The sequence below is a fragment of the Salvelinus fontinalis genome, chromosome 24 (genome assembly GCF_029448725.1).
Source record: "Salvelinus fontinalis isolate EN_2023a chromosome 24, ASM2944872v1, whole genome shotgun sequence".
Lineage (NCBI taxonomy): Eukaryota > Metazoa > Chordata > Actinopteri > Salmoniformes > Salmonidae > Salvelinus > Salvelinus fontinalis.
The window spans coordinates 19,213,187-19,285,275 of NC_074688.1; the positions used below are offsets into that span (position 1 = coordinate 19,213,187).

Here is a 72,089-nt window from a genome sequence, read left to right on the forward strand (position 1 = left end):
ATTACATAACGTATTATTATGACACTTCATAAAGGCTCAAACATGCTCATAACAAAATAGGCTACTAAAGCATTACACCTGTTGCCTTTACTTAGTGTGACTGAAACTTTTTTGATGTATAATTTCAAGCTTTTACATTGATAGCTTGAGGGGAAATTTGACAGTGTAAAAAAATAATTGGAGCCCAAATGGGCCTAAAGAATTATGAAAACATGTTTCAATGTAACAAAATAGAATGCCTTCCGATGAGTCTCTTAGATGCTTGTGCTCTCCTCTAATCTAGACTGTAGATGCAAATAGTCTAAAAACCTCCTACCAATCATTTGCATGGAAAAAGGTCATTTGAAAAGCTCCGTACACTCTCCATCAGTGGAGTGTGCAAAGGATTCCATAAAAGTTTCCAGAGGTGGAAAAGGCTTGTCTTTAGTATGATTTTGATCATAGGTACATCTACACTTTCACTGGAATAGAGGACTGGCTTCGTCAGTCTTTGTAGTAACAGACCTGAAACTGCTGCATCATGGAAACCGGTAAGGCAAAAAGCGAATGCCATTGTCCTTAAGGGGGTGATAATGACATACTTAACTAGCATAACAATCTGATTTATGCCATTGTCATTTTTGGAAATTACCAGTATCCTTCAATAGTAAAAAGTTTATGAATTCAATTACCCGTAAAGCTAACATTGTGCTTTAAGGTATTGGATTGGTGTATTGGATTGTATGTTTCATACTAAAACTGAAAGTATAGTACTGTAGAGTATTGCATTGGGAAATATGGCAACAGTTTGTCATTTGAACATACATATGATTGTTCATTAATTATATCTAAAGATGGCAATACTTGGCTGCGACTAGTGCAAAGCATAAAGGACATGATGATGCTGAATAGTATGCAGATATTGTTTTGGTCTTCGCTGTCCGGTATCCAACCCTCTTTTCAATTAATAAATAATTCATTTGGATATCAGTTATAGCAACAGCTAGAAAACGATGTCATTATGATCCGATTCCAACATCAATTTCTGAATTTCAAAACTGTTTGACTGTATGATGATCAACATGGCTATAGTAAAATAGGAACTTATCTTACGACTCCATTCATAAAGCTTAGATCTTTTACATACTGTACTGTTTCTTTTTGCATGTGATTTCCTTTTGCATGTTAAAGTGCAAATATAGTCTATAGTATGCTCACTAGGAATATGTTTGGGGGGGGGGGGGTTGCCTACAGATCGGGCTGGAGACATATTTGCTGTTGAGATTTATGGCGTATATAAGAATAAATATTGATACTTTTGATACTTCTATCACTTGGCCTATTTCAACTACTAAAAATGCGTGGGGGGGGGGGGGGGGGGGGGGGGGCTATCCAGTGTATGGAAATGCCACCAGTTAGACAATGGTGCATGTTTGTACAAAATTACTTTTTTGAACAGGAAATTTGCAATGACCAAACCCAAAGACAATTTCCATTCCATTTACACATGTATCCCAAAAGGCAATTCAGCTATGTATAAAATTGTGAAAATTCAAATGAATACATGTTTGAAGGAATGAATGAGGACAGGCACTAAGGAGGAGCAGCAGATTATCTGTAAAATACATAACCAGCAATATATTGTACAGTATTTGAGTTATATTTGTATTTTACTTTGAGTAGGTACAATTTGAAAATAGTTACTTCAAGCTAATTTCTAAAATACTCACAATATAAGTGAGCAAAAACAGAATACAATAAGCGCATAGTATGTTTAATGTAGGCCTCATGAAAATAATAGTTTTCATATACAGTTGAAGTCGGAAGTTTACATACACTTAGGTTGGAGTCATTAAAACTTGTTTTTCAACAACTCCACAAATTTCTTGTCAACAAACTATAGTTTTAGCAAGTCGGTTAGGAGATACACTTTGTGCATGACACAGGTAAATTTTCCAAAAGTTTTTGATTATTTCACTTATTATTCACTGTATCACAATTCCAGTGGGTCAGAAGTTTACATACACTAAGTTGACTGTGCCTTTAAACAGCTTGGAAAATTCCAGAAAATGATATCATGGCTTTAGAAGATCCTGATAGGCTAATTGACATCATTTGAGTCAATTGGAGGTGTACCCGTGGATGTATTATAAGGTCTACCTTCAAACTCAGTGCCTCTTTGCTTGACATCATGGGGAAATCAAAAGAAATCAGCCAAGACCTCGGGAAAAACATTGTAGACCTCCACAAGTCTGGTTCATCCTTGGGAGCAATTTCCAAACGCCTGAAGGTACCACGTTCATCTGTACAAACAATAGTACACAAGTATAAACAACATGAGACCACGCAGCTGTCATACCCCTCAGGAAGGAGACGCGCTCTGTCTCATAGAGATGAACGTACTTTGGTGCGAAAAGTGCAAACCAATCCCAGAACAACAGCAAAGGACCTTGTGAAGATGCTGGAGGAAACAGGTACAAAAGTATCTATATCCACAGTAAAACGAGTCCTATATCGACATAACCTGAAAGGCCACTCAGCAAGGAAGAAGCCACTGCTCCAAAACCGCCATAAAAAAGCCAGACTACAGTTTGCAACTGTACAAGGGGACAAATATTGTACTTTTTGGAGAACTGTCCTCTGGTCTGATGAAATAAAAATAGAACTGTTTGGCCATAATGACCATCGTTATGTTTGGAGGAAAAAGGGGGAGGCTTGCAAGCCGAAGAATACCATCCCAACCGTGAAGCACGGGGGTGGCACCATCATGTCGTGGGGGTGCTTTGCTGCAGGAGGGACTGGTGCACTTCATAAAATAGATAGCATCATGAGGATGGAAAATGATGTGGATATGTTGAAGCAACATCTCAAGACATCAGTCAGGAAGTTAAAGCTTGGTCGCAAATGGGTCTTCCAAATGGACAATGACCCCAAGTATACTTCCAAAGTTGTGGAAAAATGGCTTAAGGACAAGAAAGTCAAGGTATTGAAGTGGCCATCACAAAGCCCTGACCTCAATCTTATAGAAAATTTGTGGTCAGAACTGAAAAAGCGTGTGTGAGCAAGGAGGCCTACAAACCTGACTCAGTTACACCAGCTCTGTCAGGAGGAATGGACCAAAATTCACCCAACTTATTGTGGGATGTTTGTGGAAGTGTACCCGAAATGTTTGACCCAAGTTAAACAATTTAAAGGCAATGCTACCAAATACTAATTGAGTTTATGTAAGCTTCTGACCAACTGGGAATGTAATGAAAGAAATAAAAACTGAAAGAAATAATTCTCTCTACTATTATTCTGACATCTCACATTCTTAAAATAAAGTGGTGATCCTAACTGACCTAAGACAGGGAATTGTTACAAGGATTAAATGTCAGGAATTGTGAAAAACTGAGTCTAAATGTATTTGGCTAATGTGTATGTAAACTTCCGACTTCAACTGTACTTCAAGAGGTTCATAGAATTTGTTCTAGCAATGCACTTGAAGCATACAACATGTTAAACCTTTGTTTCAAAATAACTACAATTTTAGGCTATCCTTGTGTTAGGAGTGTATGGAGATCTTTTTAATGATCTCATAATTTTCAATAACCACCGCAGAGTAATGAGTGTAGAATAATGTATTAACTTGTGTTACTTCACACTCGAAATAATGAGTAAATAATATCTCTGTGTGTGTGTGTGTGTGTGTGTGTATGTGTGCAAAATATTTCTCTCTTTTTCTCCTCCAGAGTATTCTAAAAGGGCCTATCAAGGGGTTAGGGTCAAGCACACAGTGAAAGATTTACTGGCAGAGAAACGACAAAGACAAACAAATGGACCGAGATATAGTGTGAGTACTCAAAGTAAATCTTGTATGACTGCTTTTGCATTATTATTATTTTTTAAATTAATGATGTATTTATTTTCATGACCATAATGCCTACCTATAAGTCCCTCGGCAGTGTGCTTTTATTTCTCCACTTCTCAGCCATGAGTGAAAGATAAGCCTATGGGTAAATAACAGAACATAGGGTTTAAGAGAGAAAAAGAAAGGCAAGCAGACACATGAAAACCCCACCATGAGCAGGACAACAATAATACACAATGGCTAATGGTCATGACCTCTAGAAGTTGTGAGGAGGATAGCTAACACAAACCCTTTTTTGGTCTGCCAGGTTGGTCTATGCAAAGTCAGATTCTCGCACACCTGCCGACCGATAATGTTCTCCACGCAGGCCACAGACAAGCCAGTCATTGTTTCCTCAGGCATAGCGAAATCGGCCTATGAGACATCTGCCTGAGCAAACAGGAAAAGCTTTTCATCTCCCAAGCTACCTGTCAATGCCCTTTACAGGACTCCATTTGTTTTCTGTTAACATTGGCATGTCCACTCGCTAGACACTACCTACACTCTTCATGGAGAGATCCTGATGAGGCATAAACAAACTGTGAGCTAGATGCCATTAGTTTCCACATCGTAAACCATAAGACATGCTTTCACACTCTGTGACCAACCTCTCATGCCTGGACTGTATGGTACTTTTGAAATATCAATATCTATGCAGAAATAACAAACTGTTAAATTCATGTTGAATCTCCACAGACTACAATTTGTTTTGAATATCAAGAAACAACCTTTGTGGCAGAACAAAACTAAATGTGATGTTGAATCGGATGATTGGGTTATAAGTGATATTTCATTTGTGCCCAAAAAACACTTGAATGATAAATTCATAATAATGTTATGCAAAAATGTCAGAGATTTGCCAAATGAATTCTCTTAGAGGTCAATGGGTCCAAAGCAAACAGCAGCAAAGATCACAACACCAGGAAGTACTGCTCTTATTGCTTAATACTGAGTTGAGTCACTATTTTCCTAAACAAAACTAGGTTGATGTTGTCAACGCCACCACCGAAACCTCTGCTTGAAAGCGAAAATGTAATAGACTTGGGTTCTGTCATACTTAATTCACAGTATTAAGGGAATACTATTAACTCAGAGTTACAGATATCATCTTGTGGATGGATTGGTAAGAGACAAGTTTTACCAAGCCATCAACAGTTTTTGACTTAACGCTAAATTAGATTGGATTATATTATACTCAATATCCAATGATACTGTGTGTTTGTTTTATTCTAGTAGATTCTTTGTCTTCCTTTGTAAACATGAGAGGTGTGTACCCAGGATCATGGGGTGAACAATACAGACAACAAGGTATGGGCCACACTATCTAAAGGTTGCCTAGACTTTCTCTGATGCTCTCTCTCTCTCATTCTAGTTTGCAGTCTTTTATCCCAGAGAGAAAGGCCATTGATAGACGTTGGCAAACTTTAGCCACAAAGTGATTCAATTCAAGTTGCAACATGGACCCATAGAAATCAAAGGGAAATATATTTGACAACAGTCATGCTGCCTCAATGACAGGACATAGACCGTCTTACATAATCTCAAGTAATAATGAACTTCAAGTTTTATAAAGAAGAATATTAAAGAGATATAACCATAGATACACTGCTCTATTCATTTGTGACTTGTGACACAAGTAAGACCTCTGACTTTCAGCATCAAGGAATGCTGAGAGAGAAATGGCATTAGCCAGCTCTTCCTTACTCAATTACAGTAGCCCATACTATATGCAGAACTGACTGAGGTTTGGACATTATTAGGGCCAGCTGGCCATTCAGTGTATCTTCACTGTTGTGTTATTGTGGAGAAAAGAGTACTTTTCAAGGGTCTGTTTATGTTTTATTTGTGAACACTTGGGTATCCACAAATACTTCATATAATGAATCAGAGTAAATAGTCATGTAGAACTAAAATATGTGCACCCTAGTATGCTCCCAGATGCTCGGTCTTATAAGGACAACATTTTGACTGGTAACTGGTTTTCCTTTAGGACAGCCTTTTCACCAAATACGCCTGCATATAAAAACTTAAAGAATGCCAACGTTATTTTCAGCATCCTTGTAGAGACCATCAACTTTTCTTTAGCAGCTGTCATACAACACATTGTAGCCCAACATTCTTCACAGATCAGCTCTTTATGAAGACCTGTGGCTGGTGATGGTAGTTGCAGTACCGTTTCAAGGCACACCCCAATTGTATTGTGTTGGTAGTGCATCAGCAGTTTTCCTCTTATGTGGTGTCCTGCAGCAAAATCTCGCTTAGAGCCCCCAAAATGCTAGAAACAGGCCTGGGTAGTTGTTAGCCTCCCCATGCAGGTGTATTGTGTCTCTCCATCAGGTGCTTTGCTGTGAACTGGGAGACCATGACACTTTAACAACATGATTTCCATACGCAGCCTTCAGAGAAGCACTGAGGCATAGACCTGGTCCACATAGGGAAGTCTTGGTATGGGCAAATTGAATTCAAATCCAACCCTCAAAATTTGCTTGCCTTCCAGCCAACACAGCTTATATGCAAACAAAAGAGAGATTGTCCTCCTTTTTAACCCTCGCTGTGAGTGTGTGTGTCGCTCTCTTTTTATCCCTGTAAGTGTACAGTATATCTCCCTTTCTAACCCACATACAAACATTTTGACTATACTTTCTAAAAAGCTTGCTATACACGTAATGCAAAAAGTGTCTTCAATAACCGTAGACAGAATGGAGACTTGTCCTTTCTATATTTTACTTCAGACTCCACGGCACCCAGGGGGATACTAAACCCATTAAGAAGTGTATTAAACCCCATAATTAATCATTTAACTGACTTCTGCATTATATGCTCTTCGTAATGCTATCATAAAGGTGACACAATGCCTGCTATAAAAGTGCATGGTGGTTAATGTTTTTCAGTCTATAATGATCATGACTTGATCTGGGGGGGTTTTCTCCACAGAATGGCACTGTATACTTTGTTACTGTCCATGTTATGTGTTCACATCAAACATGAAAAAAGGCCAGCACTCACTTGGGTCACACTTTTTTTTTTTTGGATAGTCCATCTGTAGCTGCTCTACACATTGTAACACTATCAACACACTATATACTGATAAACAACTGTGTGCTAAGGTTGCAGTTAGGTTTAGGTGTACGGTTTATAATAAGGCTAAGGGTTAAGGTTAGGTTTAGGGTTAGGGTAAGGTTTAAAATTAAGATTAGGTTTAGGGTAAGGGTTAGGGTTAGGCTTAGGTTTAGGGTTAGGGTTAGGGTTAGGGTAAGGTTTAGAGTAAGGGTTAAGGTTAGGGTAAGGTTTAGAATAAGGCTGAGGGTTAGGGTTAGGGTAAGGTTTAAAATGAGGGTTAAGGTTAGGGTAAGGGTTAAGGTTTAAAATATGGTTAAGGGTTAGGGTTAAGGTTAGGGTAGGGTTAGGGTTAGGATAGGGTTAGGGTTAGGATAAGGTTTAGTAGATAGTTTTTTGAAATGTTACTGATAGTCTGTACACTCTTAGAAAAAAGGGTTCCTGAAAGGGTTATTTTGGGAGGGATAGGGTACTACCAAGAACAATTTTCATCTGAAGAATCCTTTTTGGAAGACAAGGGGTTCTTTATAAGGCAAAGGGTTGTACCTAGAACCTTTTTCATGCTAAGAACCGTTTAAAAAAAATGTTATTTGATGAATCTTTAGAAGGAAAGAAGTATTTTTTTCTACATAGAACCAATATGAATCATTTTTTTCTATCATATTTTTTTTCATTCTTCAAAATAGTGACTGAGCGTTAATCTTTACCTTAATGTTTAAACTTGAACATCAGGAGTTTGAGTAATCTGATAAGCGTAAAAAGATATATGTGAGAATGTTTTAAACTGTACCTACATGGCAATATTTGTAAATGTATCTGGCATTCCCTTGATCATTTTACATATACACTAATGACACAGTTGATTCTCTACCATCTCTACCATGGTTTCTTTCTTTCAAATAAGTATTTTCTGTGATTTTATTGAACACTGAGTAGGAGAATAGAAGGGAGTCTGAGCAAACCAGCAGTGTATTGTATGGTACACAGCAAATTGTTCACTTGGCCAGTGTTACCTCGTGTTGATTTTTCAGTGTAACATTTCTAGTGTTGATTCAGGATTTGAATTAACTCTGTAAAGTGGTGTAACTGTGATTGTGTCATTTTTACTCCACGCCCATCATTATAATATTTCCCAGCATTTTTTATTTATTTCATTTTTATTTTACCTTTATTTAACTAAGCAAGTCAGTTAAGAACAAATTATTATTTACAATGACGGCCCATCCCATCCAAACCCTAACCCGGACGACGCTGGGCCCGATTGTGCGCCGCCCTATGGGACTCCCAATCTCAGCCGGTTGTGCTCTATTGCAGGTTGATTTTCACAATTGTTTGTTTCAATATCAGTGTTTTTGCATTGATTGGTTGATTAATCTTATGCTACAAAAAAATAAATAACATACATTTTTCTAAACTAATCCATTTTGTTAGTAATTGGACTTATTACACCCATTACTGAGATGGTTGTTTCAGTTAAGATGATTTAGGTAGTCTTCCTTATCAACCTTCTCTACCCTGGCCGTCATTCTGAATGCTGATTGCGGATGAATAAAAGTCCCATTTGTTGGATATCCTCACTCTGGCTGGATTCCAAGTTGAATTCCTCATCACTTTACAAGCCAGCATAATGTGACTTGCAGGCCTGATGTGGTCTGTAAACCAGGAGTTTCCAACTACTGTGTTAGGGTATAACTAGGCCCTGAGAGAAAGGCCTTATGATGTATCTAATGTATTGTCATTAAAACATTTGCAAATAATACTTGTCGAACCATTCATGCAGGGTTCTAGGAAGGAACCTTCCAAAAAAATAAAGGTTTTTGGTAGAACTGTTCATAGAGGGTTCTAGAATGAATAATTGAAAGAACCCTTCATATAGGATTCTACAGTTAGAACCTTTAGAAGATAAAAAGGTTATTGACAGAACCCTTTATGGAGGGTTCTAGGAAGAACCCTTCATGGAGGGTTCTATGTATACTGAACAAAGATATAAACGCAACATGCAACAATTTTAAAGATTTTACTCAAGGCCTAATTTGTAAATCGGAAGGTGCCGGGGGAAAATGTGAGTGCGAAAGGGTGGTGACCTAGGGAGCTCTGAGGTACCGGAACGCAAAAATCCCCTATAATAGGGAAGAGCGAGGTATGTTGTCACACTTTTCACACTGTCTAACATTTACTGGGCACAATACATCAGAATGGTATAAATATCATACCAAATGAAAGAAGGAAGTCTTGGGCACATATTTGGTATTCATTACATCTTCATATCTTATTTCAGTACGGAGTTGTAAACTGTAAAATAGAGAGTGTGCACTTGTGACAATTTGCCCCATCAGCGGGTAAATTGTAACACTACAGCAGGTAAATTGTAACACTACAGCAGGTAAATTGTAACACTACAGCAGGTAAATTGTAACACTACAGCAGGTAAATTGTAACACTACAGCAGGTAAATTGTAACACTACAGCAGGTAAATTGTAACACTACAGCAGGTAAATTGTAACACTACAGCGGGTAAATTGTAACACTACAGCAGGTAAATTGTAACACTACAGCAGGTAAATTGTAACACTACAGCAGGTAAATTGTCACATTGGATTATCAACAAATAAGAACACAACTCATTAATTGTGAATATAGATTTTTTTTAAACCAATTCAACTTCATTAAAGAACTCACAAAAACAATCATGCCTAGAGAAACTGACAAATCATGCCTTTCAATCAAAACAATAATGCTGGCAGAGCACACATTAATTAAGTGGCACGTACACTTTACTTTGAACGTTGAAATCGAACGTTCTCTGGCGTGCACATAGATCCACGGTAATTGTTGGAATCGGAATGGAATGTAATGCTGCAGATAACTTGCTTAAATGTTTAATGTCTTAACAAAACAGACGTGGTGTTTAAACACACTAACGCACAGTTTTGTATCAGCCTATACGACGTACATCCGTATCTGACTAATCAGACTCATCTTCAGTCACAGTTCTGGCATACATAAATTGCCTGGCCTGAGGTGCTGTCACGACTTCCACTGAAGGTGGTTCCTCTCCTTGTTCAGGCGGTGCTCGGCGGTCGGCCTACTAGCCATCACCGATCCATTTTTTTTTTCCGTTTGTTTTGTCTTTGGTTCATTCACACCTGGTTTTCATTTGCTTTAATTTCTGTGTGTATATTTACCCCTGTTTCCCGCTTAGGTTTGTGTGGGATTATTTTCATGTTGCTCGTTGAGGTTTTCCTCAGTTTATTCACGTGTGTACAGTGTTGTAGGAAAAGTAAGGAGCGTCGTTTTTCTCCTTCCGTGAGTGACTGTGTGTTCCTATGTCTTGGGCGTTTATTGGTATTGTACCTGAACCATTTTGGACTTGCCTATTAAAGACGCTACTTTGACATCTCTGCTCTCCTGCGCTTGACTACCTTAACAACCTCAAGTACAAAGTCGCAACAGGTGCAAGCATCATGGTCCCATTTGTTGCATCTCACACACTTCACCCAAGTCTCCCTTGGAAGGTTGTTTTAAAATGGCTCCACACAGACGAGGCAGAAGCACTCTTCATCTGAGGATGACTCTTCTACAATTATTATTTTTTAGCTGTCTTCTTGTTCTTTGCAGATCCAGATTTTGACCCCCCTCCCATTGCTTCCCTTTCTTTGGAAACAGCCTTTTGCTAGATTGTGCCTTATTCTTTTCCATTTCTAGTGCCTGCTTTACTGGTATGTCAGTTAGAATCAAATCAAATTTTATTTGTCACATACACATGGTTAGCAGATGTTAATGTGAGTGTAGCGAAATGCTTGTGCTTCTAGTTCCAACCATGCAGTAATATCTAACAAGTAATCTAACAAATTCACAACGACTACCTTACACACACACAAATGTAAAGGGATGAATTAGAATATGTACATAAAAATATATGGATGAGTGATGGCCGTGCGGCATAGGCAAGATGCAGTAGATGGTATAGAGTACAGTATATACATATTGTCACGACTCCCACCGAGGGTGGCACCTCTTCCTGTTCGGGCGACGCTCGGCGGTTGTCGTCACCGGTCTACTAACTGCCACCGATCCCTTTTCCTCTTCTGTTAGTTTTGTCTTATTGGTTACACCTGTTTCTTGTTTGGGTTTTGGTTAGGGCTATTTAACCCGGTTATGCCCGCCTCCTTTTGTGCAGGCTTGTTTCTCTGTTCGTTTTGTGGATGTACTATTTTCTGATTTTGTCACGTTCCTGACCGGTTTTCTGTTATTTTGTATGTGTTTGACGGTCAGGGCGTGAGTTTGGGTGGGTAGTCTATGTTATGTGTTTCTATGTTTGTATAAGGGTGACCTGATATGGCTCTCAATTAGAGGCAGGTGGTTTTCATTTCCTCTGATTGAGAGCCATATTAAGGTAGGTGTCTTCACACTGTTTGTTACGTTAGTGGTTGTTGTTATTTCTTATGATGTTTTGTAATTATTCCCTTTGTGGAATTTTGCTGTGATTTTTTTGAGTAAACGTTTTGTGTTTCGCTCAACACCTGTGTCCTGCATTTGACTCTGCTACTTCACCGCACACAACCCTGACAGATTTTCTCCGGACTGTTTGGGTCCTGTTTTTGGGCCGGTCATTGTATGCGCCTGGTGTTTTTGGCGTGACCTTTTCTGTCAGCGGAATACATACGGTTGTCCTAAGCCCTCTGCTCTCTGCGCCTGACTCCGCACCCACTACTCCTAGAAGTCCTAACACATATGAGATGAGTAATGTAGGGTATGTAAACATTTATATAAAGTGGCATTGTTTAAAGTGGCTTGTGATACATTTATTACATCCAATTTTTTAATGATTAAAGTGGCTAGAGATGAGTCAGTATGTTGGCAGCAGCCACTCAATGTTAGTGATGGCTGTTTAACAGTTTGATGGCCTTGAGATAGAAGCTGTTTTTCAGTCTCTCGGTCCCAGCTTTGATGCACCTGTACTGACCTCGCCTTCTGGATGATAGCAGGGTGAACGGGCAGTGGCTCGGTGGGTTGTTGTTCTTGAGGGCAGGTAGTTTGCCCCCGGTGATGCGTTGTGCAGACCTCACTACCCTCTGCAGAGCCTTACGGTTGTGAGCGGAGCAGTTGCTTTACCAGACGGTGATACAGCCCGACAGGATGCTCTCGATTGTGCATCTGTAAAAGTTTGTGAGTGTTTTTGGTGACAAGCCGAATTTCTTCAGCCTCCTGAGGTTGAAGAGGCACTGCTGCGCCTTCTTCACCACGCTGTCTGTGTGGGTGAACCATTTCAGTTTGTACGTGATGTGTACACCGAGGAACTTAAAACTTTCCACCTTCTCCACTACTGTCCCGTCGATGTGGATAGGGGGCTGCTCCCTCTGCTGTTTCCTGAAGTCCACGATCATCTCCTTTGTTTTGTTGACATTGAGTCTGAGGTTATTTTCCTGACACCACACTCCGAGGGCCCTCACCTCCTCCCTGTAGGCCGTCTCGTCGTTGTTGGTAATCAAGCCTACCACTGTAGTGTCGTCTGCAAACTTGATGATTGAGTTGGAGGCGTGCATGGCCACGCAGTCATGGGTGAACAGGGAGTACAGGAGAGGGCTGAGAACGCACCCTTGTGGGTCCACAGTGTTGAGGATCAGCGGGGTGGATATGTTGTTTCCTACCCTCACCACCTGGGGGCGGTCCGTCAGGAAGTCCAGGACCCAGTTACACAGGGCGGGGTCGAGACGCTTGGTCTTGAGCTTAATGATGAGTTTGGAGGGTACTATGGTGTTAAAGGCTGAGCTGTAGTCGATGAACAGCATTCTTACATAGGTATTCCTCTTGTCCAGATGGGTTAGGGCAGTATGCAGTGTGATTGCGATTGCGTCGTCTGTGGACCTATTGGGGCTGTAAGCAAAATGGAGTGGGTCTAGGATGTCAGGTAGGGTGGAGGTGATATGGTCCTTGACTAGTCTCTCAAAGCACTTCATGATGACAGAAGTGAGAGCTACTGGGTGACAGTCATTTAGCTCAGTTACCTTTGCTTTCTTTGGAAAATGAACAATGGTGGCACTCTTGAAGCATGTGGGAACAGCAGACTGGGATAAGGATCGTTTGAATTTGTCCGTAAACACACCAGCCAGCTGGTCTGCGCATGCTCTGAGGATGCGGCTATGGATGCTGTTTTGCGCCGTTTTCTTCATTGCAAGCTGGGTTTTTGGGGTCCAGCTTTTTGATATGGCCGGTTGTCCTCTGGAGTTGGTAGTCCACTGTCAGCAATGGCATTGATGTACAAGGGTGAGCTGGTGCTAGCATAAGAACTGAGCAGGTCTGTGTCTTAGCTCATGCTAGGCAGGGCTGGAATGGTGCTGGGGCCTGGCAGGTATTGATTGCGGAAGTTGACATGGGGGAATATAAAATATGGAGGTCTACTATTCCCTGTGGCTGAGACAGCACAAGCCAGCGTGACAAGGGTTCCCCTTTCAGCGGAGGTCAGTGACCCTACTTGTTTGAATCCACGTCTGCCCCCCACTTTCTCAGGTTTATGTACAGTGGTCACCCTGGTTTCATCTACATTCCATGTGTCTCCTGGTCCAAATTGATATCTCTGTAGCACTTCTGCTACATTGTCAAAGAAATAATTAACATTTTCTCTGTTGAAGATACTTGCCCTGGCAAGGCTAGTTGCCTCTGGCTTTCTCAGCGACAGCGTTGGGTACCTCTTTTAAACCTTTTCTCAATAGGGGGTGCTGTTGGCACTTTGTAATAATTTCGTTCCCAAATTAAACTGCCTCGTACTCAATTCTTGCTCATACAATATGCATATTATTATTACTATTGGATAGAAAACACTCTAGTTTCTAAAACCGTTTGAATTATATCTGTGAGTAAAACAGAACTGGAGTTGGAGCAATTTTCCTATGAGGATGTGAGAATGCTGAAATCTGCAGGCTGTTCTGAGGTCCCTTTATTAATTTGCCTGTCTTCTATTGGTTGAGATGCACTGCATACGCCTTCCCCTCGATGTCAGCGAATAGTGAGCATTGAAATGGTGTTGCTAGGCTGATCTGAGAGCTTATAAATGGGCTGGCAACGTGGGGTCCTTCCTTTCTTCTCTTCGCCATGACGCAAAAAGGACCTCTGGATGTCGTTCTAGAAAGCTCCCGTTATAGCCCTTAGATATATCTGGCTCTGTTTTTATTCGATATAGGTGTTAAAGACATCATAATGTTGTTATTTTAAACCGAGTTATATCAGTATATTGCGATTTTTGGATATTTATTAGTGCTGCGTTATAGTGAGTTGGACACGTCCTTGCCACATGGCAAATGTTTACTGCTAATTCCAACGTTGAAGGCCACAATCTACAACCGAGCAACGATTATTTTGGAAAAAGGACAACTTGCCCAACATTCTGATGGGAACATTTTCGAACAAACTCTCTATATATTGTGTAATATGATGTTATAGGACTGTCATCTGACGAAGTTTGAGAAGGTTAGTGATAAAATTAATATCTTTTGCTGGTTTATTCGTTATCGCTATTGTTGGCCTGAATCAATGCTGTTGTGTGGTTGGCTATTGTAGTAAGCTAATATAATGCTATATTGTGTTTTCGCTGTAAAACACTTAAAAAATCTGAAATATTGTCTGGATTCACAAGATCTTTGTCTTTCATTTGCTGTACGCTGTGTATTTTTCAGAAATGTTTTATGATGAGTATTTAGGTAATACACAATAGTCTCTGTAGTTATTCTAGTTGCTTTGGTGAGAGTTGTGATGGTGGCTGCAATGGTAAACTATGATTTATACCTGAAATATGCACATTTTTCTAACAAAACATATGCTATACAATAAATATGTTATCAGACTGTCATCTGATGAAGATGTTTCTTGGTTAATGGCTATTTATATCTTCATTTGGTCGAAATTGTGATAGCTACCTATGCAGGAAAAAAATTGTGGGAAAAAAAAGTTGTGTCTTTTGCTATCGTGGTTAGCTAATAGATTTACATATTGTGTCTTCCCTGTAAAACATTTTAAAAATCAGAAATGATGGCTGGATTCACAAGATGTGTATCTTTCATCTGGTGTCTTGGACTTGTGATTTAATGATATTTAGATGCTAGTATTTACTTGTGACGCTATGCTAGGCTATGCTAGTCAGCTTTTTTACTGATGAAGTAGAAGTTAAGAAGCCTGTAAACCACTCCGAGCTGGCCTTTTCTTTTTCTGCCCACATTGGCGCGAACTTCAGCTGGTGTGCCACAGCAAACTGGTAGGCAAGTCTTCTGACCTCACTTGGCGATATACCAAAACAAATGTCAGCTGATCTAGTAATATACTGAACAAGCTGCATCTCCAAATCAGGAGAAAATTACCTGCCGTGGCTTTGTATAGCCAACCACTCTTGTTGGCATGGCTGTCTGAATTTCAACTTCTTCTCTGGAAACCTTTTCACAATACCGAGTCAGAGTACGGTAATTTATGTCAAAATCCTTTGCTGTACTCATGATTGATTTGTTCTGCAACTTCACCTGCCTCACTGCCTTTAACATTATGCCAGTTAGTGTGCTGCCATTCTCTGTCTTTCTTTTATAATTTCTAACCATCTTTCTTTCTTTCTTTCTCTCAAAAACACATTTCCTCATTGCAATTACATATTCATTACAGGCTTATTATGCCCACCTCCCTGTCTGCTATCCTAAATTCATGACACTGTATGAAGTAGTGTGTGTGTGTGTGTATTGATATACTGTCTCATACAGTAGGCATGTAGTATGTTAGTAGACACACACACACACACCAGAGCCTGTCTTGTGTAGTCCAGGGATATGTCTGCTGCTTTAAACTATACATGTATAATAATCAATTTACAGTAACATTTAATACTATTATCAGAGCTGATTACACAGTATCACAATGTTTTTTGAGCATGTTCCATGTGTCTATGTATACTGGGGCAAGTTGTCAGATGTGAAGACTTGCACCAACATCATTTAGACAACTTGCCCCAAACTGACATGTTGGCTAAATCTCAAGGTTAGCTCAACATAGGACTGCAGCTAAAGTATCAAAAGACACGTTATTGTCTCCTCTACTCAGTGCAAAAATATCATTTTGAACATTCATACCTAACAGTTTTATTGCATAACATGTAAAGTGCCAAAAAATGTTTTAAGTGGAAAAATAAGAAACTTGTGCTCACCTCAGATTAGAGTGACCTTGACCACATGTGAACAGGAAGTTGACCATAGAACATGTAGTCACACAAAGTAGCTATTTGATTTTTGAGATAGCGCCTCTAGTGTTGGAGGTATGAACATTTTGACAACTTCCCCGTGTGACAACTTACCTCGCTCTGCCCTAAGCATTGCATGCATATAAATGCATTTGCATAGTGGCATAGAGCAGTAGAGTAGACGCACTAACAGAAGTTGCAAACATATAAACGGATTTCACGCAAGACTTTGGCATATTTTTTTAAATGCATGGGAGCACAGAACTGGGAAATCTCAGACTTCCAACTTCAGTGTGTTCAAAAAAAGTCTGGGAAGTCGGGAAAAACGCTGACTGGGAAAATTAGTTTTGAAGGGTCATCCAACTCGGGAATTCCAAGTTAGGAACTCAGGCCTCTTTTTAGAGCACTGACATTCCGACTTGAAGATCCCTGAAGTGATGATTCGAACTTGTTTTTTCGAGTTCCCAGTTGTCATGAAAGCACCACTTTGACACTGACAAACTGAGAATCTGAGATCAATAAAAACGAACTTGTCTTGAATCCATCAATAGCCTAGGCCTAGGTGTGTGAAGACACATATTGTAGACTACAATATGAGGAAATTATGAGGAGATTACAGTGTCACCCAATGATGCTGCAGCTCACACGCTGGTGATGGCCAATGCGCTCGTGCCAAAAGCCTCTCTCTTGTTTTACTTTGTAAAACAATAGGCCTATTAGGAAGTTGAACAAATATTTTGGTAGCAAACAGTAGACAGATTAGAGAATTCTCTTTTCAGCAGGGGCCATTTTCTTTCCAACCTGTGTTTTCCAGCAATTGTATTTTAAGTATTGCGAAAGCCCTGTTTTGTCTGCACGCTGTTTGTTCAATAACAGATTTGCTGCGCGTTCCCGACTGTAGGCTTTGCCTTGTTATTGGGCTACACTCCACAGCTAGGATTTTTTTTTTTAAGTAGCTGTTGATTCTCTGTGGCTAAGTTATATTCTTTCTCATGGTGTAGTAGGCTATTCTGAAGTATTTCACTTATTTCTGAACAGACAGCAGTAACTTTGGCAAATGTATTTCAATATATCTGGGGATCCTCCAGAACCCTTCACACGGCTATGATTCTATAAGGAAATAAATTATGAAGTGCAACGCTGGAGAGATGAGAGTAGCAGGCTCATTCATGTCTATCAGAGCAGAGAGAGGGAGAGAGATCATAGAAAGTAAATCTTGTTCCAGTTCTGTGAGAGACACAGGCTTGCTTCTCATAAAGCCACGGTCACACGTTGGTCTCAAACAGGTTACAATGTTGCCTAAACCATAAACCTGGGCCGGCCCAGGTGGGATAACTTACAAAGAATCAACTCAATGGAGCTTTTATTCAAATTTTTACATTGCAAAAAGTTCCATGAGAGGTGCCGGATCTGGCCAAATAGGTCCCAGAACAAAACAGTCTAAAAATGAGAGGTGCCGGATCCTCTTCCGGCAGGATCCAGCACAAATTAAGCACTGATTTGACTGAGTTACAGTTCATATAAGGAAATCAGTAAATTGAAATAAATAAATTAGGCCCTAATCTATGGATTTCACATGACTGGGAATACAGATATCAATCTGTTGGTCACAGATACCCTTAAGAAAAAAGTAGGGGCATGGATAAAAAAAATCACGATCTGGTGTGACCACCATTTGCCTCATGCAGCGTGATACATCTCCTTTGCATAGAGTTGATCAGGCTGTTGACTGTGGCCTGTGGAATGTCGTCCCACTCCTCTTCAATGGCTGTGTGAAGTTGCTGGATATTGGCTCGAACACGCTTCGTACATGTCTATCCAGAGCATCCCAAACATGCTCAATGGGTGACATGTGTTGTGAGTATGCAGGACATGGAAGAACTGGGACATTTTCAGATTCCAGGAATTGTGTACAGATCCCTGCGACCTGGGGCTGTGCATTATCATTCTGAAACATGAGGTGATGGTGGCGGATGAATGGCATGACAATGATCTCATCATGGTATCTCTGTGTATTCTAATTGCCATCGATACAATTCAATTGTATTCACTGTCCATAGCTTATGCCTGCCAATACCATAACCCCATTGGGCACTCTGTTCACACCGTTGACATCAGCAAACAGCTCGCCCACAAGATGCCATACATGTGGTCTGCGGTTGTGAGGACGGTTGGACATACTTCCAAATTCTCTAAAATGACGTTGGAGGCGGCTTATGGTAGAGAAATTAACATAATATTTTCTGGCAACAGCTCTGGTGGACATTCCTGTAGTCAGCATACCCATACATAGGGTTCCCCTACGTCTACGATGACAAACCAAAGAACCGTATATATGGATCTACTTAGCACATTTTTTCCTAAGTGTAGGTAGTCTGTAGTGCATCTACAGATGAACTATCCAAATAAAGTGTTACCCTCACTTGGATGTGAGTAACATTTCTTGAAGCTTTGTTTGAATTTTCTTTATATATCGGCTTGTGCCTTCCTCAGCGCGTGTGTGGTGGCATGTTATGTGTTACCAGAATCAGACCTGTTTTTATAATGCCATGGATCCAGGCTTTAATGTGTGTCTGTTCTTTCATTTGTAGGGAGGAACATCCAGTCAATCGTCATTTGTCCAAATGCCAGGTGAGAAAAATCTCTGGGTAAATTATGTAATTATTGATGAGTCCCACTCAACTCTGCTAATAGTGTTTGAGGTAAGGGAAGTACAGTATTATAGACAAACTTTCAAATGTCACATCCACTAGCAAAGTTCTGAAAAAGTGGAATAAAACTCAAGGCACAAAATGTTCACATAACCACCAGAGCTTTGAATGTGTACTCCACACTTATACTGTATGCTTTGTTCTGATAGCTACTGCCCACTAGAAATGTTTTCCTGCAGGTATAAGGCTTTATTACTTATTAGTTCTAAGCATTTATGACCCTTCATAAGATTTATAATATGTTATGTCTCTCTATGTAGGACATGTTTTACTGACTCAAAATTGTTGTTATTTAGTCAGGATTTTATGAGATTATAAAATCACAATATAAGGGCGTCATATATATTTAGGATAAATCTTACAATGATTAAAAACACCATAATGCATTGTACCTGGGCGGCGGGTCGCCTAGATGGGGCGGAGGGTCGCCTAGACGGGACCTGCTAGATGGGACAGCAGGTCGCCTAGCGGTTAGAGCGTTGGGACAATAACTGAAAGGTTGCTTGTTCTAATCCCCGACCTTGCAAGGTGAAAACATCGGATGTTCTGCCCTTGAGCAAGGCAGTTAACCCCCACAACTCTTCCCTCGGGTCTGAACATTTTAATTAAGGCAGCCCCTAGCACCTCTCTGATACTGAGGGGTTGGGATAAATGCAGAAGACACATTTCCATTGAATGCATTCAGTTGAGCAACTGAGTAGGTATCCCTTTGCCTGCAGGCTGTAAGTAAAGTGTACAATCCATTCATATACACTAACGGTCAAAAGTTTTAGAACACCAACTCATTCAAGGGTTTTTATTTATTTATTTTCACTATAATAGTGAAGAAATCAAAACGATGAATTAACACATATGGAATACTAGTAACCAAAAAAGTGTTAAACAAATCAAAATATATTTTATATTTGAGATTCTTCAAATAGCCACCCTTTCCATTGATGACAGCTTTGCACACTCTTGGCATTCTCTCAACCAGTCACCTGAATGCATTTCAATTAACAGGTGTGCCATGTTAATTTGTGGAATTTATTTCCTTCTTAATGCGTTTGAGTCAATCAGTTGTCTTGTGACAAGGTAGGGGGGTATACAGAAGATAGCCCTATTTGGTAAAAGAACAAGTCCATATTATGGCAAGGACAGCTCCAATAAGCAAAGAGAAACAACAGTCCATCATTACTTTAAGAGATGAAGGTCAGTCAATACGGAACATTTTAAGAACTTTAAACATTTCTTCAAGTGCAGTCGCAAAAACCATCAAGTGCGATGAAACTGGCTCTCATGAGGACCACCACAGGAATGGAAGACCCAGAGTTACCTCTGCTGCAGAGGATAAGTTCATTAGAGTTACCAACCTACCAACCAACCGAAATTGCAGCCCAAATAAATGCTTCACAGAGTTCAAGTAACAGACACATCTCAACATCAACTGTTCAGTGGAGAATGTGTGAATCAGGCCTTCATGATTGAATTGCTGCAAAGAAACCATTACCAAAGGACACCAATAATAAGAAGAGACTTGCTTGGGCCAAGAAACACAAGCAATGGGCATTAGACCAGTGGAAATTTGTCCTTGGTCTGGAGTCCAAATTTGAGATTTTTGGTTCCAGCTGCCGTGTCTTTGTGAGTGTGGGTGTACGGATGATCTTCGCATGTGTATTTCCCACCGTAAAGCATGGAGAAGGGGGTGTTATGGTGTGGAGGTGCTTTGCTGGTGACACTGTCTGTGATTTATTTATAATTCAAGGCACACTTAACCAGCATGGCTACTGCAGCATTCTGCAGCGATACGCCATCCCATCTGGTTTGCGCTTAGTGGGACTATCATCTGTTTTTCAACAGGACAATGACCCAACACACCTCCAGGCTGTGTAAGGGTTATTTGACCAAGAAGGAGAGGGATGGAGTGCTGCATCAGAAAACCTTGCCTCCACAATCCCCCGACCTCAACCAAATTGAGATGGTTTGGTATGAGTCGAACCGCAGAATGAAGGAAAAGCAGCCAACAGGTGCTCAGCATATGTGGAAACTCCTTCAAGACTATTGGAAAAGCATTCCAGTTGAATCTGGTTGAGAGAATGCCAAGAGTGTGCAAAGCTGTCAAAGGGAAAGGGTGGCTATTTGAAGAATGTGTGTTACAGTGGGGCAAGAAAGTATTTAGTCAGCCACCAATTGTGCAAGTTCTCCCACTTAAAAAGATGAGAGAGGCCTGTAATTGTCATCATAGGTACACTTCAACTATGACAGACAAAATGAGAAAAAAAATCCAGAAAATCACATTGTAGGATTTCTAATGAATTTATTTGCAAATTATGGTGGAAAATAAGTATTTGGTCACCTACAAATAAGCAAGATTTCTGGCTCTCACAGACCTGCAAGAGATCTTGCGTGGAGCCCCAGATCGAGGGAGATTATCAGTGGTCTTGTATGTCTTCCATTTCCTAATAATTGCTCCCACAGTTGATTTCTTCAAACCGAGCTGCTTACCTATTGCAGATTCAGTCTTCCCAGCCTGGTGCAGGTCTACAATTTTGTTTCTGGTGTCCTTTGACAGCTCTTTGGTCTTGGCCATAGTGGAGTTTGGAGTGTGACTGTTTGAGGTTGTGGACAGGTGTCTTTTATACTGATAACAAGTTCAAACAGGTGCCATTAATACAGGTAACGAGTGGAGGACAGAGGAGCCTCTTAAAGAAGAAGTTGCAGGTCTGTGAGAGCCAGAAATCATGCTTGTTTGTAGGTGACCAAATACTTATTTTCCACCATAATTTGCAAATAAATTCATTAAAAATCCTACAATGTGATTTTCTGGATTTATTTTTCTAATTTTGTCTGTCATAGTTGAAGTGTACCTATGATGACAACTACAGGCCTCTCTCATCTTTTTAAGTGGGAGAACTTGCACAATTGGTGGCTGACTAAATACTTTTTTGCCCCCCTGTATATGTGTTATTTCATAGTTTTGATGTCTTCACTATTATTCTACAATATAAAAAATAGTAAAAATAAAGAAAAACCCTTGAATGAGTAGGTGTTCTAAAAAATGTCACTGGTAGTGTATATATATTTTTCCATTTAGCGGACACTTTTATCCAAAGCAACTTACAGTAGTGTGTGCATGCATTTTGGCTGGCACCAGCCAAAATCGCACCCCACGATCCTGACGTTGCTCCATGCTCTACCAACCGAGCCACACAGAACCACTTGCTACTATTGTTTTCTACCTGGTTCCCTTTACAACAGGGTCTCACATGATCCCTGGCTACTACAGCATGAGGCGACCCTTCATCTCTGACTCGGACTTCTCCCCCAAGCAGTTTTCAGCCGATGTCTACTCCTCATCCCTTGGGGGCAAGCCTCTGGGTTGTGATTCATCGGCCATGTCGGGATACTCCTCCTTCAAAGACAGCTACTACCAGGAAACGTTCGGAGACTACCGCAGTTCAGCCTTCACCACCGGAGGGAGCTCCATCTTCCCCAGCTCCGCCCTGTCCGGTCTGCTACCATCTTTCTCCGGAGAGTCCCCCCACTTCCTCCTGGTAAGGCACTCTGTCAGTGGTTAGTGTTGGTAATAGAATGGGACTGTTGAGATATGGCTTCACATTATGGGCCAGTTTCTTAAATATGGTTTCAATTCTAGTCCTGGACTAAGAAGTGAGTTCAAGGCTAGGCTAAATGCAGGAAACGGTCCCTATGTGGATTTGTGTTTTATGTGATGTGAGATGGTGCAAAGCATGTAAATAGCGCTGAAGGCTGGAGCAGGTAGGTACATCCAAATAAGCACATATTTCACACAAGCATGAAGGAAAAAATCAATCAAATTCCACAAGTAAAAGTGTTTTCCTGTTAGTGATTGTGGTTCGAACCCAGATCTGTGAGCTACACAAGGCTTTGTTAGCCCACTGAGATAAAGCCTAGACATTAGCTCAGGGAGCCAACACGTCTTCAGCAAGGTTACTTTTATTTGATGTTTAACCTTTATTTAACTAGGCCAGTCAGTCAAGAACAAATTCTTCTTTACAATGACATCCTACACCGGCCAAACCCAAACGACGCTGGGCCAATTGTGCGCCGCCTATGGGACTCCCAATCATGGCTGGTTGTGATACAGCCTGGATTCAAACCAGGGTGCCTGTAGTAATGCCTCTAGCACTGAGATGCAGTGCCTTAGACCGCTGCGCCACTCGGGAGCCAATCATCACATGAGCGTGGTTCCAACCCAACTCCTTTACACATACATTTTAGGGCATTCCGCAATCTGCAAAACCAACAAAAAATACACATTTTTCCATCCTCTCTAACACATCTCTATCATTTCCTCTGTCTGTTTCTCCTGCAGAGAGATTCATGGGAGCAGTCAGTGGCAGACCCAGTGACCCAGGGAGAGGGCTTGTGTGCAGACGGCCTGACCTCTGTTCCAGTCTCCCTGCCCAGCCCCGACCCTCCTGGGAGCCCCGCACAGTACCGCTGCTCCACCCGTAGCTCCTCCATGGCATCGGCGCAGCCCTATGCCCTTCACCCTCTGGAAGAAGTACACTATCACACCTCTTACCCTGCTGCCTCCACTTTCACATGTCCTTCCTATATGACTGTCTCCAATGACCTAGCCTCCAAGATGGCCCCTCTAGCTAATGAGGACTCTGACAGTACCCTCACCACACATAGTGACACGCACTCGTGGGTGAAAGAAGATGTCGGAAGCTCTTGGTCACCATATGAGATTCGGAGGACTTATTAAGTCAATTTGGAAACAACCTGTCCTTCACAGAAAAACTAAACAATGCTGATGCAAGCGATTCAGCTCCTTTTGATCCAAATATTTGACTTTTTGTAGACTTTGCTTATCGCTTTATAGAAGTACAAAGTGAAACTTTTACTTATTTGACCCTCCTAAGTCCCCTGGTGACATACAGTAAGAGCTGGGCGCCCACTGGTTGCATCAACGTTGTTTACACGGCATTTCAATGAAATGACCTTAAGCCAACATGGAATAGACATTGAATTGACATTTACGATTCAGTGGTTAGACCTAGAATGACTTTGCCTGTGTTCAAATGTTTGAAGTAGATGTGTTTCTATACCGTCATTATATTACAAAAACATCATTTTTATTTATATACTGCCATGGCGACAATTACGATGAACATGTGACAACGATCTTTATTTTTGCTAAAGGTTGTTTTACTTTAACGTTCTTCTTTACTTAATATCATCTTGTTGTCTGCTTTAATAACCAAGTCAGAGTTTGTCAAACTGTATCTGCTTCATGTTAGCCTTTACTCAATGACGCTTTGGTAATGAATATGTATGTTTTTTAAATCTTTCGCATCTTTTAGGATTTTGTTGCAAAACATTCTTTAGTAGTAATAGGCAGAGGTGACAACTCAATGAAAAGTCTTGAATATAATGAAAGACAATCAGAGATGCCCATCTACAGAATACTTCAAGAAGTGAATGGGAATCTACACCTGAATATTTTACTTTCAAAGACAATGCAGTGATCTGAATTGGTCAATGGGTGCAAGTGATTTACCATACTCCCAGTTTCCCTGATTAATCAATGCTTCCTTTGTTTGGCGTTTCATTTCAAGAAATAAAAAACATAGATAATGTATAGGGCAGTAGAATTCTTTATTATAAATCCATTATAATAAAAGACACTGCAATAAATGCATCAAAATGAAACATTTTTTTTGCTAAAATGACACATGAAAAAAACATTACTTTTCCGTTGAGTTATATTTTGTTCTGTCACCACTACATCGAATTAAGACTGAGGGAGAACCTACTGACGTATATCCCACACTAGATGGCGCGGTTGTTTCATGTTACAACTTCTCTTACGATATCAGCGTAATTCATGGGGGGGGGGAATTGCAACTGCAGCAATAAATCAATAAAAAAGCCAAACGTTAGATATTCTATAAGAGCACTAGCATAATATTCTTGGTAGTTAGGATAACTTTATGGAAGGTGAGAAGTTTGTCAATAGAAGTACCCAGTGGAGATGATGGGATTTAGGCCTACATAATAGGGATCATTGTATAGGCCCCTACCAGTACAAATCAGGAAAGGTCATAGATTGTATTGGGCAGATAGTGTGTGCATTTCCTCAATATATGAGTGAGGATAATGATAGATCGATACCCCAAAACTGAAATCTAAGCTATTTTAATTAAAACTAGGTATAAGCTCGAGTTCGTTGTTTGATATGTTTGTAAATTGTTATTCAGATGTAATGTAGGCTCACAATGGCAATGGAAGAACATTTATAGGAAATGGTTTTCTCTAAAGCAATGTGTTGTTTTCTCATATATGTATTAAGTTGTAAACTCTTATAAATTTAAACAGGTATGGACAGTAACCCTATTCAAATAAGTCTATCAATTGAAATTACTTTGCCCACATCTAAGTAGGTCTCCGCTACACAAGTAGACTAATCGGGGAGTCTTGTCATTGAATTGAAAATATGTCAGACGTTTGTAAACGGAATTTTTGCATTGTAATTCATTTGTAAATAGTTTTCTCGATTCGTATATAGTAGCCTAGCCCTGGGATGTCAAATCAGGTTTGACATGTGAATGGCTGAAACGTTGAGTCTAGTTACATTAATTATATAATATAAAGACTAAATAATGCTAAAACAACTATAATACAATTGGTAAGACGTGGGTGATGTGAGTTCCAGTGATGGGGAGCATGCAATTGCTGAGGGAGCAATGGAGTCAGTGATGGCAGAAATGGGTGCTACCATATGCCACGCCCACAACCTAGACATTTGATAGTTTATTGTTTAAAATAAGACTAAAAATGTATAGCCATAACGTGTTGATGTGCTCATCCATCCTGAAATAGACATGATCTGCGATGTTTAATTGTTGGTCATGTTTACATAGAACATCTAACCGTTACTTTCCTGTAGTGCCTCATTATGAAGAGGGACTGATGGGCAGATTGGCAAAAGATGGATAAAATGCTTAAAATGTCAATTTCTTTTTGGTTTGGGTATAAAATATTATTAAATTCTATTAAATGAAATGTTATTTTAAGTGCATATGTATTGATTTATACTGAAAAATCTGTATTTTTGAGTAGCCTTTGAATATTCAAATTGAAAGTAACGCGCAATCAAATCATTGTCAAATCATTGAGTTCTAGGGGTTTTAAAAAGTAGGCATGGAAAGAAAATTTCACAAACTAATATATCCCTAGCTATATTAGGATATTATTGTATGCTCTGAGACAGTTTTAAGACTTGTGTGTTGAGAATTTGTGTGACTTTTATGAATATTTCGTTATAGCCCATATAACTGAGCCAGAAAAGGACATTGTGGAATCTCATAACTGCTTTTCTTCCAGGACTCCTTCTTACATTTTACAACATGTCTGGTAAGTTTGTCATTCTTTTTTCATCGGATCATGGTTCTTTTTTACGTTCCTCCTGAAAGAAAGAAAGAAATAGAAATGTTAGAACAAAACGATTGGAAATAATTGACATTGCACAACATGCTGTTTCACTTCTATGGGAACTGCGAGGTTCTGATGAAAACCTTAGAGATAAAGTATGTAACTCGTGTTTTAACTAAAGAGTAATGTAAACTAATCTTCAACAATGGCCTCATGTGGATTAATGCCTATTACCTGCATGATGTATGCTATTTTCTATTGCAATAGTTTGCAATTTAATTGAACAACGTTTTTAAAATACTATTTTGCTTATTTCTTAAACATCACTATTTTTGGCCACTTCGTCCACGTTAGGGCGTAAGGATAACTTAACTCAAACGCGATTTTATTTGCATTATTCTTGTCGATTCAACTGTAATTGTAGTCATTCTAATCACACTTTAATATGTAAATTTACAAATGGTAATTTTAAGCAGTAATCAGTGGGATGTGTCTTTTGGGAAGCTTTACTATTTGGCACATTTAAGACAAATCATGATCTGACATTTCAGTATATGAATATTTAAAAGGTTGGGTTTGACAGCCAAGCACACCTCTTTAGATTCTGCCGGCAGCTGCTATTATCGAATCACCTTTACCGCCAACTTTCCACTCCTGAGACAGTCTCTGACTGCCTTAATGAGTTCTACCATTGTGTGGCGTCGTTTCTGTAATGACTTTAGTCATTGGAGTAGAACGTTATACCCCCTTATAGTTAGAAGTGAAGCCATGACATACAATCGAAGGTGTACATATATGAGTACCATTCATTTTAGCATAAAAATCAAAAAGCTAGGCTACTGCACTAAAACATTGAACAGGTGTTTAGAGTGGGTATAGGCAACGGCTCTAACCTATCTGCCTAGTTCAATAACCCGATCATTTACAGTAGGCTATGTTTTGATAGCGTAAAGTAGTATTCCATTTCATTTCAAATACAGTCCTGCTTCAATGGATGAATTTGACAGAAAACGAAATGGTTTTACTGCGTAATTGTCAGGTGTGGGGGTTCGATAGGCTAACCGGAATGATCATCAAAACCCAAACTACTTGTATTTTATTGTCGGGTAGGCTAAAGCTCATACTGTTACCCCATGGTCTACCAATGATATGTTGGCTAAGTGCGGAGCGTAAATGTAACTTACTTTTATAATCGGACGAATTTCTCAAGCGAAGTCTTCCATTTTCACCTTATTTTCAGCGGATTTGTGGAGTCCTTTGGGTCTTTGTTATTGACTCTCACTAGGCTGTTGTTTGCCCGCTTTACCTGTAGCCTAAGTTTACTTCCCTACTTTCACGGAATATAACGCTATCAGCCCCCTTTCATGGATCGCTTAGCCTGTCTTTTAGGCTTATGTATAGAATAAAAAGAAACATATTACCTAAATAAAATCGAAAAGTTACATTTACATTATCATTTTTGCACAGCTTTCCTTTGTGCTTGAAATGAGTGTGAAGGCAAGCCCACTGTAGGGACTGTGAAATTCGAAACCCTGTCTGTCGTGCGAGGTTCTGGCAGAGGCAGGCTACAGAGGATATAGACCTATGTAGGACAATATTGGGACACTTCTGGCTTTCGCATGGGCAACTTTGGTACAATAAATTCGGCAACATTTGAGCGATGCATAAGGACAGCCGTTTTTTCATACTTTATTGCATAATTCGTTTGAAATTCACAAATAAGTCTAGATGTAAAACATTGCGTTAAACACCCTGATCAAAACAATCTTATAGTAACATTGAAATGTGTTTTTAATAATATTCCAATGTTTTCCAAGTAGTCCTAATTAAATTGTTGCGTGAAAGTATGCAGCAGTCAGTGAAAGTATGCAGCAGTCAGTGGAAGTATGCAGCAGGTAGTGAAAGTGCTCGAAAGTGGCAGGGTTAGGCCCATTCAAGTTTGTTTACAGTAAACATCGACACCATGTTTTTCTCCTTTGACAGATAAGCCAAAGGTGTACCAGGGCGTGCGGGTGAAGACAACGGTTAAACAGTTGCTGCAACAGAAACGAGCTCTCCAGACATCAACTAAAACGGTTAGAATGGTAATTACCCCCCCCCCCCCCCCCCACACACACACACACAGTCTCAGTATAATTGGAGGTGCTGCTCTCTCCATGAAATCCCCATTCCAATAACTTCCTCAATTGCCGCAACAGCCACCAACCTTACCCCAGACACGAAGTTGCATGTCTCATTAATGATTGACCACCAGGTTTCCTCGCTAGTAGCCTATCAATGATCGCTCAGCAGTAACAGTGGGACATTTTTTTTAATGTAGGGACTGTTTCAGCTTTATGTGATATTTAACAGCAAATTCAGATTCAAAAATCAGAAAAGATCTTCTTATGTCCATATGGCAATTGGCAATATTATAATCAGAACAATAATGCTGAACATATGGCAAAAATGACGCGGATTATTGGAGCCACTCCCTTAAGTGATCACACATACTGTAGGCTAGTAGTTATTGGATCTATTTCTCTCTCTCTCTGTCTCTGTCTCTGTCTCTCTCTCTCTCTCTCTCTCTCTCTCTCTCTCTCTCTCTCTCTCTCTCTCTCTCTCTCTCTCTCTCTCTCTCTCTCTCTCTTTCTCTTTCTTTCTGTCTCACTATCTTGCTCTCTCTCTCGCTCACTCTCTCCCTCTAAATGTTCAATTTAAGGGCTTTATTGGCATTGGAAACATATGTTTACATTGCCAAAGCAAGTGAAATATCTCTCTCTCTCTCTCTCTCACACACACACACACACACACACACACACACACACACACAAATGCCATTATTGTGCTATACAGTGGGTGGTAGCCTACTTGTTATTTGAAGGTAACAAGTAGCTTTCAATGGGATGAAAAATAACCAGCCCAAAAATCGAACTGCTGCAAATGAATGGGGACTTATGTTTTCTCTCTCTCTCTCTCTCTCTCTCTCTCTCTCTCTCTCTCTCTCTCTCTCTCTCTCTCTCTCTTTCTTATTTATTTTCCTAAATTAATAGAAATCCCAGAGCTTGGTGAGTCAGGATGTGTGCGTCTCCTCCTCCTTGTCAGGTAAGTTCAAAAATGTCCAAATAAGTCAAAATTTCAATACAGCGTTCCATTGTCTGACATTATCTTAATCACAAAATCGTTGTACGACAAAAGCATCACCATGGAAGGTCCAGAATCAATGTTCTATAGTAAAAAAAAATATTATCTTGACTGTATCCAAACCTGCTAACGAAAATAAATGTAGCCTACAGTAAAGAACAGTAAATGTAATTTTAAATGTCCAGTGGGGGCGTTGCAGTAAACCATAATCATATAAACAAGCTTTAATCCAAAAGACAGAAGGCAATGCATTATGCATCATACATGCAAAATAGCTGTAAAATCCATCACATAAGCCTATTATAAAATATATTCGGAGAGTCTGAATTGCACGTCAGGTAAAATATCTAGATTAACACTTACATGGAGAATCAACGACCACAGCAGAATAGTTGGAACATATATCTTTGTATACAATTGACACTGACCCACATTCCTAAAGTGCAGTGTACTGGGACCTTTTTATAAACTTGCATTCAAATGTGTTTTTTAGCTGTTGGCTGGTGGTGCTGTGACATCACTTCTGGAGTCTTCACTTATTTACATGTCTCCCTGCATGTATTTATATATGCACCCTCTTACTGATCCTTCTCGTTCATTCCTATAGACCATTACTTTGATTATTTCCCTGAAGAGATGAATTCCAACTGCATCTTTCAGCCGCGGCCCATTCCAGAGAGCAACGTCCAGATGGACAGCTTCGAGAATCAACAATTGATAAGCATGATGATCCCCAACGAGACCTACTGCAGTGGTATTCTGCATCCCGCTACCTCAACAAAACTTTGGCGCCAGGAAAATCACTCCCCGAATATGGGCTATTACGGCCATGGCATGGTATGCTTTATTCAAATTCTGTTGCGCAATCTCCTGTCTTTGCAATTACGCACCCGTCATATGAAATATTTGACAAAGCTCAGGCTGTTTGTTCATTCAGAGATTTGGCTTGTAGTAGGAAATGGTTTCGTTATACTGTACTAGAATAGTAATGCACATCTCCGCTGGCTTGTTTTTCAGGCTCCCCGCTCACCATCAGGTTCCCTGAATATGCCAAGTCCGGTCGATTACAATAGTTATTCGCCACAGGAGTCTTACTCTTCGTCGTGTTACAACTCTCCGACGAGGCTGGACTTGAGTTCTGGGTTTGTTCCAGAGCACTACCACTACCAGAACTGCAACCTCCAGGAGAGCGTCTCCACTCCAGAATACGCACCTTATGGCACATCAGACTATGTATACGCCTCGCCTGCGGAGGACAGCTACTTCAGGCGTGATTTGTCAAATTCAGAGTTGTGCTACATTTGAATATTTATTCGGTCTTTGTTGTCTGTGTAAATAGAGTATAATGTACAGTCAAAACAATGTCTGTAACTCGAAGTCAAACGTTGACACTTGTGGCACTTGTTTTGAGATGTAGGCCTGCTTTGCATTTCAGAGTGTTTGCGGTCCGAGTTTTTGATATGATTGGAATAATGGTTTTAGAATTCCTGAGTTTGGATAAATGTTGGATATGTGTGGCCTTAGTGCTATCTTCTTAGTTATTGACTTTGATATTTAAGCAATAAGGCACGAGGGGGTGTGGTTTATGGTCAACATACCACGGCAAAGGGCTGTTCTATCCTCGATGCAACGCGGAGTGCCTGGATATTGGCCATATACCATAAACGCCCTAGATGCCTTCATGCTATTATGAACTGGTTACCAACGTAATTAGAGCAGTACAAATACATGTTTTGTCATACCCGTGGTATAGGGTCTGATATACCACGGCTGTCAGCCAATCAGCATTCAGGCCTTGAACCACCCAGTTTATATATATATACAAATCTAATGATGTCATCCTACTTTTTTACAAGACAGCATATTTTTTCAGCATATTCTTTCTTATGGATGCATTCATTTAGTAAATTAATTGAAAAGCCTACCCAAAGGAAATTAGCAGCACCATCCCCTTCAACTCACTATTTAGTTTCCCTGTATAGATGCACACCGAAGCTTAGTTAGAAACCTTAACTTAAATAGATCAATCATTTTCAAGTTATTTAATCATATTTACTGCTAAGACACAAATAAAAATGTCTAATAAACCAAGATAAATGACAATAGACAAACGATAATGATCTAGAATTATTTTTATAGTGCTTGTCATTACAAAAATAATCTTAAAACCCACTGACAAAAGAAGAAACACAAAACAATAAGGTTAACATTGACCGCTCTTGATGTGGAAAAATGATCTTCCATGGAGGCAGACGCAAGTGCACGTCGCATCAGGTCACATCCAACTCAAGAGACGCCTGTCTCCACTCTAACCTCCGTGGACACCATCTTCTGCGTCGGGATCCAAGTCTCCTCCGAGGCCGAGATAAAGTGGGGTTATAGAAGTAGGCCTGCCTGTCCAAAATTGTCATATTGTTACATATCACCAAAAATACGCACCAATAAAAGATAACTACTTGGATAATGATTTCATGTTTTTATGACACACACCAGGTCAAAGGGGGTTTGATAATCGCGCACGAGTTTTGTGTAATGAAAAGCATAATCCAGTGCCTGCCAAATGCGCGCGCAAATCAGAATGTATTCATGTAAATTTGTTACAGCTGCTTATAACTATGACTATTTTTACCCACGTAGTTTACTGTCACTCTCCTGTCTTCTATTATAAACATTATGTTGGTGCAGCAGCAGCAGCTATGATTATTGTAGCATAAACCCACATCCAAAATGATAACCTTCTCATGTGTGCAGGCTGCAAGCATAATGCAGCACATACCTGCTGTGATCCTTGACCTCTTATGATGTCCAACTCATGAACCAACCAGTTCTCTGGGATAGTGATCTTGTGAAGGGTCCTGCGGTAAGATGTTTCTTTTTGGATTTCTAAATCCTCAGTAGAGCACCTTTTTCTCTTTTTATACAATCTGAGCTGAAGCATGTCTGGGTGTGCTGTCATTCATCAGAATGGAATTAATAATGAGGATTCTGGAAGAGAGGAAGCCAAGGGCTGCAGGTAACGCTAGTGTTTGTCGGTGTCATCAGAAGATCCGCAGAAGAACCTATGAGGTACTAGACTGAAGGCAAAGAAGGATGCAATTGCATACACAGCACACAAGGAGAGTACAATAGTTGAAAGAGGGGCCTTCAAGTATGGTCCTTTCTCTTGACCTCTAGTTTTTTTTAAATTTATTTTACCAGGTAAGTTGACCTGGTAATGAGAACACATTCTCATTTGCAGCAACGACCTGGGGAATAGTTACAGGGGAGAGGAGGGGGATGAATGAGCCAATTGTAAACTGGGGATTATTAGGTGACCATGATGGTTTGAGGGCCAGATTGGGAATTTAGCCAGGACACCGGGGTTAACACCCCTACTCTTACGATAAGTGCCATGGGATCTTTAATGACCTCAGAGAGTCAGGACACCCGTTTAACGTCCCATCCGAAAGACAGCACCCTACACAGAGCAGTGTCCCCAATCACTGCCCTGGGGCATTGGGATATTTTATTAGACCAGAGGAAAGAGTGCCTCCTACTGGCCCTCCAACACCACTTCCAGCAGCATCTGGTCTCCCATCCAGGGACTGACCAGGACCAACCCTGCTTAGCTTCAGAAACAAGCCAGCAGTGGTATGCAGGGTGGTATGCTGCTGTTGATGTTGCACATATGAAATTAAAGAAATCTATAGGGCCTACATTATGAGCTACTGTTAAATGTTGGGCCTGGATTTCATCGCTGCTTTCCTCTGCAGACCTGGGTTCAAATAGTATTTGTTTATTTTTTCAGATAAGTTAGATGTGCTTGATTGAGCTTGCTTGGCACAATTGAACCAATGGAATAGTCCCAAAATTACAAATGTGCCGCCCATCTCACACTCCAGGCAGGCTCAATCAAACACTCAAAGTACAGTATATGAATTAAAAGACATACTATTTGAACCCTGGGCCCCATTTGATATGTAAAACTCTTACTGGCAGCTCATAGGTTCCTGGGTTTCTATTGCAGCCAATTGGAAAAGTTAGCTGTGGTGCTCAAGGGCTAAATTAGTTGTCTTATAACTTGATTGACAAATGTGACAAGGTGGTTTGGTACTGTTTTGGGTTCTACCATTGGTGGGAGTGGAGGCAAGGTAGGGTTTGGGGTAAAAACAAAGGATATTAATTGTATGAAAAGGTATCTCAACAAGAACACTGTGTAGCTTTTCAAAAACAAAGCAGGCATCGTCACTAATATAGAACCCCAACCTCATTGCCTATCACATTCAGCTCATCTAATTGTCTCAAGCCCTGAAGTGAGTGTTCCCCTTTCATAACCCTTTATTTGGCCTATGAATGCTTCACAAATCATTCATAAACAACTGAAAGTGGTCCCATTAACATAAAAGGGATAGTTCACTCAAATTACAAATCTACTTATTAAATTCCTTACCTTAATCATACTTAGAAATGAGTCTGTCTGGTCTCTCAGTCTTTTCTATTTAGTTAGGTCTCTATGGGCTGGAGGAACTCCATGCATTAGAATGATATTGGGGATATTGAGCTCTTAGGGATAAGGAACCACCCTCCATTTTATATAATCAGTTATGCTGTGTTATGCACCTGATTAACATTTATTGTTTATTATATTGCAACCATGCCTCCTTCTTACAGCTCCCTTTTTACACATCCTGTCACGAATCCCGCCGAGGATGGTGCCTCTTCCTGTTCGGGCGGGGCTCGGCGGTCGTCGTCACCGGCCTACTAGCTGCCATCGTTTCTTTCGTTTTGGTTTCTGTTAATTTGGGCTGATTGGGTGCACCTGTTTTAGTTTAGGTTGGTTGGGTAGGATATATAAGGTTAGGTAGCCCGCTGGCTGTTGTGCGGGCTTACTTACTGTTACGTTGGTGTAGGATTCTTGTAGTGGATTTTATTAGTTTCCTCGGAACAGTTTAGTCTGGTGTTATTTGGACTTTTCTGATGTGCCCGTATGTGTTAGGGCAGGACTTCCCGTGTATTGGAAAATAAATCCACGTACCTTAACTGTGCTCTCTGCGTTTGACTTCATTCCACCCAACACTCCTAGAAGCTCTGACAGAAGCCCGCACCACCTATGGAGTCAGCAGGAGCCACGACCACCCCTCTCCCAACTATGGAGGAGCGTGTCCAGCATCATACAGCTGTACTTCAGCGTATCGGATCAGCGATGGACATGATGATGGAGAGGATGGAACGATGGGAGAGGAGTGGTCTCCCGACGCCCCCTACAGCTCCCCTGCAGACGACACAACCCACTCCCACAGGGTCATCGGCTGGGACCAGCTCTTTGCGTCTCACCCCACCGAAGGAGTACGATGGAGCAGCGGCTGGTTGCCAGGGGTTTTTGCTCCAGCTTGAGCTATACCTGGCTACCGTGCGTCCGACTCCCTCGGAGGAAGAGAGGGTAAGCCTCCTTGTCTCCTGTTTATCGGGGAGAGCCCTGGACTGGGCCAACGCGGTATGGAACAGCCCAGACTCTGCTCGGGACCATTATGCAGAGTTCACCCGTCGGTTTCGGGCTGTGTTCGACCACCCACCAGAGGGCCGAGCGGCGGGTGAGCGTCTGTTCCACCTGAGACAGGAGACGAGGAGCGCCCAGGAGTTCGCTTTAGAGTTCCGGACTTTGGCTGCTGGAGCGGGGTGGAATGACAGGGCCTTAATAGATCATTACCGTTGTAGCCTTCGGGAGGACGTCCGTCGGGAGCTAGCTTGTCGGGACACCACACTATCTCTAGATGAACTGATCGACATGTCGATTCGACTGGATAACCTGCTAGCTGCCCGCGGGCGTTCAGAGGGGGTCCTGTCCATTCCACCTCCCAGCTCTCCCGCTCCAACTCCAATGGAGTTGGGAGGAGCTGCATCTAGGGGGACCGGAGGAGGTGGCTCTTCCTGCACCTACTGTGGCCGGAGAGGACACACTTCGGACCGGTGCTGGAGGAGTCCATCTGGGAGTCGGGATGGCAGGCGGAATACTCCTCGGCCACCTCAGGTGAGTAGGCACAAGACTCACCCAGAGCTCCCTGTAGGTCATATGTTTTTGGTTATTTTTTTCCCTGCGTTTTTCCCCTCTCTTCAGCATAAGGCGCTAGTCGACTCAGGCGCAGCTGGGAGTTTTATGGATCGCGGACTCGCCCGTAGGTTGGGTATTCCGTTGGTGCAGATAGACCCTCCTTTCCCTGTGCACTCCCTAGATAGCCGACCGTTAGGGTCAGGACTGGTCAGGGAGGCCACGATTCCGCTGGACATGGTAACCCAGGGGAATCATAGGGAGCAGATCAGTTTTTACCTTATTGATTCACCTGGTTTTCCAGTGGTATTGGGGATTCCCTGGCTAGCCATTCACAATCCCCTCATTTCCTGGCGACAGGGAGCTCTTCAGGGGTGGTCAGACGAGTGTTCAGGTAGGTGTGTGGGAGTTTCCATCGGTGCCACATCGGTGGAGAGTTCAGACCAGGTTTCCACTGTGCGCATTCCCCCAGAATATGCCGATTTGGCTATCGCTTTTAGTAAGAAGGAAGCGACTAAATTACCCCCTCATCGACGGTGGGATTGCGTGATAAACCTTCAGGAGAACGCTGCACTTCCCAGGAGTCACGTGTACCCTTTGTCACAGGAGGAGACGTTGGCTATGGAGACATATGTCACGGAAGCTCTGGGACAGGGGTTCATTCGGCCCTCCATGTCACCCGCTTCCTCGAGTTTCTTTTTTGTGAGAAAAAAGGAGGGAGGACTGCGTCCGTGCATTGATTATCGAGGTCTAAATTCAATCACAGTGGGATTTAGTTATCCACTACCTCTTATCGCTACGGCGATGGAATCATTCCACGGAGCGCGTTTTTTCACAAAACTGGATCTCAGGAGCGCGTATAATCTGGTGCGTATTCGGGGAGGAGACGAGTGGAAAACAGCGTTTAGTACCACATCAGGCCACTATGAGTACCTCGTCATGCCGTATGGGTTAAAGAATGCTCCAGCCGTTTTCCAATCCTTTGTAGATGAGATTCTCAGAGACTTGCAGGGGCTGGGTGTGGTAGTATATATTGATGACATCTTGATCTATTCGGCCACACGCGCTGCTCATGTCTCCTTGGTGCGCAGGGTGCTTGGGCGACTGCTGGAGCATGACTTATACGTCAAGGCTGAGAAATGTGTGTTCTCCAAACCAGCCGTTTCCTTCCTGGGTTATCGCATTTCCACCTCGGGGGTGAGGATGGAGTGTGACCGCGTAAACGCCGTGCGTAATTGGCCGACTCCAACCACGGTAAAGGAGGTGCAGCGGTTTTTAGGGTTTGCCAATTACTACCGGAGGTTTATCTGGGGTTTTGGTCAAGTGGCGGCACCAATTACCTCACTGCTAAAGGGGGGGCCGGTGCGTTTACGGTGGTCGGCTGAGGCAGATGGAGCCTTCAACCAGTTGAAGGCAAGGTTTACTGAAGCTCCCGTGTTGGCGCATCCGGACCCTTCGTTAGCGTTCATAGTGGAGGTGGATGCGTCCGAGGCTGGTGTTGGAGCCGTGCTATCCCAGCGCTCGGGCGCGCCACCGAAGCTCCGTCCCTGTGCTTTTTTTTCTAAGAAGCTGGAGCCGGCGGAGCGGAACTATGATGTGGGGGATCGGGAGTTACTAGCTATGGTAAAAGCCCTGAAAGTGTGGAGACACTGGCTTGAGGGGGCCAAATACCCTTTTCTCATCTGGACTGACCACCGAAATCTGGAGTATATCCGAGAGGCGAAGAGACTGAGTCCGCGTCAGGCTAGGTGGGCCATGTTTTTTACTCGTTTTAGATTTAAGATCTCTTACCGACCAGGTTCCCTTAACACCAAGGCTGACGCGCTGTCACGTCTGTATGACACGGATGACCGGTCCATCGATCCGACTCCCATCCTTCCAGCCTCGTGTCTGGTGGCCCCGGTGGTATGGGAGGTGGACGCGGACATCGAGCGGGCGTTAAGGGTAGAACCTGTGCCATCCCAGTGTCCTACTGGCCGTAAGTACGTACCGCTTGGTGTTCGTGATCGTTTGATTCGGTGGGCTCATACACTACCTTCTTCGGGTCATCCGGGGATTGAGAGAACAGTGCGGGATCTTAGGAGGAAATACTGGTGGCCCACCTTGGCTAAGGACGTGAGACTCTATGTCTCTTCCTGCTCGGTATGCGCACAGAGTAAGGCTCCTAGGCACCTACCGAGAGGGAAGTTACAACCCCTCCCGGTTCCACAACGGCCATGGTCTCATTTATCGGTAGATTTCCTGACTGATCTTCCTCCTTCTCAGGGGAACACTACCGTTTTGGTCGTTGTGGATCGGTTTTCTAAGTCCTGTCGTCTCCTTCCATTGCCTGGTCTCCCTACGGCCCTACAGACTGCGGAGGCTCTTTTTACTCATGTCTTCCGGCATTACGGGGTGCCAGAGGACATCGTATCTGATCGAGGTCCCCAGTTCACGTCCCGGGTATGGAGGGCGTTTATGGAGCGTCTGGGGGTCTCGGTCAGCCTTACCTCTGGGTATCACCCTGAAAGTAATGGGCAGGTAGAACGGGTGAACCAGGAAGTGGGTAGGTTTCTGAGGTCGTATTGCCAGGACCGGCCTGGAGAATGGGCAAGGTATGTTCCGTGGGCGGAGTTGGCCCAGAATTCACTCCGCCACTCCTCAACTAACATGTCGCCATTCGAGTGCGTATTGGGGTACCAGCCGGTCCTGGCTCCGTGGCATCAGAGCCAGACTGAAGCTCCTGCGGTGGAGGAGTGGGTCCAGCGCTCTAGAGAGACCTGGCGGGCAGTCCAGGCCTCTCTCAGGCAGGCCAGTGAGCGTCAGAAGAGGAGCGCTGACCGCCACCGCAGTGAGGCCCCTGTGTTCGCACCAGGGGACAGGGTCTGGCTCTCGACCCGAAACCTGCCCCTCCGCCTGCCCTGCCGGAAGCTGGGGCCGCAGTGTGTAGGGCCATTTAAAGTCCTGAGGAGGATAAACAAGGTGTGTTATAGATTACAACTCCCCTCTTATTATCGTATTAACCCCTCGTTTCATGTGTCTCTCCTCAGGCCGGTGGTAGCTGGTCCCCTTCAGGAAGGTGAGGTGCCGGAGGTCCCTCCGCCCCCTCTGGATATCGAGGGGTCCCCGGCGTACGCTGTACGAGCTATTCTGGACTCGAGACGCCGGGTGAGGGGCCTGCAGTACCTCGTTGACTGGGAGGGGTACGGTCCGGAGGAGAGGTGCTGGGTACCTGGGAAGGATATTTTAGATCCTTCCCTCTTGGCTGATTTCCACCGTCGCCACCCGGATTGTCCTGCGCCTCGTCCTCCGGGTCGTCCTCGAGGCCGGGGTCGGCGCGCTGCGGGGGCCGCGCGTCAGGGGGGGGGTACTGTCACGAATCCCGCCGAGGATGGTGCCTCTTCCTGTTCGGGCGGGGCTCGGCGGTCGTCGTCACCGGCCTACTAGCTGCCATCGTTTCTTTCGTTTTGGTTTCTGTTAATTTGGGCTGATTGGGTGCACCTGTTTTAGTTTAGGTTGGTTGGGTAGGATATATAAGGTTAGGTAGCCCGCTGGCTGTTGTGCGGGCTTACTTACTGTTACGTTGGTGTAGGATTCTTGTAGTGGATTTTATTAGTTTCCTCGGAACAGTTTAGTCTGGTGTTATTTGGACTTTTCTGATGTGCCCGTATGTGTTAGGGCAGGACTTCCCGTGTATTGGAAAATAAATCCACGTACCTTAACTGTGCTCTCTGCGTTTGACTTCATTCCACCCAACACTCCTAGAAGCTCTGACACATCCTTCATTCTGAGCATAATATTTTCCTTCTTCTTTTGTCTAGACAGTCTGGATTTGCAAGAGCTTGCAACATAAAGACACAATGAAAAGGACAAGGAAACAATTACCAAGTACCACACCATTTGTTCCGTACAATTTCTCAACTTAAATGTAAAAAATAATATTTAAAAAATGAAGGGTTTTATGCTGTCCAGAAGAACTGACAGTCAGCACCCACTCAGTGGTGAAAAGGAATGTGTCAAAGTCAAATAAATGCTAGGGTGTGTTCAGGGTTCCAAAGTCCCCCTACTCTCATGCCAAGTGCCTGATTAATAATCCTCTGTGGAAATCCCCTGTTACACCTTATCAAATCAAATCAAATCAAATCAAATGGTATTGGTCACATACAAATATTTAGCAGATGTTATTGCGGGTGTAGTGAAATGCTTGTCCCCCTAGATCAATTTGCACTTTCACCTGCTAAGACTCATGAGCCACCCGCAATATGACAGAACACTGCTATTGAGCCTTTATTTTTAATATAATTGATCTATTAACCATGCCAAATGTACAGTATGGTTGGGCTATTGTTTAACACTGTTGGCATTTATGGGAAGCTAAGAGATTATATACTCTCTGGAAGTGCTGTTCGTATATAGAGCCTGTGTCATCATAGCCGAAACTTCATTCAAAATGTGTGTTACCTATCATCCTAAACTACATTTATTGAGCTACACATACACCTTCGGAAGATTTGAGCGTGACATTTAAAACATAACTTAACTGTAACGGTATACCCTGGAGCTGATAATTTGACAGTAATTGCCCTTTGCAGTATCTGTAATTTCAAACAGCTGCAATAATTGATTACTGAATGTGGGAAAATAAGTTGCAAACCCTTGTGTCTTAACAAAGTGATCGGTAAGTGGGATGTGATTGTGATGAATGAGTAATATTCCTCCTGGGGCACCATTGAAGGATTGAAAAGAAAGTGAACAACAGCTCACTGTTTGCTACATTGGATCTTTATTAGTGAATCTCATTCCAACATGAGTGCACCGAATATGAATCCCTGAAGTAGCACTTACATATCGAACAGCTATATTACTTAATAGAAAATAACTTGTGGTATTTGAGGATCAAACATACTCCAGTATGTGTACATATGTGTATATTTGAAAGTCACAGGCACTGATTCATACTCTTTCACAGCGTTTTCTTATTTGTCTTTGGGTTGGAATGTTTGCTGACTTGGGACAATGTCACTTCAAAGGATTGTGTTGATGTTTCCTATCAAGTCCTTACTTGTGTGTAATGAAGGCGGGCCCGATAAAAGTATTTCACAAGGTTTGATATCGGCACAAGCTGTAAAACACGCTCCTTCTGTTCGAACCATAAGGCCTTTTAATACTGACCAACTAGAGGAACATATTCATTTATTGCTGTGATAACACCTTCACACCCATGCCTGGGGTAGGTGGCAGGTAGCTTTGCAGTTAAGAGTCCTGGAGCCGACTAGGTGAAAAATCTGTTGATGTACCCTTGAGCAAGGCACTTAACCCTAATATTGCTTTGGATAAGAGTGTCTTCTGCTAAGTGATTAAAATGTAAAATGGTTAAGGAGAGATCCATTCCTGACAAAAAGAGAGACAGTATGTCAACAGATTTGATTTGAATATGTAGATTTATTTTCTATAATTACATGTATCACATTTATAGACTGTTTTTTTTATTTACAGTGTTTGCCAAAGCAAAATTATTATGAATTTTATATTAGCAGTTCTGTTTTTGAAAACAGAAAAGAATGGTTAGCTACCTCTAAATAATGAGGGTCAGTGTATCCGCACATAATAAAATATGTGATTCAATACACATGGTGTATTGATTCTCAGCTCTTGGGTCTTTTTCCACATTTATCTGCAGGCCCAGTTGGTCAGCAAACTGGCTCAATCTAGTTGTGATCATCTGGATGTGGGATTGTTAGGAAAAGAGCATGCAGAGCAATGTCCTCTGCAAATTCAAGATCCTCAAGCACTGAGAAGGGAGTCCACTGGATGTGGCCCTCTAGGTCGGTCTTTTACGGTGTTCCTAATGAATCAGTCAGTAGCAACCATGAAAATAATGGGTGAGAGAATGCATCCTTGGGGTACGCCACAGATGATGGGAGAACCAGTCTTTTTGGGTTGTTAACAAGGATGGCAAATTCAACTTCTCTCTAGAGGCAGCTAACAAGTCATTTGTTTGTGGAGGATGCCATGAGAGGACTTTCCAAATGCTGTTTCTGAGCACACTGTCGAAAGCATTTCTGAAGTAGATCAAGTTGAGGTATAAAGCGGCTTTCCATTCCAGGTATCGTTGTATTATGTCTCGTATAGTGAATGTGTGGTCCATGCAGCCACTCCTTTTTTTGTGAAAAAAAAACAAGCCAGAGAGGAGTGTGACTATTCCTAAATGAACTCCCATATGTTTTCAAACAGGTCTATCGGGACATTTCGATGCAATTTCAGGGGTCGTTCTTGACCATCTCAGCATTGATAGTGTCAATGCCTTGCCTTTTGACCAGTCCTTAGGGATTGACATGTCATCATTGTAATTAAGAATGTATTCTTAATTGATTTACCCGTATAAATAAAGGTGAAAGAAAAAAATACATATAAAAAAGGGATGATTGTCCCTAGATAAATTCCTAGATGTTTTCAAACAGGTCTGTTCCGAACAGTGTGTTCCTTTTGGGAAATGTGTGGGTTAGCAAGGCCATACATGTTTGTCCCAACAAATTGGCCTGACTAGCACGCCTGTGCTCTACCTTTCAGAAAGTGTGCCCTCTAGCACCAGGAAGCCAGAGCAGGGAGAGAAGAGAGGTGCTGCATCATACACGCCACAATGACACCTGCAATTCTAATTCTGTTTCGAGAGCTCCCCTACACTTTGGGGCTGCAAACTTCAAACTCTTTTACTATTGTTAATGCATTGTGTAAAAAATCTATATTTTCCTGCACTCTGTTGTTTTTGTTCCAGACCTACTACCCAGTTCTATTTAGTCCTTATAGACCTTTTAAGCTTCAGGCCAATAACGTGCTTGGTCTTGGGAAGAGAGTATCTGACCTCCAGGAAAAAGGTGTCATAGTGCCACAAATCTTCACTACTTTGTCCAATGATTTTTATTTGGCTTGTCCCTTCTCCTTTAAACAGGCTGATTTATTGTTGAGACATTTTTATTTTGGCCTGGTCCAAATTTCCAAATGTAATGTATAATTTACTCCTGGGTTTTAGGGAATGCGGTCTGGTGAGATGATGAGATGTTTTGTCGCTGTATGTGTTCCCTTGTATTTTCATGGGTTCAGTAGAGGTCTTTTCCATTTTCCATTAGACCTAATTACCCGCAGTACATATAAGTCCCAGTCTAAATGTGTCCTGACATTTTACTCTTTGAAGACAAGGGATAATTGAGGGCAACTTTTACATTCCCAGTGTTGCAAGAGGGCAAGTCTGAGCATGAACTCTGCTCATAGCTATTGTATTACCAACTTACTGTGTTGATGTAGCATTTTTCTTCACACAGAATTTCTCCCAGTAGATGAAAACTCAGATTGGTCTGAACCTGTCTGAATGCATCTCAAAGCAAAGGTTGATTGCTTGTGCATTTGTACCTCATGAATATACAGTCAGGTCCATAATTATTGGCACCCTTGATAAAGCTGAGCAAAAAATACTGTATAAAATATATAATACACGTTCTTAGCTATATTGTATGTAAAAAAAATTGGGAAATGTTATTATTTTATACTAATACAATTGCTGAGAGAAAGAGATTTTGTTTAAAAAGTAATTTAAAAAAACTCAAAAAGATACAGGTCAAAATGATTGGCTCCCGTGTTTTCAATACTCTAGCACCCTCCCTTTATGAGGTTAATGACACTAAACCTTTTTCTAAAATGTTTAATGAGATAGTAAAACTCATAGTCTAAGGAGGGATCTTAGACTATTCCTCCAAACAAAATCTTTCCAGGTCCTTCGTATCCTTCATCTGCTCGTATGGACTGCCCTTTTCAATCCACAAGTTTTCCATGGGGTTCAAGTCCGGAGACTGAGATGGCCATTGGAAAATGTTGATTTTGTGGTCAATTAACCATTTCATTGTGGATTTTGATTAGTGCTTGGGGTTATTGTCTTGCTGGAAGATCCACTTGTGGCCAAGTGTCAGCCTCCAAGCAGAGGAAACCAGGTTTTTGGCAACAATTACCTGGTACTTTGTAAAGTTCATAATGCGGTTGACCTTAAAGGGGCAATGTGCAGTTGCATCATCCATTTTCGGACTTCTGAATTAATGAAATGTTCGTATTGATTCTTGAAGAATATAACTTATAAATGCCTTCTGAGCTTAGTTAAACCATCATACCCAATCAGAACCACAAATATAAGCTTGTTTCAGTCCAATGTTGGTTAACAAAGTAAATGTGAACAAACACTATATAGCCTCAAAATATGGTTAAAACTATAATTTTTATGTAATGGATGGTCAGTCCTTACATCCATAGCTCTGTCTATGAATTTGAGAGTGGTTACATTTCTCCAGCCCTATCCCTCAGCTTTTTACCAAAACTGGGGTGAGGAGGTCGCTTTGTTATTGTCTCAACTGCTGATTGTAGCTTTAACAAGGGCCCCAGGACCATTGGAAGCAAAATAGCTCCATAACATCAAAGATCCACCAGCATATTTTACCATAGGTATGAGGCACTTTTCTGCATTTGCGTCCGTTTTTCAACTCCAAACCCATCACTGGTGTGCATGACAAAAGGATATATTTTCATGGCATCTGACCATAGCGCTGGTTTAAGTTTGATAAACAGAATTGGCACTTGGATTGGAACCGGTGCTATGATCAGATGACATGAAAAAAGAGCTTTGACCACGCACACCAATGGTGGTTTTGGCGATGAAAAACAGAAGCATATGAAGAAAAGTACCCAAGGGGGAGGGTGCTAGAGTATTGAAAACAGGGGTGCCAATCCTTTTCACGATTTTTTTGTATTATTTGTTAAACCATTCTCGTTCTCTGAGCAATTGTATTAATATAAAATAATAACAAAAATATATATAAATATGACCTCTTCAATCCAGGTCAAAGAAGTTGTAAATCAACAGACTTGTTGATGCAATTAACTTTTTTTTAGGCCCAAATAAGTTGCAGAATGCATCAATCACTTAAATTATGCACAATGCACCCTGCAAAATGTATGCTTTACACGTGTATAAAATTGTAATTTATTACTCCACAACTATAAACTCATTTATTTCAAGCATATGAAATCCAATGCATAGAATTACATTGCTACACCGGAGACTTTGCATTATAGAATTATTACTCCCAAGATCACTTGGGGAGAAAGAATTACTCCTGAAAAAGAGTGGTGAATGTAAGATAGCTTTCCTGCAGTCAATGACCAAAAGCTCCCTCTGGCCTCATGGGTGGAATGTTATTAACATGTGTTATAATTTATAATGAATAAAGATTGTTTCCAAATATCCGGTGTTTCTATGTCAAACATGTTAAAATATATATATTTCAGTCTTCTGTGCTGTATATAAAGTGTAATATTGGAATGCAAACTCAAAATGAAATATATTTCAGCTCTATATCTGACATGGTACAGGTGTCTTCTTTTTAAAAATTAAGTCCATGTGTAAGGTTCTGTATTTATTTTCTTAGTCAACCTTGTGTTCTGTTTCGTTGTGTTCTTGAAAATAGCCCTGTTTCTTTGTGTTCTTGAACATAGCCCTGTTTCTTTGTGTTCTTGAACGTAGCCCTGTTTCTTTGTGTTCTTGAATGTAGCCCTGTCTTTCATTTTTGTTCATTAATTTCACCTGTGTTAGTTACTCTCCTGGTCTCATCAGCTCCTTATTTAGTTCAGTTCATTCTGTTTGTGCCTTTGTGAGGTATTGTTTGTTTTGACTCTACTAAGCCTTTTCTAAGCTCATTTGTGAGAACCAGTTATAGCCTTCAGTCCTAGTTTTGATTCACCTGTCTGTTTGCCTACTTGTGTATGACCATTGTCTGCCTGTGACCACGATTCCTGCCTTCTGCGAAGGTGAAATAAACACCTGCCGTGATCAGCGTGTGAATCTTAACCTTTATCTCTCTGAGTATTCATTACACCATAAGCATGTGTGTGAGGTGTATACTTTTGTTTCAAAGTAGATTTGTTTAAGACTACCAAGAATCACTCTATGTGACCCTGATTTAGCCCACTGCAGTAAAATATTATTAAACAAGGTTTTACAGAAAGTTGAATGTTATAGTAAAACCACAACATGTGACTCTGTAGGCTATGTACGATGGCCCTAAGGGGCAACCCAGCCTATAGAAGCATCTGGCATGTGCTGGGATACAAACACTAACTGAAGGAAACGATGAATTTACCTGATATCAGGCCAATAGCAATCTCACCTATGGCACCTTCCATGGCAGAGATTGGATTTGGGTTTCCCCCCCATCTATCAAAGCTATGAGATAAGAAAAATACCTGTTTATGCATACAGTACCATTTACCAGAACCACAATTAGCTTCTGAGTTCATAAAAATACAATTATTCCCAGCAGTGCTTAATTTAGAGAAACATTATTCTTTTTTGTTTTTTTTGACAGTGAATCACCATTGAGACCAAGATATCTTTTATAAGTGAACCCTGCATATACACAAATTATAAAATCTAATGTAAAATAAAATACAATATATTATAAATATTCAAGAAAAACAATCACATTCCTCAGCAAGGAGGTACCTAAACAACATTTTGAACTGCCCGAAAGGCACCAGAACCTGCAGTTGTAGGGAACCCTGGTTGTTCAATATTTGGGGTGAAAATAAACTAAAAGCAGATTTTCCTAACTCCGAGGAGACCGAAGGGGTTTCCAGAATTTGCCATCACTGAGACCGGGTATGGTAACTCATACTCACAAGGTTATTCATTATGTTCAGATTTTTTAAAGAGAGCATTATGTTCTGATTTTTTAAAGAGAGCTATATAGATTAAAAGAGAGCAATGGATCAACCTATGTGATTTCAAAGGGGGCCAGCCTACTTTCTGGTAAATAATGCAGTGGTGTGTACTGAACCTTTCACATGTAATAAAATGAAGTTAACTGCATCTAATGGTGCTAAAAAAAAGAGCATCTGAAATCACAACCATTATAACATGTAGAGATCATCTGTCACATCAGCTAGAGACAAGCAAATCTACACTCTATGAAAAAAGTTGTTAACTGAAGCCATAAAGGGTTCTTTGATTTGTCCCGGTAGCAGAACCGATTTTGGTTCCAGTTAGAACCTTTTCATTTAAGGATTTTTCATCTTCAGATAATTTTTTTTTCTTTTTTAACCCTACCTGTCATCAAAGAACCCCTTTGTTTTAAAGCGCTACTCAAAACCAATATCATAGGAATTAAATGTGAAGGATTTCATACAATGCCTAACTAATCCTTGTCTCCTGAAACCTGTTAGATCATGGAGAGTGCCCACCCGAGCGCTGCCTTTCCGTGATTTTTCTTGGCAGCCATAGCACATGTCCCGCCCTCAGTCTCAGGGCAGCTGTGCAGGCATGTTGGAGCATCTCTTTAGCCAGGATGAAGGTGCTGTATTCTTAAAATGATACAGGAGATACACTGGCTGCATTAGTTGAGAGGCATGATAAGAATCACATACTTCAGAGCTAATGACATAGTGCATTTAGAAAGTACTCAGGTCCATTGCCGTTTTCCACATTTTGTTACGTTACAGCCTTATTATAAAATTGATTAAATAAAAAAAAATCCTTATCAATCTACATACAATCCCCCTAAACAACGAAGCGAAAATAAGTTTTTCGAATTTTTTGGCAAATTTATTAACAGTAAAAAACAGAAATACCTTATTTACATATAGTTGAAGTCAGAAATTTGCATACACTTAGGTTGTGTCAGCGTATGTGCTACTGGTGTTGAAGTCAGGTGCAGAAGAGCAGAGAGTTGTGATCAGGCGCACACTTTATTCGGCAGAAGCAAACAATAGACGGACACAAGAGTGTCCAACAAACCTCCCGCCAAAGGCAAAAGTGCAAAGCGCGACAAAGTCACAAATAAGCAAAAATGTTTAACAATTAAACATACTCCGGGTTGAAACATAGTACCCGGGGAAAAAACAGCTAGGCTCGTCATTACAAAACACGTAACAAAACAATCCCACACAAAGACATGGGGGGGGGGACAGAGGAATATATATATGCAGTTGATTAGGGAATGTAAACCAGGTGTGCGGGGAACAAGACAAAACAAATGGAACAATGAAGAATAGAGCGGCGATGGCTAGAAGGCCGGTGACGTCGACCGCCGAACGCTGCCCGAACAAGGAAGGGAGCCGACTTCGGCGGAAGTCGTGACAGGATGGATAATTAAAACGTGTTTTTCAACCACTCCACACATTTCCTGTTAACAAACAATAGTTTTGGCAAGTCGGTTAGGACATCTACTTTTTGCGTGACAAAAGTAATTTTTCCAAGAATTGTTTACAGAGAGATTATTTCACTTATAATTCACTGTATCACAACTCCAGTGGGTCAGAAGTTTACATACACTAAATTGACTGTGCCTTTAAACAGCTTGGAAAATTTCCAGAAAATAATATCATGGCTTTAGAAGTTTCTGATAGGCTAATTGATATAATTTGAGTCAATTGGAGGTGTACCTGTGGATGTATTTCGAGGCCTACCTTCAAACTCAGTGCCTCTTTGCTTGACATCATCGGAAAATTCAAAAGAAATCAGCCAAGACCTCAGAACAAAAATATGTAGACCTCCACAAGTCTGGTTCATCCTTGGGAGCAATTTCCAAACGCCTGAAGGTACCACGTTCATCTGTACAAACAATTGTATGCAAGTGTAAACACCATGGGACCACGCAGCCATCAGCCCGCTCAGGAAGGAGATGCATTCTGTCTCCTAGAGATGAACGTACTTTGGTGCGAAAAGTGCAAATCAATCCCAGAACAACAGCAAAGGACCTTGTGAAGATGCTGGAGGAAACAGGCACAAAAGTATCTATATCCACAGTAAAACGAGTCCTATATCGACATAACCTGAAAGGCCGCTCAGCAAGGAAGAAGCCACTGCTCCAAAACCGCCATAAAAAGCCAGACTACAGTTTGCAACTGCACACGGGGACAAAGATCGTACTTTTTGGAGAACTGTCCTCTGGTCTGATGAAACAAAAATAGAACTGTTTGGCCATAATGACCATCGTTATGTTTGGAGGAAAAAGGGGGATGCTTGCAAGCCGAAGAACACCATCCCAACCGTGAAGCACGGGGGTGGCAGTATCGTGTTGTGGGGGTGCTTTGCTACAGGAGGGACTGGTGCACTTCACAAAATAGAGGGCATCATGAGGATGGAAAATGATGTGGATACATTGATGCAAAATCTCAAGACATCAGTCAGGAAGTTAAAGCTTGGTCGCACATGGGTCTTCCAAATGGACAATGACCCCAAGCATACTTCAAAAGTTGTGGCAAAGTAGCTTAAGGACAACAAAGTCAAGGTATTGGAGTGGGAATCACAAAGTCCTGACCTCAACCATACCGAAAATTTGTGGGCAGACCTGAAATAACGTGTGCGAGCAAAGAGGCCTACAAACTTTCCTCAGTTACACCAGCTCTGTCAGGAGAAATGGGCCAAAATTCACCCAACTTATTGTGGGAAGCTTGTGGAAGGCTACCCGAAATGTTTGACCCATGTTAAACAACTTAAAGGCAATGCTACCAAATACTAATTGAGTGTATGTAAACGTCTGACCCACTGGGAATGTGATGAAAGAAATAAAGCTGAAATAAATCATTCTCTCTACTATTATTCTGATATTTCACATTCTTAAAATAAAGTGGTGATCCTAACTGACCTAAGACCGAACATTGTTACTAGGATTAAATGTCAGGAATTTTGAAAAACTGATTTTAAATGTGGCTAAGGTGTAAGTAAACTTACGACTTCATCCCCTTTGTTATGAGACTCAAAATTGAGATCAATTGCATCCTGCTCCGTTTATCATCCTTGAGAGGTTTTTACAACTTGATTGGAGTCCACCTTTGGTAAAATAAATTGACTGGACATGATTTTGAAAGGTACAAATCTGTCTATATAATGTCCCACAGTTGACAGTGCATGTCAGAGCAAAAACCAAGCCGTGAGGTCTAAGGAATTGTCTGTAGAGCTCCGAGACAGGATTGTGTCGAGACACAGATCTGGGGAATGGTACCAAAAATTTTCTTCTGCATTGAAGGTCCCCAAGAACACAGTAGCCTCCATCATTCTTAAATGGATGAAGTTTGGAACCACCAAGACTCTTCCCAGAGCTGGCTGCCCAGCCAAACTGAGCAATCGGGGGAGAAGGGCCTTGGTCAGGGAGGTGACCAAGAACCCGATGGTCACTCTGACAGAGCTCCAGAGTTCCTTTGTGGAGAAGGGACAACCTTCAAGAAGGACAACCATCTCTGCACAGCACAGCACTCCACCAATCAGGCCTTTATGGTAGATTGGCCAGACATAAGCCCCTCAGTAAAAGGCTCACGACAAAATGACTGAGGATAATAGCGGATGATATTTCCACTCCTATTTGCCATATCTTCAATTTAAGCATACCAGAAAGTGTGTGCCCTCAAGTCAAAAGTTATTCCACTACCTAAGAATAGTAAAGGCCCATTTACTGGCTCAAATAGCCAACCAACCCCTTAGTAAAGATTGGGAAAGAATTGTGATTGACCAGATACAATGCTATTTTACAGTAAACAAATTGACAAAAGATTTTCAGCATGTTTATAGGGAAGGACATTCAACAAGCACAGCACTTACACAAATGACTGATGCTTGGCTGAGAGATCACAGGGGGTGTTCTTTAATGGAAGCCTCTCCAACATAATCCAGGTAGAATCAGGAATTCCTCAGGGCAGCTGTCATTTTCATTTAATCTTTACTACCGACATGCCACTGGCTTTGAGTGAAGCCAGTGTGTCTTTGTATGCGGATGACTCAACACTTTACATGTCAGCTTCTGGAATGACTGCCACTCTTAACAAAGAGCTGCAGTTCGTTTCAGAATGGGTGCCAAGGATTAAGTTAGTCCTAAATATTTCAAAAACTGAAGGCATTGTATTTGGGACTAATCATTCACTAATATATTCACTAATATATTCACTAAATATTGTAATAAATCATGTGGAAATTGAGCAAGTTGATGTGACTAAACTGCTTGGCGTAACCCTGGATTGTAAATTGTCATGGCCAAAACATATTGATGCAACAGTAACTAAGATGGGGATAAGTCTGTCCATAATAAAGTACTACTCTACCTCCTTAACAACACTATCAACAAGGCAAGTCCTACAGGCTCTAATTTTATCACACCGGGACCATTGTTCAGTCGTGTGGTCAGGTGCAACAAATAGGGACTTAATAATATGCATGTCAATCTCTCCTGGCTCAAAGTAGAGGAGAGATTGAATTCATCACTACTTGAATTTGTGAGATGTATTGACATGTTGAAAGCACAGAGCGGTCTGTTTAAACGACTAGCACACAGCTCAGTCACCCTTGCATACTCCACAAGACATGCCACCCGAGGTCTTTTCACAGTCGCCAAGTCCAGAACAGACTATGGGAGGCACACAGTGCTAAATATAGACATGCAACTCTATTCATGCAGCTATATTCCATGTCAGGTAACTGATGCAAGCAGTAGAATTATATTTAAACAACAGATAAAAACAGCAGGGACTGTGAAGCAACACAAACATAGGCTCAGACACATGCATACACACACATGATAACATATGCACTAGACACACACATACACATGGATTTTGTGTTGTAGATTTGTGGTAGTGGAGTATGGGCCTGAGGGCACACACTTAGTGTGTTGTGAATTCTGTGATGAATGTATTGTAATGTTTTTAAAATTGTATAACTGCCTTGATTTTGCCAGACCCCTGGAAGAGTAGCTGCTGCCTTGGCAGTAGCTAATGGGGATCCATAATAAACACAAATACATATACAGCCCGTTTGGAGTTTGCCAAAAGGCCCCTAAAGAACTCAGACCATGAGAAACAGCGGCAGGGACTGGGAGAGTAGTCATGATTGAGGGAAAGATGAATGGAGCAAAGTACAGAGAAATCCTTGACGGAAACTTGCTCCCAATCTAACATCTCTAGAGAGACCTGAAAACAGCTGTGCAGCGACGCTCCCCATCCAACCTGACAGAGCTTGAGAGGATCTGCAGAGAAGAATGAGAGAAACTCCACAAATACAGGTGTGCCAAGCTTGTAGCATCATATCCAAGAAGATTCGAGGCTGTAATTGTTGCCAAAGGTGCTTCAACAAAGTATTGAGTAAAGGTTCTGAACACTTATGTAAACGTGAATTATTTTTTGCAAAATGTTCATATAAATCGGTGTTATTGTGTGTAGATTGATGAGGGAAAAAACAATTTAATCCATTTTAGAATAAGACTGTAATGTAACTAAATGTGGAAAATGTCAAGAGGTCTGAATACTTTCCAAATGCTCTGTATAATCTCAACACAGCTGTCGTCTTTCTTCTTAAGTACTATCAAGCAATGCAAACACAAACAGAAAGAGGCTACAAGGTAGGTCAGGACCTTCATCCTAAGGGCGTTAATACATGTTATAACAGGAATAAAAGGTTGAGGGCCTGATGAAGGACGTTGTCATTGGTGATAGATTTTCAAGATGTGCAACAAAATCTTTTTTTGGAGAGAGATAAGACTGATTGTGGTTCCCTTGATGATTTATTTGGAGTTTAAAACACTTTTATTATGTCACACTGTTAGCTATGTTTCATTTCATACTTAATTATGATAAGATAAAGATAGCATCTTCTGTTTTATCCTCAACTGAAAATCCTAATGTTCTGTAATAGTTGTGTTCAGCGCATATCGTTTGAGGCCTTGGAACTGTCAGTTCTGTCCACTCTGAGACGTATTAGTATCCTATTCATGTCTTAAATTGAGTAATGGCATTAAAATGAACTTATAAGTTAACTTTCATTAAAAACATACAGAAAGAGGAGAGGTTTGACAATTAGTGTCATAATATGTTTGAGATAATACATTTTGAAGCCTCACAGTCTTCAGGATCTCTAAATACTGTAATGTAACATACTGCAACGTAACATTTCTTCAAACGCAAACCAATAAACTGAAAGAACACAAGAGCACAGTCTTGCTGGACCTCAGACCTGTAGTAGTTGGTTTTCTTCAGGTGGGTGTGGCAGGTGTGCTTCAGAGCCCCTTCTCTGACGGTTTCCCCCGGGGCCTGAGGGCGGTGGTTAAAACCCTACAGGGGAGCCACAGATGGGACAGCCAGATAAACAGAGAACCATGGCCTTTCCCACTCCTGGACCATAGTTAACTGACAGCCATAACCTCCGACTTCTGAGTTGAAAAGATAATGACAAGAGAGTGCAAGGCTGCAGGAAGATGAGGTTTTCATGTTTTATGTCAAATACTCTTCAAAGCAGACCCTGGATAAATATCAATATGGGTTCATTTAACAGTTGAATGACGTCTCAGTGTAACTACTTTCAAAACAACTGTGTTCGATTATGGTTGTCAGAAAGGAGGTATTTCTTTAACAAATAAACATCTTACAAGTCATTTAAATAAAAAATACATTTAAACTCCTAGCATGATTCGGGACAAATCATTCAAGGCCTGTCTTTCAGTTACAGCATCTATAATACATGACAGCAGTTCTTTTTCAGCAAAACTCTTGTGTAGTAAATAATAGAACTAGTCAAACTACAACACTGTTCCTTTTACGTCATAAAAAAAGCTATTCACAGTACTTCAATGTACATTACAACATAAAGAAAAGAATAACTACAAACACCATGTATATTAACCTGAAATCTGAGCAATAGAAATACAAGGGTTACCGACATAATACATTCATTTATAACCCATAGATAAAACATTCATAAGCATTCTGTAAACATTTCAATAATGCTTATGACTGGCTGCAACACTGATATATCTTAGACACTGGGGATGAAGATTGAGGAACTGTTCACATATGTGTATTTGTCATCCTGATCCTGGTACTCCAGAAGTTTCTCCAGAGGGTTGGGCTCTTCAGCCCCAGCAGGGCTCTGCTCCAGGGGCTGGGGGTCCTGCTGGGGCATGGTGGGGGTCACTGTCATGGACATGGGAAGCAGCTGAGACCCAGCCAGAGTGGCAGGCTGAGAGGCAAACTGCACCCCCGATGTAGGGATGGTGGTTAGTGGCTGGGTCCACGGAATATAAGTCAGCACTGAGTCCTGGAGGTCCACTTGCGGTAGGGCTGTGGACGTAGGTGCTAGGGTCTGCACCGACAACAGTGGATGTGTTTGTAGTCAAAACCCAGCTGTGTTACAACTATTTTGTACAGATGAAGGTGTATAATACTATGCTCTGTGGATATGATGGAATGTTTACAGAGTTTATGCTTTAAATTCAGTTGGCATCAAGATTTGTTGCTCTTTCACTCACCCCAAAGTTGGTAAAAAGAGGTGTGTGTGTAGGTGAGTATGGAGGATGGGCCCACCATGTACATGTCAGTGGTGAGGGGCAGGGTGGTGGGGTCATGTTGTTGGAGGTACTCTAGGTAGGACCAATGGTTCATGGGCTGGAGAGCAGTAGCTGCAGGCTGGGCTATCCAACATGCACAGAGGCCACCATCATTGACTGTGGAGGAGTCATTGGATAGGCTACTAGCCACTTCAAACCTGGAAGTCCCTATGGATATACCATACTGGGTTAGCACTAGTAGCCAATAGTAACGTAAAGATTTAAACTTATCCAAATAAATGATGGGGATATATACTCCAATTCACTTACCAAGATGTGCATATGAAGGCAAGTTGTTGTTTGTGATCCCAACCTGTGAAAAATATGTACTGAGAAATCAACCTGAAGGAAGGGAATCTAAATTCACACCACTTCACTCTTTATTATTTAAGCTGAGTTACAATGGTATTTTAGCTTTAAAGCTCAGGAGTTTACATTCAAATGCTTTATGTGCATTATCAACGGTAAACCCCAGGTGGTGAGTGATTTTAATCCTTCTAAATGCCAACATAATTTCAACAGTAGCTACAAATCCACCTGCTTATTTAGGCATGTTCCCTGTGTGTAGAACAATGTATTAACTTGCATTACTTCACAGTGGAATAATAACTAAATTATATCAATTTGTGTGTGTGTGTGTGTGTGTGTGTGTGTGTGTGTGTGTGTGTGTGTGTGTGTGTGTGTGTGTGTGTGTGTGTGTGTGTGTGTGTGTGTGTGTTTGTGTGTATGTGTGTGTGTGTGTGTGTGTGTGTGTGTGTGTGTGTGTGTGTGTGTGTGTGTGTGTGTGTGTGTGTGTGTGTGTGTGTGTGTGTGTGTGTGTGTGTGTGTGTGTGTGTGAAGTATGTGGGAATTTGGAGCGAACAGTGGAATTGCAGAAAGGTTCTGGAACAGGAGACTATTAAATTGAATCCAGGCATGCAAATTCACTTGCCAGGCTGGAGAATTTCATTGTATATTGTTGTTGCAAGAGGTGTTTCATATATTATATGGTGTATTCATCTATTACTTAATTTTGCATTTCTCTTTTTTTAAAGACAAATAGCACACATTTAGTAAAATAAATTGAACTCAGTCTAACTTCTTCTACTGATCTGCTGAACCCTTCCGGGAACCTCTGAGAACCTCTCTTTTTAGACTATCAAGTCCCTCTGAGGCTCAAGTAACACAGTCCATTTAGTTGGGTATCCCTCCTTTTTTTAACAGGCCCTCGATCTTTCTATCTCATCAGGGTCTGTTGGTTGGAGTGTAATGTTGAGAATGCCATACTCTGTGTGCGTTGTGAGTTGTCAGGTAATTAATAGGTTGAGAGGTTGGTAAGAGGGCTTGTTGGCATGGCTGAGCTGAGCTGATTTGCATAGGCCCTGTGCCCAGCCTTGCAGCCAGGTAGTAACTGTCATGGAAAAACACCTGCATTATATAAGGAGAAAATCCCCTTTTCTACCTTGCTGTAGGAATCTGATCTGATCTTCTCCAGGCTCCTTTCAGTTGACGTTGTGCATGTCCAGCCGAACGAAAGGCCATCTCTCTCGGTTTTTAGGGCATGTTGTAAAGATAAGAAGAAATGCTGAAGATTCTGTTTGTCGCTTCAGGTTGACAGGTTGACACTTATCTAAAATGTTTCCAATTGCATTCCTGTGGCTTGGCCTCTGTTCTCTTTTGTCTCCTGCTCTGTCTTGTTCAATCCTCTATTATAGAATGACAGGCTCACAAGCACTGTCATTTTGAATTCCGTAAAGTGAGTGTGGAAGACGTGAAACAATTATCACTATCTATCAACAATGACAAGCCACCGTGGCATGACAACTTGGATGGAAAATTATTTAGGTTGATAGCGGACGATATTGCCACTCCTATTTGCCATATCTTCAATTTAAGCCTACTAGAAAATGTATGCCCTCAGGCATGGAGGGAAGCAAAAATCATACTGCTACCTAAGAATAGTAAAAAAAACTTTACTGGCTCCAATAGCCGACCAATCATCCTGTCACAAACCCTTAGTAAACTTGTGGAAAAAACGGTGTTTGGCTAGATACAACGCTACTTTACAGTAAACAAATTGACAACAGACTTTCAGCATGCTAATAGGGAGGGACATTTAACAAGCACAGCACTTACACAAATGACCGATGATTAGCTGAGAGTAACTGATGAAAAAAAGATTGTGGGGGCTGTTTTGTTAGACTTCAGTGCGGTTTTTGACATAATCGATCATAGTCTGCTGCTGGAAAAATGTATGTGTTATGGCTTTACACACCCAGCTATATTGTGGATAAAGAGTTACCTGTCCAACAGAACACAGAGGGTGTTCTTTAATGGAAGCCTCTCAAACGTATTCCAGGTAGAATCAGGAATTCCCCACGGAAGCTGTCTAGGCCCCTTACTTATTTCAACTTTACTAACGACATGCCACTCAGTAAAGCCAGTGTGTCTTTGTATGCGGATGACTCAACAGTATAGACATCAGCTACTACAGCTAGTGAAATGACAGCAACACTTTAACAAAGAGCTGCAGTTAGTTTCAAAATGGGTGGCAAGGACTAAGTTAGTCTTAAATATAAAAAAAATACTTAAAGCATTGTATTGGGGACAAATCCTTCACTAAACCCTAAACCTCAACTAAATCTTGTGATGAATAATGTGGAAATTGAGCAAGTTGAGGTGACTAAACTGCTTGGATTAATCCTAGATTGTAAATTGTCATGGTCAAAACATTGATACAACAGTAGCTAAGATGGGGAGAAGTTTGTCCATAATAAGCTGCCTTCTTAACAGCCCTATCAACAAGGCAGGTCCTGCAGGCCCTAGTTTGGTTGCACCTGGACAAGATGGCGCTGATAGAGATGGCAGCTTCGCTTCGAGTCCTTAGGAAACTGTGCAGTATTTAGTTTTTTATGTATTATTTATTACATTGTTAGCCCAGAACACCTTAAGTGTTATTACATACAACCGGGAAGAACTATTGGATATCAGAGAGACATCAACTTACCAGCACAACCAGCGCTACGACCAGGAATAAGACATTCCCAAAGCAGATCCTTTATCTGCACCTCCCAGGGCATTTGAACTGACTTTGCTTTCCAAAGAGATATCCGGGATTGTAACATACTCTCTTTCATGGAAACATGGCTAGCTGGGGATATGCTGTCAGTGTCACGTTCCTGACCTGTTTTCTGTTGTTTTTGTATGTGTTTAGTTGGTCAGGGCGTGAGTTGGGGTGGGCATTCCTTGTTATGTGTTTCTATGTTGGGTTAAATGTGTTGCCTGATATGGTTCTCAATTAGAGGCAGGTGTTTGATGTTTCCTCTGATTGAGAACCATATTAAGGTAGGCTGTTCTCACTGTTTGTTTGTGGGTGATTGTTCCTGTGTTTGTGTATGTCGCACCACACGGGACTGTTTCGTTTGTGTTCGTGTGTGTGTTCGTTCCTGTTCGTGCGTTATGTTATCTCGTTCAGGTTTGTTCACATCGTTTCTGGTTTTGTAGCTTATTCAAGTGTATTTCATGTCAGTGTTCGTCTTGTCAATTTAATTAAATCATTATGTCTACATACCTCACTGCATGTTGGTCCGATCCTTGCTCCTCCTCGTCTGAGGAGGAGAACGACTTAGACGAACGTTACAGAATCACCCATCAACAAAGGATCAAGCAGCGGGGTAACGGGCAGCAGCGACAGCAGCGGCCAATTACACAGGACTCATGGACATGGGAGGACATTTTGGAGGGAAAAGGACCCTGGGCTAAGGTTGGAGAGAATCGCCGCTCTCGGGAGGAGAAGGAGGCAGCTAAAGCCCAGGAGCGGTGGTATGAGGAGGCAGCACACAAGCGAGGCTGGAAGCCGGAGAGTCAAGCCCAAAAATGTCTTGAGGGGGGCTAAAAGGGAGTGTGGTGAAGTCAGGTAGGAGACCTGCGCCAACTCCCTATGCTTACCGTGGAGTGCGAGAGTACGGGCAGACACTGTGTTATGCGGTAGAGTGCATTGTGTCTCCTGTACGTGTGCATAGCCCGGTGTGGGTTATTCCACCTCCCCGCACTGGCAGGGCTAGATTGAGCATTGAGCCAAGTGCCATGAAGCCGGCTCAACATATCTGGCCTCCAGTACGTCTCCTTGGGCCGGTGTACATGGCACCAGCCTTACGCATGGTGTCCCCGGTTCGCCTACACAGCCCAGTGCGGGTTATTCCACCTCCCCGCATGGGTCGGGCTACGGGGAGCATACAACCAGGTAAGGTTGGGCAGGCTCGGTGCTCAAGGGAGCCAGTACGCCTGCATGGTCCGGTATATCCGGCGCCACCTTCCCGCCCCAGCCCAGTACCACCAGTGCCTACACCACGCACCAGGCTTCCAGTGCGTCTCCAGAGCCCTGTTCCTCCTCCACACACTCTCCCTGTGGTGCGTGTCTCCAGCCCGGTACCACCAGTTCCGGCACCACGCACCAAGCCTCCTGTGCGTCTCCAGAGCCCTGTACGCACTGTTCCTTCTCCCCGCACTCGCCCTGAGGTGCGTGCCCTCAGTCCGGTACCACCAGTTCCGGCACCACGCACCAGGCCTATAGTGCGCTTTGAGAAACCAGTGTGCCCTGTTCCTGCTCCCCGCACTAGCCTTGAGGTGCGTGTCTCCAGTCCGGTACCACCAGTTCCGGCACCACGCACCAGGCCTACTGTGCGCCTCAGCAGGTCAGAGTCGGCCGTCTGCCCAACGCCGCCTGCACTGCTCGTCTGCTCAACGCCGCCTGCACTGCTTGTCTGCCCAGCGCCGTCTGAGCTGCCTGCACTGCTCGTCTGCCCAGCGCCGTCTGAGCTGCCTGCCTGCCCAGCGCCATCTGAGCCATCCGTCTGCCCAGCGCCGTCTGAGCCATCCGTCTGCCCAGCGCCATCTGAGCCATCCGTCTGCCCAGCGCCATCTGAGCCATCCGTCTGCCCAGCGCCATCTGAGCCATCCGTCTGCCCAGCGCCATCTGAGCCATCCGTCTGCCCAGCGTCATCTGAGCCATCCGTCTGCCACGAGCCTTCAGAGCCGCCCGTCTGTCCCGAGCCATTAGAGCCGTCCGTCAGTCAGGAGCTGCCAGAGCCGCCAGCCAGTCAGGAGCTGCCAGAGCCGCCAGCCGGTCAGAAGCTGCCAGAGCCGCCAGCCAGTCAGGAGCTGCCAGAGCCGCCCGCCAGTCATGAGCTGCCCTCCAGTCATGAGCTGCCCTCCAGTCATGAGCTGCCCTCCAGTCATGAGCTGCCAGCCAGTCATGAGCTGCCCTCCAGTCATGAGCTGCTCTCTAGTCATGAGCTACCCTCCAGTCATGAGCTGCCCTCCAGTCATGAGCTGCCCTCCAGTCATGAGCTGCCCTCCAGTCATGAGCTGCCCTCCAGTCATGAGCTGCTTCCCTCCAGTCATGAGCTGCTTCCCTCCAGTCATGAGCTGCTGCCCTCCAGTCATGAGCTGCTGCCCTCCAGTCATGAGCTGCTGCTCTCCAGTCATGAGCTGCTGCCCTTCAGTCATGAGCTGCTGCCCTCCAGTCATGAGCTGCTGCCCTCCAGTCATGAGCTGCCATATAGTCCGGAGCTGCATCTAGTCCAGAGCTGCCTCTCTGTCCGGAGTTGCCCTTCAGTCCGGAGTTGCCCCTCTGTCCTGAGCTACCCTTCTGTCCTGAGCTACCCCTCTGTCCTGAGCTACCCCTCTGTCCTGAGCTACCTCTCTGTCCTGAGCTACCTCTCTGTCCTGAGCTACCTCTCTGTCCTGGGCTACCTCCCTGTTCTGAGTTGTCTCCGCTATCTAGGAGGGGCCTTGGTGAAGGTTCCTGGACCAGGGTCGGGGGCGAAGGTCGCCACTCAAGGGACGCTAAGGAGGGGGACAAAGACTATGGTGGAGTGGTGTCCTTGTCCTGCGCCGGAGCCGCCACCGCGGACAGATGCCCACCCAGACCCTCCCCTTGAGTTGGGGTGGGCATTCCTTGTTATGTGTTTCTAAGTTGGGTTAAATGTGTTGCCTGATATGGTTCTCAATTAGAGGCAGGTGTTTGACGTTTCCTCTGATTGAGAACCATATTAAGGTAGGCTGTTCTCACTGTTTGTTTGTGGGTGATTGTTCCTGTGTCTGTGTATGTCGCACCACACGGGACTGTTTCGTTTGTGTTCGTGTGTGTGTTCGTTCCTGTTCATGCGTTATGTTATCTCGTTCAGGTTTGTTCACATCGTTTCTGGTTTTGTAGCTTATTCAAGTGTATTTCGTGTCAGTGTTCGTCTTGTCAATTTAATTAAATCATTATGTCTACATACCTCACTGCATGTTGGTCCGATCCTTGCTCCTCCTCGTCTGAGGAGGAAAACGACTTAGACGAACGTTACAGTCAGAGTCCATACAGCCAACGGGATTTTCAGTATCTGTTAAATCCATGAAGCTAATGGAACAAAATATATACATTGGGATGCACCCTACGGGGCAGGAGAAAGAGGTAAATTAAGAAATTAGAGAAAGGAACAGGAGCCGTGAACAATGAGGCAGAGACAAATCTAACTAGTTGAGCTCAACAGCACACAGTTCTAAAGAGGGACAACAAATTAATTGATTGCACTGACAGGAATAAACATCTCTCCGGTAAGAAGAAGGGCAATGGTGTATGTTTCATGATTAACGACTCATAGTGTAATTGTAACAACATACAAGAACTCAAGTCCTTTTGTTCACCTGACGTAAAATTCCTCACTGTAAAATGCCGACCATATTATCTCCCAAGAGAACTCTCCTCAGTTATCGTCACAGCCGTGTATATCCCACCGCAAGTGGATACCAAGACGGCCATCAAGGAACTTCATTGGACTTTATGCAAACTGTAAACCATACAGTTGAAGTCGGAAGTTTACATACACCTTAGCCAAATACATTTAAACTCAGTATTTCACAATTCCTGACATTTAATCCTGGTAAAAAAGTCCCTGTTTTAGGTCAGTTAGGATCACCACTTTATTTTAAGAATGTGAGATGTCAGAATAATAGTAGCCAGAATGATTCATTTCAGCTTTTATTTCTTTCATCACATTCCCAGTGGGTTAGAAGTTTACATACACTCAATTAGTATTTGGTAGCATTGCCTTTAAATTGTTTAACTTTGGTCAAACATTTCAGGTAGCCTTCCACAAGCTTCCCACAATACGTTGGGTGAATTTTGGCCCATTCCTCCTGACAGAGCTGGTTTAACTGAGTCAGGTTTGTAGGCCTCCTTGCTCGCACAACGCTTTTTCAGATCTGCCCACACATTTTCGGTAGGGTTGAGGTCAGGGATTTGTGATGGCCACGGGTTGAGGTCAGGGATTTGTGATGGCCACTCCAATACCTTGACTTTGTTGTCCTTAAGCTACTTCGCCACAACTTTTGAAGTATGCTTGGGCTCATTGTCCTTTTGGAAGACCCATTTGCGACCAAGCTTTAACTTCCTGACTAATATCTTGAGATGTTGCTTCAGTATGTCCACATAATTTTTTATTTCTCATGATGCCATCTATTTTGTGAAGTGCACCAGTCCCTCCTGCAGCAAAGCACCCCCACAACATGATGCTGCCACCCCCGTGGGATGATGTCCTTCGGCTTGCAAGCCTCCCCCTTTTTCCTCCAAACATAACGATGGTCATTATGGCCAAACAGTTCTATTTTTGTTTCATCAGACCAGAGGACATTTCTCCAAAAAGTACGATCTTTGTCCCCATGTGCAGTTGCAAACCGTAGTCTGGCTTTTTTATGGTGGTTTAGGAGCAGTGCCTTCTTCCTTGCTGAGCGGCCTTTCAGGTTACATCGATACAGGACTCGTTTTACTGTGGATATAGATACTTTTGTACCTGTTTCCTCCAGCATCTTCACAAGGTCCATTGCTGTTGTTCTGGGATTGATTTGCATTTTTCGTACCAAAGTTCGTTCATCTCTAGGAGACAGAATGCGTCTCCTTCCTGAGCAGTATGATGGCTGCGTGGTCCCATGGTGTTTACACTTGCGTACTATTGTTTGTACAGATGAACGTGGTAACTTCTGGCATTTGGAAATTACTCCCAAGGATGAACCAGACATGTGGAGGTCTACAAATTTTTGTTCTGAGGTCTTGGCTGATTTCCTTTGAATTTTACGATGATGTCAAGCAAAGAGGCACTGAGTTTGAAGGTAGGCCTTGAAATACATCCACACGTACACCTCCAATTGTCAAATAATCTGTCTGTAAACAATTGTTGGAAAACTTACTTGTGTCATGCACAAAGTAGATGTCCTAACTGACTTGCCAAAACTAGTTGAAAAATGAGTTTTAATGAGTCCATCCTAATTGCATGTAAACTTCCAACATCAACTGTATACCCTGAAGCTGCATTTATTGTAGCTGGGGATTTTAACAAATCTTTTCTGAGAACAAATAATATCAGCTCGTTGTACACGAGCGAGTAACACTCTCGGCCATTGCTAGTCTAACTTCTGCGATGCATACACGGCCCTCCCCCGACCTCCTTTTGGCAAATCTGACCATGACTCCATCTTGTTGCTTCCCTCCTATAGGCAGAAACTAAAACAGGAAGTGCACGTGCTTAGGCCTATCCAACGCTGGTCTGACCAATCAGATTCCACGCTTCAAGATTGCTTCGAACACATATACTGGGATATGTTCCAGGTAGCCTCCGATAATAACATTGACGTATACACTGACTCGGTGAGCAAGTTTATAAGGAAGTGTATAGGATTAATGGCAGCATTTGCGCGAAGCTGAAAGCACTTATCACAGCATTTAATCATGGCAAGGCGACTGGAAATATGATTCAAAATAAACAGTTGTCACGCCCTGACCATAGTTTGTTTTGTATGTTTCTATGTTTTGTTTGGTCAGGGTGTGATATGAGTGGGCATTCTATGTTGTTTGTCTAGTTTGTCTATTTCTATGTGTTTGGCCTGATATGGTTCTCAATCAGAGGCAGGTGTTTGTCGTTGTCTCTGATTGGGAGCCCTATTTAGGTAGCCTGTTTTGTATTGTGGGTTGTGGGTTATTGTTCCTGTTTTATGTGTACTTGTGTTCACGTTACGGGACTGTTTCGTCGTCGTTTGTTTGTTTTTTTTGTTTTGTTTTTTTGTTCTAGTATTCTATTAAAATGAATACTCACCACGCTGCATCTTGGTCCTCCTCTCTTTCACCCGACGAAGAACGTTACAGAATAACCCACCACAAAAGGACCAAGCAGCATGGTAACGGGCAGCAGCAGCAGCAGCGATCGCAGGACTCCTGGACCTGTGAGTGTATTGTAATGTTTTTAAAATTGGATAACTGCCTTAATTTTGCTGCTGCCTTCCATTTAATAGCTGCTGCCTTGCATAATAAGTAGAAATATAAATACACAAAATTCATAGTTCTTGTTATGATTCCCTCACCACTCTAGGGGGCACTGTCTTGGCATTGTGGAGATGAAGTCCTCGTTTCCTCATCAGCAACCTCGTTTCCTCGTCTGAGACTGGGTCTCAGACTCGCACCTCTTGGTATGGCTTTTCATCAGGCAGCCCTGAGGACGGAGCTATAGAGCCAATCACAGAAAGGAGAAACTGGCAGTTAGCTTATATCCGTGTGTCATCAGGGCAGCAAGGGTTGAGTCTGCAACTACAGACCTGTAGTTATCTGCCCTGGGACTACGGGTGCAAATGACCTTTTGGCTAACCCCGGCACATTTACATGGATGTTGCATTACTGTAATATTGGTGTTGATTAATGTGCATTGTCCCCTATAAATAAATGTTTTAATATTATTCATTGATTGCTCTTTAAGAATGTAGGTTCAATTTCTTATTGATTGCTTCATGGGTGTGGTGGGGAGGTGTGCCCTTTTCTGTCCTGAGGTAATTTCAAGACAGTATTTTTGTCCATTTAGGATACAGCTTTTGGCTTGAGAGCACCCCTAGAAACAAAAGTTATGTAAAAACTCTTTAATAAGAGGTATCATAGATGTGATTTGCTCCACTGATAGTGGTTCTGATTGGGTAAGAGAACAGGAAGGAACATAATAGAAACAAAAGTTGAAGCTCAAGCTCAAGTGTGCTACACCCAGAAAACCGTATGTCTGTAGGCACTAAGACAGACCGAAACGCATGCTACCTCAGACATTCTGCATGTATTAGCTTGAAATGAGTGTGGTGGCCTCTTTAAGTAGGCCAAGTTGGAATTTGAAACGCACTTCTATTGTGAAACAAATATTTTCAACAACATGAGAACAGCACATACTCACTTGCTATATAAACTGTCATCTTTTTACAAACAATTTACTTGTCAATTTGATCGACTAGAATAGGCTATAGAGAATTTAATGTTGAGACATTGTAAATAGAGGGAGGAATTTTCCCATAGGCATGTCATTAATGACAACGTATTCAGAATTTGATCAATGGACTAAGCGTGAATGAAAAATACTTTTGAGTCATAAATTGTGAGCAGCTCTGTTATCATTGTTGAAAAGGATATTTTGGAAGTTTAACTGTTACCAGTTCACATCTATTCCCTTCGTCAACTCTCACTTAATGAATTTGTTTTTAATTAATAATCTTCTCTTAATGATATGAACCAGTAGATATTTAATGCACATTTATGATAACTTTGACTCACTATCAGACACACTCCCTGATCTTTCTCAGTGACATAATTAATCAAAAGGTTCAGAAGTTAGACATTACTCAACCAAGGCATCTGTAGATGAAAAATCATGGTTTTTAGGCTCTGTAAATTGGTCCATAAAAATGTAACTTATTTCATACAAATTTGATTGACACCGGAAAGAATATCATACCTTGCCTTTGACTTATACTTTCCCCAGGTTTGAATATATTTTTTAAACTGTGCCTTTAAAAATCACTGTCACATACAATAAGACAATGTTTGTCTGTGCACGTGTGTGACCAAGGTGTGTGAAACCGTGGGAACCCTTTTCCTGTTGTCAGGTGTCTAGAGACTGATGATGATCTATAATGCAGAGAGTAAGGCCCTATGGTTTCAGAGGTGGCTGTATACTGTAGGCACTTGGCCTGTGTTGTCAGCTGGATCGAGTTCTGCCACTTTCCTCTCCAAATCTAAATCAAAACATGATTGATTTACCCCCCACCACAGTAAATTACACTGACTCCAGGAGCAGTCAGCTGATTTAACCTTTTAACCAAATAACAATTTTAAATTACATTCACATTATTATTCAACTCTATAAGGCCCAATTACTAGCAGACCAAGGGGCGGCAGGTAGCATAGTGGTTAGAGCGTTGGGCCAGTAATCAAAAGGTTGCTGAATCTAATTTCTGAGCTGACAAGGGAAAAATCTGTCGGCAGTTAACCCACTGTTCCCCGGTAGGCTGTCATTGTAAATAAGATTTTTTTTACACTTAACTTACTGTGGTGCAAAAGACTGTAACTCATCCCATTGTAGTAGATAATTCTGAATGTGTTGTTTCACCTGGAGTAGGATCAATGAGTAACTTCATATTACTGAATTGTTGATCATTTTCTACATTAACTACAGTATGGAGTTGTTGTTTCATCCAAACAGTGAAACTATACTAAATACCCAGCTAACTAACTTACAGTAAAACTTTAGGCAAGTCGAATGATAAGCATAAACTTAAAACGTGAACTATCACTTTAATTACACTAAGTGTGTCTGTACTGTAGTCAAACAGACCTCATGCAGCCCCCGAGAAAGCTGTGGGCTCTGACAAGCAGTAACCACATGTATAGCATGCATGTCAGTGGGAAAGGAAGCTACGGCATGCAGCATTACTCAGAGGTCAAACCATTAGAACCAACCAACAGAAGGTAAAGCATTAGCTATATAGCTGTGAAACGGAATACAGTGCATTCGTAAAATGATTCTAAAATTGATACAATTATGTTTTTCACTCATCAGTCTACACACAATACCCCATAATGACAATGCGAAAACAGATTTTGGAGATTTTTGCAAATGTATTAAAAATAAAACAGAACACCTTATTTACATAAGTATTAGAAATATCAGACCCTTTGCTACGAGACTCGAAATTGAGCTCAGGTGCATCCTGTTTCCATTGATCATCCTTGAAATCTTTCTACAACTTGATTGGAGTCCACTTGTGGTAAATTCAATTGATTGTACATGATTTGGAAAGGTACACACCTGTCTATGTAATGTCCCACAGTTGACAGTGCACGTCAGAGCAAAAACCAAGCCATGAGGTCGAAGGAATTGTCCTAGAACTCAGAGACAGGATTGTGTTGAGGCACAGATCTAGGGAAGGGTACAAAAAAAATCTCTGAATCATTGAAGGTCCCCGAGAACACAGTGGCCTCCGTCATTATTAAATAGTAGAAGTTTGGAACCACCAAGAGCTGGCCGCCTGGCCAAGCTGAGCAATCAGGGGAGAAGGGCCTTGGTCAGGGAGGTGACAAAGAACCCGATGGTCACTGACAGAGCTCCAGGAAACCTAGCACCATCTCTGGAGGAAACCTAGCACCATCTCTATAGTGAAGCATTGTGGTGGCAGCATCATGCTGTGGGGATTTTTTTCAGTGGCAGGTACTAGGAGACTAGTCAGGATCGGGGGAAAGATGAATGGAGCAAAGTACAGAGAGACCGTTGATGAAAACCTGCTCCAGAGGAGTGGCTTCAGGACAAGTCTTTGAATCTCCTTGAGTGGCCCAGCCAGAGCCCGGACTTGAACCTGATTGAAAATCTCTGGAGAGAAACTGAAAATAGCTGGGCAGCAACGCTCCCCATCAAACCTGACAGAGCTTGAGAGGATATGCAGAGATGAATGGAAGAAACTCCCCAAATACAGGTGTGCCAAACTAGTAGCGTCATACCCAAGAAGACTCGAGGATGTAATCCCTGGCAATTACTTTTTTTTTTAAATATAAATTTGTAAAAACGTCTAAAAAACTGTTTTTGCTTTGTCAGTATTGGTGGATTGTGTGTAGATTGATGAGGAAAAAAACGATTTTAATCCATTTTAGAATAAGGCTGTAACGTAACAAAATGTGGAAAAAGTCAAGGGGTCTGAATACTTTCCGAATGCACCGTAAAATGCTGAATTTGATACGTTTGGAGGACCTTCATAATTTTTAAAAAATAATGCATTCTTATATTCCACTACCTATTGGTGAATATAAACTCTGAATGTAACTGGAGCAACCAGAAACTGTACAAATGGAAATTAGATTGAGCGAGTGTGTGAGGGGGTGTCCACATTTAATATGAAAAAAAAAATTGATATTAAATAAGGCGATCTAAGAGAACATTAAAAAAAAACATGATTTCAGTCCTTATTCCTCATAAACACAAACAACTCACGCGCATGCACGCACGCCAAACACACTCAGGCACGCACGCCAAACACACTCAGGCACGCACGCCAAACACACTCAGGCACGCACGCCAAACACACTCAGGCATGCACGCCAAACACACTCAGGCATGCACGCCAAACACACTCAGGCACGCACGCCAAACACACTCAGGCACACACACAATTCTGAGCTGTACAAAAGAGGAAGCAACGCAGCTGTGATGTGTTTTACAGTGGTGTGGCACTTGTGCCGTTTGCATATCAAGATTATAGGCAACATGAAGACCAACCTCCAAATGATTGCCTTCCTGTTTCCAAAGGGGCTTCAACATAACGCTTTCTCCAGTGATTCTGACAACATTGATTTTAGCACTTTTACCACACGTCAATATGCTGAAGTACACAGTTACTCTAGTTACAATTGTGGATCTCATATCAGGATTTGGTTTGAAGTGCTACTTAAACACCATCCCTGTCTCTGATTAAAGAATGTAAAAATCCTTCTGTCCAAACAGAGGCCTACTCTTTTTTTCCTTTTATACTGGCCAAAGTATTACATCTCCTAACGTATTGCTGCTTTATAAAAACTTTCTAAGTCGAAAACCACGGTAAATCATCTTAACCATGACACTAGAGTGCAAAACGGTGAGGAAGCTTGGAGAAAACTATCCATCAAGACTGACCTGAAACATGTCGCCACACGACCTGAAAGGTTGACTCAGCAAATACTAAGTAGAAAATCCTTTTTCTGTAGGGCATGTTGTATCAATTATGACCCTCAACTTCTGACCCCAACTTTTGACCCTCAATGACAATGTGCAAAATGCTCATTCTCATGCCATAGTTCTCAGTGCTGTTATCTTGTAGTAATCATATGGACATTTTTACAGCGCCCACATACAGTACGTAGTGTATGATGACTGGTCAGTTGGACTGGTCAGGTAGGCTAATTGACACTGAGTCACTTGCTATTACTTTCCATGCAATAATATGTTAGCATGCTGTATTAAAAAATCTAAATTATTCTGTTTGGCAACATTTGATAAATTGATAACAAGTACAATATCATGTTTTGGAATATAGCACAACATTTGGTCAGATAAATTAATTAATTCATGAGTTGATGTGTCAACATTTCTAATTTCAATTTCGATTCAATTTTTGAAAGGATCATGTACTTACATTTCTCCCAGCTCTACGGCTGTCAGATATCTAAAGCTCTGTCATTTGTTCACTTGCTTGACTTTTCTTAATAGGATCTGAGTTTGAAACAGAACCATAGTGAGTGATGAGCTTCAGTGACTTGCTTTATAGCAGCCGCTATGAAACCTCAAGTGATGTCACATCTCTTCCAACCACAGGTTTCCCTGAGTGGTCCCAGTGTCACCAACGCTCCACTGACATTGATTTAGAGCTTGACTAGTACACTCTTTTACACTCTAAACATGTCAGTGTTCACCAAGATCCATTAGATGAGATGTATTTTACTTGAAAGGTACGTACATAAGGACTATGAGAATTTGCGATAAATGTTTTATTATCCACATTATCCATTCAAATTATCCATTCAAATAGTTCAAATTATCCATTCAAATCCACATTATCCATTCAAATAGTAACTATTAATAGTTACTGTTTCCTTTACATTCTTTATATTCAAACAAGATTACAACAGAGTAAGTTTTGCTGCACAATATTGTACATGAAACAGTTCTTCCCCTCGTAAAGCCTGTAGAAATGTTGATGCATGGGGCAAAGATAAAAATTGCCATTTTACAGCTAATCTCATGCTTTTCTACACATTTTGCCATGAGGCTGAGAGAAACTGTTGCTGTTTAAAAGCTAATTTCCTGCAATTCTACACATTTTGTCATACTTGTGGCTTATTAGGGGTGTGTCATTCAGTTAGTTATTTTTGGCAACTCATCCCATGACAGTGAATGTCTTTCAAGTTAATCTGTTCTATTTTATATTTCATCAAATCTGACTAACCCAGTGCACTGCTTGTTATGAATTCTATCTGATGGTGTTTGCAGGTTTAGATAAAAAGCCAAATAATTTCCCGTTTGGACACTGACAAGTAAAGGTTTCTTCTTTGCAGCCATTACACCAAAATAGCATAAAGCACATCAAAACCAACCCTAAAACTGAACTAAGCAGGTCTACTAGATATATCAGGAAATGCATAGGAAACACCTGCATATACTTAGAGGTTGACTGACCACCAATGCAGTACGAGACATCATGTTCCCTTTCATAGCAGTTTGTTCTCTTAAAAATGTGACGATCAATCGTATAATGTCTGCATCCATCAGCATTATCTTAATCTGGGAGTTCTTATTTTTCCTATTTAAATACAATTAAATTCCATCGCTAGCTAGACTGATGTAAACAACAGAGTAAACACATTTTCAATGATCTGTCATTTGTAGTAGACAGTTATGACCAACACTTTGGCTTACTGCCTGCAAAGGCAGACAGATTAATAGGCTACACTTGCAATAGTGTCTAAAAGACACATATAATCAACATTTCCAGGCTTTGAGATATCCATTGTAATCTTCCTGACATGTTACCTATAGCTATTATTTTTTACCAGAACTAGAACATAATGAATACGTTTTAACTTACATTGTCATGGTGAGATAATTATGTAGTTCCAGCTACTTCTACGCCCATGTCTAAAAGCTATCACTGTTCATTCTATTTTCTTCCCATGGCTTTTGAATGAGTGCACTGACTGATGCAAAGTATGGCTTCGTTTAGATAGCTGATGCAAAGAAGCTGTTATAGAGAGGATTTCAAAGGATCACAGAGGTGTTCTGTGGCTTTAAGCAAAATGAGTTGCTTTGATTACAAATAACATTTATATTCACCATTATGTATTTTGAGTGTAACTGTATTGTAACACTGAGGTTGTGTCTCTCAGAAGTAGATTTCTGATTTCACAAAGGAAGATGCTCATTGGCCTCTTAGACTGACACATGCACATACATACCCAGACACGCACACACACATGCACGCACATACACACACACACACACACGCACGCACACACATTTTCAAAATGTTTACAAATTAATAAAAATTAAAAGTTGAAATGTCTTGAGTCCGTGAGTATGCAACCCCTTTGTTATGGCAAGCCTAAATAAGTTCAGGAGTAAAAATGTGCTTAACAAATCACATAAGTTGCATGGACTCATTCTGTGTGCAATAATAGTGTTTAACATAACATTTTTTAATGACTACCTCATCTCTGTTCCACACACATACAATTATCTGTAAGGTCCCTGCATCGAGCAGTGCATTTTAAACACAGATTCAACCACAAAGGGAAGTTTTCCAATACCTTGCAAAGAAGGGCTCCTATTGCTAGATGGGTAAAAAATAAATAAACAAATGGTATACACCTTTGAGCATGGTGAAGTTATTAATTACACTTTGGGTGGTGTATCAATAAACCCAGTAACTATAAAGAAACTGACAGAGTGAAAAGAAGGACGCCTGTACAGAATAAATATATTTGAAAACATGCATCCTGTTGCAACAAGGCACTAAAATATATATTTTTAAATGTGGCAAGCAATTCACTTTTTGTCCTGAATACAACGTTTTATGTTTGGGGCAAATCCAATACAACCCATTACTGAGGACCACTCTCCATATTTTCAAGCATAGTGGTGGCTGCGTCATGTTATGGGTATGTTTGTAATAGTTAAAGGACTGGGGAGTTTTTCAGGATAAAAAATAAATAGAATGGAACTAAGCACAGGCAAAATCCTAGAGGATAACCTGGTTCAGTCTGCTTTCCACCTGACACTGGTAAATTAATTCACCTTTCAGCAGGACAATAACCTAAAACACAAGGCCAAATCTACACTGGACTTGCTTACCAAGAAGACAGTGAACGTTCCTGAGTGACCGAATTAAAGTTTTGACTTAAATCTGCTTGAAAATCTCTGGGAATGATCAACAACCAATTTGACAGAGCTTGATAAAAAAAATCTACAAATAATGGGCAAATATTGCACAATCCAGAAGTGGAAAGCTCCTAGAGTCTTACCCAGAAAGACTCACAGCTGTAATCGCTGTCAAAGGTGCTTTTACAAAGAATTGACTCAGGCATGTGCATACTTATGTAAATTAGATATTTATTTATTTAATTTTCAATAAATTTGCTAAAATGTCTAAAAACATGTTTTCTCTTTGTCATAATGGGGTATTGTGTGTAGATGGGTGAAAACAAAATCTATTTAATCCATTTTGAATTCAGGCTGTAACATGTAGAATATGTTAAGGATGATTAATACTTTCTGAAGGCACTGCTCCTGTGTAGGGATACTGATGACTCTGGAAAAAAACTAAGAATGTGATACTTATCTTCCTGTATCTCTACTAGTCAATGTCAAGTCCATTTAACATGACACCTCATTAGAATCACTCTGTAGGTCGAGGACAATGTACTTTATTCCTCTCTCACATGTAAAATCTACATTTAGAAATCCTTACACCCTCAACAAAGCAGAGGAGTTTGCTGGAACGGATGGTTCAATATATTAACAACGGATGAATATAATTTCTGAGAGTGAAATATAAATGAAACTTGGACAGCACAGATTTCTTTTGTGATGGTATCAGAAATGCGTATGACATGGGAAAAGTACGAACCGTGAGGAAAATGGAACTCTTAACATCTTAATTTACTATGTCAATTACACAGACATGAACGGGTGCGTGCACGCACACTCTCTCTCTATCTCTCTCTCTCTCATTCACCATCTTAATCCCGCTTTCAGCCCCTGTCTCCATGTCACATGCACACACTTGCTGGAGAGCAGTGAGGGGGTAACATGATGTTAGTGAGCTAAGAGGGAATTTCCTCAAGATGCCCACAAAGTAAAGCTAATGTATCTGTTTCAGCCCAAAGGTTGCAGTCAATGTCATAAGAGGAAGTGTAAATTGTATAAGGGGCTTTAAACATACAACATCAGGGGGTTGAGCCAATCTAAATTT

The 72,089-nt window shown here is 41.7% G+C and overlaps 1 protein-coding gene, 2 long non-coding RNA genes and 1 pseudogene across 3 annotated transcripts; 2 read left to right on the forward strand and 2 right to left on the reverse strand.

Annotated features, from left to right (window-relative positions):
• Nucleotides 1-18,717: 18,717 nt before the first annotated feature.
• On the forward strand, nucleotides 18,718-24,440 carry LOC129822102 (POU domain class 2-associating factor 2-like). Its single transcript, XM_055880055.1, has 3 exons — nucleotides 18,718-18,768; nucleotides 22,086-22,381; nucleotides 23,182-24,440. The coding sequence occupies exons 1-3, from the start codon at nucleotides 18,762-18,764 to the stop codon at nucleotides 23,578-23,580; spliced, it is 702 nt and encodes a 233-aa protein (XP_055736030.1). The 5' UTR covers nucleotides 18,718-18,761; the 3' UTR covers nucleotides 23,581-24,440.
• Nucleotides 24,441-24,454: 14 nt separating this feature from the next.
• On the reverse strand, nucleotides 24,455-27,847 carry LOC129822111 (uncharacterized). The gene is made up of 2 exons (XR_008754452.1): nucleotides 27,434-27,847; nucleotides 24,455-26,283 (listed from the first exon to the last, which is right to left on the reverse strand). It is a non-coding gene; the product is annotated as an uncharacterized LOC129822111 (long non-coding RNA).
• A 1,383-nt stretch (nucleotides 27,848-29,230) lies between these two features.
• On the forward strand, nucleotides 29,231-32,816 carry LOC129822109 (uncharacterized). The gene is made up of 3 exons (XR_008754449.1): nucleotides 29,231-29,333; nucleotides 29,980-30,209; nucleotides 30,390-32,816. It is a non-coding gene; the product is annotated as an uncharacterized LOC129822109 (long non-coding RNA).
• A 19,163-nt stretch (nucleotides 32,817-51,979) lies between these two features.
• LOC129822105 (POU domain class 2-associating factor 1-like) lies at nucleotides 51,980-57,375 on the reverse strand (annotated as a pseudogene).
• Nucleotides 57,376-72,089: the final 14,714 nt, after the last annotated feature.

Bases quoted from the DNA above. Each gene is read 5' to 3' on its own strand.
- LOC129822102 (XM_055880055.1), top strand. The intron at 22,382-23,181 runs GTAAGGCACTCT...TTTCTCCTGCAG, and splicing joins AGTCCCCCCACTTCCTCCTG to AGAGATTCATGGGAGCAGTC.